Source organism: Haliotis rubra, unplaced genomic scaffold (genome assembly GCF_003918875.1).
Source record: "Haliotis rubra isolate DU_JTF1 unplaced genomic scaffold, ASM391887v1 Scf10, whole genome shotgun sequence".
Taxonomy (NCBI): Eukaryota; Metazoa; Mollusca; class Gastropoda; order Lepetellida; family Haliotidae; genus Haliotis; species Haliotis rubra.
In genome coordinates this window covers 4,169,960-4,242,048 of record NW_025764892.1, presented here as the reverse complement: position 1 = coordinate 4,242,048, position 72,089 = coordinate 4,169,960, and the positions used below count along the sequence as shown (strand labels likewise).

The window sequence follows — 72,089 nt, the reverse complement described above, 5'->3', positions numbered from 1 at the left end:
TTATTACAATTTACGTCAATTTTTATTACAATTTGCGTATTACAATTTAGTCAATTTTTATTACAATTTACGTTTTTATTACAATTTACGTCAAGTTTATTACAATTTGCTGCAAGTATTACAATTTGCGTTTTTATTACAATATTTACGTCGTTACACCGGGGAAAGGAGATTTTGGATTTGACCAAAACATGCGTTGTCAAAACATTATTAGCCTGAACACATTCGCCAAAACACGGCAAATTTGGGAACCAAAACATATCTTTGAGACCCGTATCAAATACACCTCCCTATCAATTTCCTGTGAGTTACCTTTTTAACCGTCATCAAACATGAGTATATATTTTTCTTTACTCAACAATTTATATTAGTTTGTGCAGGACTTACTAATTACCATGCTTCATTATATGTCAAAATTCCATTACCCCTCTTATCTAGGTTAAGCGTTATATCGAATAGTGAATTGTAGCAAATTATCATTTCGCTACTGGTTGTTCTGACAGCAGTACGTTATACTTGCGTTCATTTCTGCTACCAGATTAAATATATTCTTATCATTTGCAATGTTATTTGAGATATTTTTGATGTCTATAACTTGCAACGTTCCACACATAATTATTCAAAAATTATAATATATGATATATAATTTTATAGATAACATTTTATATCTATAATCCTATCTGTTATCGTATACTGGTGCCGGAAAAGGTGGCATGGTATTCTGGTATTCTGACTAGGGTCTCAGGAAATATATATAACAAATGTTCACTTTTTATACCTTGTGAGTTCCTTCTTTTGTCATGCCGAGCTTTGGGATTGACTTACTCCGCTGATCGATGCTCATGCTGTTGATAACTGGATTGTCTGGTCCAGATTCGATTATTTACAGACCTCCGCCATATAGCTGAAATATTGCTGAGCGCGGCGTAAAACTAAACTCACTCATTCACTTACTTCGCTATTCGTTGCTTCCTGTTAATTCTTGACATCACTGTAATTATATACTTCATGTAAATGTCAACAGGAACCAGGGCCCCATTTGGGGAAGCGACCGTAGTGTTAAGGTGATCGTAACTCCATACTTTAACATAGACTTACGACAGTCGTAACGCTACGATCGCTTTGTGAAACGGGCCTCGGGATGATATCTTATGTTTCATGTCTTGATTTAGAAGTTATGTCACAACTCGATGTTCATGGTGATTAGTATTATATTGATAATTGGATGTACATGTATACTGAACAGAAAGAAATATATTTTTATTTTGTTGATGATAATATGAAAGCAGTTCACATTCTGCCTTGCAGTTATGTTTCTACACATATGGTGTACATCTATATCTGTCATCAATCACAGGTGTACACCGATTTGAAAATATATACATGTACAACCCCGGGTTTTCGAAAATATTATATAAAAGTATTTCCTTTACTTTGGTATGACAATTTCCTGTTTCTAAATTTGGTGTTACGATTTTGTTCTAATTTTAAATAAAACTGTTCTGAAGAAATATATATTTTAAGAATCTCCTGGAAACTTGGTACTTAAATTGGACTTCTGTATAAGTACACCTCTGATTGATGACTGAAATAATGCCGATGCGACGTACAATCTTAACTCACTCACTCGTGTGATACGATAATTCAAGTTAACGATTTAACTAAAAATAACTTGTTTTACTTTGGCCGATGTTTATCAATGAGATTATTGTTAATTTACATACCAATATATAAGTAGATGTAAATGTATAACGTTAACCAGATCCAGAATAACCAGATCCAAATATCTATTGAAATATATTAAATTGGGCGAGGAAGTCAAAATAGCCGTGAAAAGTATATGAACGAATCACTGAAGACACCAGGTGTTCGAGGAATGCATGAAAGGTTATACCGTTTGTTGTTTGACACCGTAAGCAATCCAGACAATCCATTCATCCTTGAACCAGAATATCGTATGATTTTGAATTACGTCTATTATGTGCAAGCTCGTATATCCATGTGCTTGTGAGTATAGAAAGAACGTTTAGGAAATAGGCTTGTTTTGTAACCTTGGAGTGTGACTATGTAATGCATGTTAATATTTGGGATTGCACTTCCTCAGTGAAGTACAGATTCTGGTACAATTATTGGGTTGAGTCCCATCAGGGATTCGAACCCACACTGTCAGAGTCAGGCACCTAATCGCCAGCACATAAAGCCAGCGATCTAACCACTCAGCCACAGTATCTATGGGTAAGGTGGTTAACCTCTCAGGCCAAACATCACTTTAGCAGCAGACGTAGACTAACAACTAGTCTCTGAAATGAACATATGTTACTGAAAAAAAATTCATAGTAAAAAAAAAATTATATATAATTAAAAGGAGCCCTGAGACTTTCTTCATTTTCAGAAATCTAGACTTGCCACATTTTCTTGGATATATTTGCTTCAGGGTCTGTACGACAGACTACAGCAGATACGGCAAAGAGAAATGCTATTGAATTAATGATTAACCTCGAGGACTTACATTTTATCCAACGCGTCCGTTTTCAGAATGTAAACTGTGTAAAGAAGTGTATCTACATCTAATATTGAAGCGAAGTCGATGTTAAAAATAGCATCCGGCTCCTTTTAGGTCGATGTTTCTACTTTGAGCACGACAAGCTGTTCTTGTCAGCCTACTTGCCCAAGGCCGATGTTGACACAGAAACCGAGGAAAGACCGGCTTGTTTGTTTGTGTTGACGTTCATATGTTGCATTGTTCAACTGTACAGGTGATGCGTCTCGCTATTGGCTGACTTGGTTCCGCATCATGGTCACGTGGTACATACATCCGTCATCATCGTGCTCCGACTTACAAATGCCGTGTCATCATTGTATACGCTATCTGTGATTTGGTATGCAAAGACATAGCTGGTTACTTCAAATCCCCGTTAATCCAGATCGTTCCCTTGAAATCGTCAGTTGGGAGTGACAAATTTCATATACATTACACATGAACGCCTGTTTGTAGATATCCAAAAGACATAACATAAAGCGTTCACCGTTCACTTTCATTTAAATATTTTATAGTTTTGAGTTTTCCCTTGATATTTAGGAGATAAATATCCTGTGTTGACCAATTTCCGGGTGTTATTGAGTATTTGAAGCACGGGAATTTCAGCCGGAGGTTTCAAATGAAATATTCCCGTGCTTCAAATACTCAATAACACCCGGAAATTGGCCAACACATGATGTTTATCGACATTGTAAACACAAAAGTAAACTAAAAGGTCCACACACGTTTCTGTCTCTGCACTCATTGACATCGAGTACGGATACAGCAGTGAAATGTCATCAGCCGGCCGTTTCGGCTGTCTCCCATGGTAGCATCTGGACCTGCTCATTTGTGACGTCATTCGGACTTTACGTCACAATATGATTTAATGACGTCATCACAGCTGACGACGTAACAATACAATGGTGTGAGCGATGTTTGTATGTATCAATACGCAGCGAATTTCCGGGAATCGAATACCATTTGATCACGTTTTTCAACCAATCAGATTAAAGAACACAGTGACTTTTGGTTTACAATGCTGTTTGACATGCTGTTTTGAATTGGACAATACTCTCATTATTTGCGACCAATCTCTTAGATATTTGTAGAATTGTTGATGATACCCTAGGGTTACTCTGTGAATTTTTAAAATAAATTCGGTTTATCTATCGCTGAGAAAATAAATGTCAAAAACCGGTTCACTATTTTTGGGACACCCGATATATATATTAAATTTAAATGTAAACTATATAATAAAACTTAATATCTAAATAAATGTGAACGGTGCAGCATTTCGTTTAATGTATGTTATGTCCTTTTGGATATCTACAAACAGGCGTTTATTTGTAGTGTATATATACAATTTAAATACAAAATGTATAATAAAATATAAAACAGCATAAAAGTAAATGGTACAGCATTTCGTTTTATGTATGTTAAGTCTTTTGGATATCTTCAAACAGGCGTTCACTTGTAATGTATACATTACATTTAAATGTAAAATATATGATAAAATATAAATAGCATAAAATTTAATGGTACGGTAATATTGAACTTGAGGTTTAATAAACTTCATTAAATGTCATAATGTCATCACATATTAAATGTTTTTATGTTTTATTTTTCTACTTATTATCTGTCAACCTCAAGCAAATTGATGTTGCTATGTTCCAGCCCAAACAAATCAGCATAAATGCATCACAAACTTCAGGAAACAAAATATGCAAGAAACATTTTGTGTGTGTGAGATAGGCAGAAGTCCGCTAGAATCAAGCTTAGATATTAAAGTGCATGAAAAAGCAATTTGAAACTACAATCGCTTGTTAAAGTGATTCCCCCCTTAATATTTACTGAAAGAGCTTGTGTTTGGAGACACTACCCAACCCCTTTCAAATGACGTAATCATAAGGACATAATTTATTCTCATGTTTTCACTGAATATTTATACATAATGCCAAGGGTTCAAACTAAATACTGAATAGTCACACAAGTGTCAGCTCTCAATATATTGTAAACAGTGCCAGCTTGAATATCTGGACATAATGTTTTTGAAAGATTAACATGGGAGTGTCCTTGATAAACAGCCCCCGTCTAAATGTAAATCGTTCAATTTATGTCATGTCTTTGATTCCTGCATTGAACCTTACAAACAGAAGTTGATTAGTGTTGTAAATATAAAAATTGAATATACATGTACAATACATAATAAAAATAAAATGAAATACAACTGAAGGTTACACCATTCCGTTTAGGGTTGTCGCTTAGAGCTGCGACACGGTGGTTTAAATGATATAAAGAAATATAGGGCAGTCACTGCACACCAAACATATATACGTACATACAGGCGTTCATGTTCACAAAGATATAACTAGACTCTGCGCAAGTCTCTTATGTCATTATAATATGGACAAGAAATGAAAAAGTGGTATTTCTAGTTACCAAGTTTTATTTAGCATAAAAGTGTCACACAAGAGATTAACGACACTGTTTCTGTCTGCTACGTGTATGGGGTGTTTACGGCCTGAACGTAATAAAGCTTAATACAGATCAACTTTTACAACAGTGAAACCATATCATTAAGAGCAACGCTACATGGCTTGGTTTTGTTTGTTGTTAAGGTCGCACTATTCCTGCTATATGGCGGCGGTCTGTAAATAATCGAGGCAGTACCAGACACTCCAGTGATCAACAGCATGAGCATCGATCTACGCAATTGGGGTACGATCTCGTGTGTCAACCAAGTCAGTGAGCCTGACTACCCGATCCAGTTAGTCATCTCTTACGACAAACTTGGTTTGCTGGAGACCAATTCAAACCCGGATCGTCACATTTATATTATTAAGCACGAATTCATAGGCTGCCACTACGAACCAACGAATGGTGCCTTTGTTTGTAATAAACGATTAAGGCATTTACTCAATACAGTTCTATTGTTTTCATGTTTTAAGTACCTTGACGCAAACTTTATGAAAGCAACACTCAGCCCTACCAAATAACAATTCACGGAACATTATTCTGAGAGTTGTTACACCTCTATTATATTCATGGGAAGTCTATGGCTGTGTTCCTGGCAGAATACCTATATCTTCTATCTTCGTATGTCATTTGATCAAACCCGTATCCTCTTCCAATGTCAGTCGACAGAATGGGAGGTAGAAAACCTAGGTGCGGACAATGGTGAGTCGGACAATTTGGAACCTTCGTAAGTTAGGTTCGCACATTTTCCATTCTTCATGAATCTTGTCAATCACATTAGTGTCAAAAGGGACAGAGAATTCAGAGGCATAAATAATTTCATTGGATTTGTCGAAAAAGGCACAGGGTCGGCCTGTCTCAAACATATCTAAAATTAGACGAACCTATTCCAAAGAACCACTAGTAGTAGTAGTAGTAGTAGTAGTAGTAGTAGTAGTAGTAGTAGTAGATTATCATTGCTGTTCTAGTAATCACTATGAGACAGAATGCTTATAACGAACAACGGTTATACCGAACTAAGATTAGTGGTCCCTATTGAGTTAGTCATAACCGCAGTTTACTGTGTCCATCACGTTATATATTAATATGAGAAGTTCAGGAAGCCCTCTGCAGCTATATATCAACAATATATGAGTAGCATAAATGTTCATACAGTCATCTATTTATCTTGACGTCACCTCTGTCACAAGAAAATAACTGACTTAGCGATGAATACACCCGATGCAGTTTTAGTCGAAAACTGTATACTACATCTACGGTAATGAACGAAAGGTAAGAGGTACTCACCCAATCAGACCTGGTCACCTAGAGCAACACACTGAGTGACCTGTTGTAAAACAAATAACGAGGGGCTGCTTTAATTTTGAAAGGGAGGCACGAATGCATGTGTTATGTATTGTGTCACAGTACATATATGTGTTATGCACTGTGTAATAATGCGCACCTATCGCTTATGTGTTGTTTAATCGTGCACCCATGTGTTGTGTTGTTTAATAATGCACATTTGTGTTATGTGTTGCCTAATAATGCACACTTGTGTTACGTGTTGCTTAATAATGCACACCTGTGTTATGTCTTATTTAATAATGCAACTTGTATAATGTGTTATTTAATAATGCACACCTGTGTTGTGTCTTGTTAAATAATGCACACTTGTATAATGTGTTGCTTAATAATGCACACTTGTATAATGTGTTATTTAATAATGCACACCTGTGTTATGTCTTGTTTAATAGTGAACACCTGTATTATGTCTTGTTTAATAATGCACACCTGTGTTATGTCTTGTTTAGCTACGTACGCCTGTGTTTTACGTTGTTTTTAATGCGTACCCGTGTTATGTGTGGTTTAAAAATGTACACGTGCATTGCGTCTTGTGTACTAGTGCACACCTATGTTATGTCTTGGGTAACAATGGGCATCTGTGTTACGTAAACTTTAATAATACTCACCTATGATGTTACCTAATGTGCACCTGCCTGTTACATGTTCTGCAATAATTTATATGTTGTGTTATAACGAGTACCATTGTACAGTGGTATAATGATCTCATATGTTCTGAACTGCGTTCGTTGATGTGTGTTCACATTTTTACGAATATTGTATGGAGTTGTGGGGTTTCGTGTGAACGATACGAGCAATGGCAGACTGCTTATGACGGCCATGTTCTTGTCATACGACTGCAGTTTACGTATATATATATATATATATACAATCAGTTGTATGTAAGGTTGTATGATATAGACGATAATGCCACACACTCGTGTTGATATGTTGTCGTCAAACACAGATTCAGGAAGTGATCGTCGGGGACGCCCAGCGTTATAACGGGGAAGCCACGTGATTCAGTATTTGACCTCGATGGGGTCAGGTTAGTCATGCTGTTTACACACACAACTACTCGAGAATTACTGCTTCTTGGAAGCGGTTAACGAGGTACGAAAGTAATGATCATAAATACACGTGGTATGTGTTTGTCGTTCGGGTTTACCCCACTGCACGGGATGAAGGAGATTGTGTATTTTGCGAGACTATTTTTACCTGCCACTATGCAATTCAATAATCGTGGCTTCACTGTCTGAACGTGCGCCACCTTGTTGTTCCACACATACATTTAGAATACCCTTTTGACGTACCCTATCGATTTTCAATTGATCTATATATACTCATGCCAATAATGGTTGTCACCCTCTTAAATTTTTTTAATTGGAGAGGGGGTGTGGGGTTGGGTTGTGAGGTGTGTGTTGGGTTGGGTGGGGGTGACAACCATTATTGGCATGAGTATATTATTTATATCAGTAAAGAAAGTGTGTTTTGTTGATGAGCGTTTATGTTCTGAAACATGTAATACTACATCTTCTCTCTTCAAATTCCGGAACATTGGCATTTGTAGTTGTGGGTGTTTTATTTAAGTTTATTTATTGATTTCAGAGGGGTGTTACATTTCCGATTGTTCGGGCATATTTATTATCACGAACTTTCTAACCTGAAGTAGGTCAGTGTGGAATGCTGCCAAGCAAGGTGCATACAATGTATCACACAGGGAAATGTTAATGTAGGGATTTGTTGCCGCGTATATCAATATGCATATGTATGCACACCTTGCATATATTTCCTATTTCCTAATGTCATTTTCCCAATGTATGCGCAGTTCCTTCTATTTATTTGTTCAAACTTCGGTATCAACAAACACTACACCCTCTGCCTTGACAAGTGTTCTATTTATGGTATCACGGATTTTTAATTGAAACGAAACCCTTATGATTTGTACATTTGCAGTCTATTACTTGGAATTGTCCTGGTTAACAAATGATCAGATAAGTGAGTGAGGTTTTACGTGATTGTTTGCAATGTTCCAGCAATTTCACGCTTTGAACACCTCATGCTTACTTTACACGTTGAACCACATGGGGAATCGAAACCAGGAATTGCCTACCTCGTCCGGATCAGCTAACCACGCGTACGTGGTTGTAGGTACTCACGTGTTTTCAATGTGTGAATTCTATTTTTGTATTCAGAAACTAAGCATTAGTCTAGGTTAGACACTGTGATGCAGACATACTATAAAGGGGGATTAAACAATAATCTCTCCCTACAGGTCATCGTGACATATTATTCCTGAAGTCGAATAAAATGTCATTTCATCAGCAGTTATGTATCTTTGTCAACAAATAAAGTCCCTTTAATAAAGTCTCAATGTATGACGTCGACTGACATGTCGATGCAGCTGAAAGGTGTCCCTGTCGGGTAGTCCATGTAAACTGTTCTTTGTTTAGTTTTGTATTTACACATGCAGGGATTTCAAACACCTTAATTCAATGCTTTGTACATGACGCCCCAAACTCACTTCATGTTACAGGAAGGTCAGGTTTAGACAAGTTCTGTTAGGTTTAGACAAGTTCTTTCAGGTTTAGGCAAGTTCTCTTAGGTTTAGACAAGTTTTCTTATGTTTAGGCAAGTTCTCTTAGGTTTGGACAAGTTCGTTTAGGTTTAGGCAAGTTCTCTTAGGTTTAGGCAAGTTCTCTTAGGTGTCGTCAGATTCATTTTGGTTCAGTCGGGTTCAGTTAGTTCCAGTTAGGCTAAGTCGGGTTACGCCAAGTTCGGTTCAGTTATTCTCACGTAGGTTAAGTCCGGTATAGTGAGTACGAATAATTAAGCCATAAAACCGTTTCCATATTCATAAGAAATCTATAAGAAATCTCTAATAAAAATAAGTCCAATGTGGTATTCCCACGAGTAGCATACGTATCACTGTTAAATATTCATGATACCAGGTGTTTGCGAAATGGTGAGTGAGTGAGTATGGTTTTACGCCGCTTTTAGCAATATTCCAGCAACATCACGGCGGGGGATACCAGAAATGGGCTTCACACATTGTACCCGTGTGGGGAATCGAACCAGGGATTTCAGCGTGACGAGTGAACGCTTTAACCACAAGGCTACCACACCGCCCCTTGCGAAATGGTGAGCGTTCCCTACCCAGCTGTTGTCACCCGACACAAACACACGCAAGGACACGTCAGCTGTCACCTGATATCAAGTACAATCAGAATTAGTTTCAATATAATATAGTTGAGGAAAACAATCTTTCCTGGCGAATTTTCCTGCTTTCGTTGGAAAATCTAAATCGACTGTTTCCTCATGCGTAAACTCTAGTGTTTACTAAGGCGTTACCTTATAAAGAAGGAAAAAGAAGATAAAAATTCATATCGTTTTTTAGAAAATTATTTTGTTTTGTTATACTCCATTACAAACAGATATAAGTATATACATTTGATTAACAAATAATGTCTGCTATGTATCAGACAAATAACAACACATGTTTACAAGCACAGAACATCCATACACACAAACTAACGTATATGTACATATATAGCCGTGTAACATCCACATACATAGACTAGAATTGAAGGTAAATTGGAATATAGGTCATGTTTCTGTACATGATGCTACATGGTGTTAAATTATGAAAAACTAGATGCAGAAACAGCTTGTAACCTAGTGATAGTTGTGTTAAAATAGTCCTGGTACAGAGATGACAAAACTTTATGGATGATCAACTTCTTTATTTTGACAATGGCAATAGTCAATATAAAGAAGTTGATCATCCACATAAAGTTTTGTCATCTCTGTACCACCAGCTTTTAGAATGCAACTCAAACAAATCAAGTCCTGGTTTACACATGAAAATCGGGCTTCGATAAATATACGCAATAAAGAATAAATATATAATGAACTAGGAAACGTCCTTTTCTTTACACATCAAGTTATGTGGAGATAAGTGGTGTGTGTTTAAAACCATCAAATATATGTACAAAATAGGACTGTAATGAAGTTGTCGAGAATTAAAGGATGCTGAGCGTTTGTAGAAGCTACACTGGTGAAGGTTTCTCCTTGGATCCGCCAAACATTGACAAAGGTCCTCAAAATCCGTCAACAGAAAAACAGAATGACAATGGTGGTGATAAAACATATACGTATGATACCGTTATATTGCAGGGATATTGCTAAAAGCGGCATAAAAACATACTCACTCTTTAGCAGTTAATAGCACCAGATGCATTTTCTCTGGATTCTGAAATATTCGGTCGTGAAAATTAATTAAGTTTTAAAGCGATTAATCTACCTCGGTTCCAATGAATGAATGTTTTTGCATTGTTAGTCCCTCATCAAAGTCTTCATAGCGCTAGTCTCTGAGAGCTTCCAGGAACTCTGTCATTGGTTTTCTTTCAGACATGTTCTTGGTGGTATTGATGAGTTGGATCTGAGACTGATAGGACATGTCTTTCGTGTTGGCCAGGAACTTTCCCTCAAGGTCCTCCTCAGTCAGAGGGTTCCTCCAGTGACCGTAGGGGGTGTCACAGCGGCTTTTGACGTGACTCCCGTCTTTCATCGTCACATGGACCTCCACGTACATGTCGTTGAAGGTGGGGATGTTGTCCTCGGGGCAACTGACGCGTGTTTTGGACAGCAGCTGGTTGAGTGGAGCGCGCCGTCTGTAGCTGTGGGTGAAGGAATCTGGTGTTACCTGGCCATCTAACAGAGCCGTGCACACGTTGAACTGGAAGGAGTGGCGGGCTTCATGCTCGGTTGAAGGAAGTGGCCTGTTGATGTATTTCGACTTTGGAGCCATGATGTGTACCTCGGATACTTCTTCTGGAACTATTCTTCTGGCAGTGTGACAAATCTGATCTCTTGCACCCATTGTGGCGTCGATCGCCCAGTGCATTCCCAGATGAGCGGGGAATCGCTTAATGGCTATGTCTTGATTATGGAGGATGAAGTCCTCGTTATTGGAATGTGCGAAAAGGAACTCCTCTGGATCGTAGTCGTCGTAGAAGGCCCCGTAGCCAGAAGCTATGTCAAGGATGTCGTGGTTACCTTCCAGTCCATGGTCCGCCAGAAGCGCTGCTTCCAGGCCGAAGCGGGCAGCCTTCCCGGCATGGAGGGGTTTCGTTGTCGTTCCGGCGTTAGCCATGGGAGCTCCTGCGAAAGATGCAGCGATGGCAAGGGCGTGGCGAGATTTGTGCGGTCCCAAACCCAAGAGTCGAGCTGAGGCAGCGGCACTGCCCATCACCCCAACGACGGCAGGAGGATGAAACCTGAAAGGGCAGGACATTTACACTGGTGATGGTAAAATTTAAAAATCAGGAATACAAGGATATGCTAATCAAGAGCCTATTTGAACACCTTCACATTGTCTGTCGGTTGGGCTAATGTCAATATACAAATGTAAGTAATTTATGTTTAACACCGCTTTAAAATGTCATTCCATGTTATAGTATGGCGTGTCAGCAGAGTGCGGTAGAAGACAGCGTGTCCAGAAACATCAGAGGGCGAACCAGGGTTCGAACCCACAATCAAGTTGCTGGAATAGCAAAGGGACGTAACTCTCCTAATCAAGCGAAACGTGTTGCTTTGGGCAAATGTGCCACCTGTGCAGCGAATACAAACGTGCGTTACAACATACTGTTTGGATAAAATATCGTGGAACCCCTGTGAAAAAAGTCTCGAAAAAGTATTAATATATATTGCAGGAGGATCTGATTTAGCGTGAATGGGAGGGTGTTAGCCATGTGACGCCACATTGATCAATGTTTATGTTACATCACGGCGGGGTCGCTAACTATGTTGGGAATCGAACTTGGCACCTTGGCGTGACGAGCCAACACTTTGACAGCTAAATGCCCCTACTTCAACACTACACTTAATACAAGATAGACGGCACCTACCTACAAGGGATCTCCTTAGCGATCTCTGAACATCTGAGCAGAAGACCCTGCACCTCTATCCCAACATTGTATGCCACAAGAAGATCTTCAGTGGTAGGCTGGTAACTTCCGGTCATCGTCTCAGCAAGGGCGAGAATCGCTGGCAGAACCGGGCCGCTAGGGTGCGTTGCTGGGTACCATGTGTCGTCAAAGTCCATCGAGTGAACGTTGATGCCGTTGAGAAAAGCCGCCATGGCAGGAGAAGCCTTCTGCCCTTTGGAGCCCCAGATAGTAGATGCGGATGGGCCAACTCCATCCATGGCTCCTGTGTTCAGGGAACATCTCATGACCGTCTGGGTGATGTCGGTCTTGAAACCAAGGATCCCCACCCCCAGGGTGTCCAACATCATGCGCTGAGAACGGTGGACGACGGTGTCAGAGAGGTCGGCCCGCGTTGTGTCAGCGGCGAGGTGGGAAATCCAGGTCGTGACGCTGGTTGCAGGAAGACTTGCTTCTTTAAGAAAAATGAACGGTTGATAGATGAACCTGAACATAACGACACCCCTACATAACGACATCCCTGCATAACGAAATCCCTATACAACGTCGTCCCTACATAACGACACCCCTACATAACGACATCCCTATAAAACGACATCGCTACATAACGACACCCCTACATAACGACATCCCTATAAAACGACATCGCTACATAACGACATCCCTGCATAACGACATCCCTATATAACGGCATCCCTACATAACGACATATCTGCATAACGACATCCCTATATAACGACATCCCTACATAACGACATCCCTATATAACGACATCCCTACATAACGACACCCCTACATAATGACACCCCTACATAACGACATCCCTACATAACGACACCCCTACATAACGATATACCTACATAACGACATCCCTACATAACAACATCCCTGACAACATTTGTGGATAATTAAATCACACCATACGAAAGTACAGCACATCAAGACAACAACGGCACATATTTTATATATTATTTGTTATAGAGGAACATATACAGTCAACTGGACAAACGAGAGAGATCATAAACTGGCTTCAAAATGTAATGGGTGGTTTCACCCCGAACAGTTTTGTAACACACATGAATTTGGTTAACCCCTGGGTGTTAAGTTAGGGGCTTAAGTAAGTGGTATTTACGATATAAAAATGGTTGCATTGTTGCGTGATTTGTCGTGAGTGTTATTGATCTAAGCTTTACGTCATCCTATTTTGTGATTATATGAAACACTGTTTTAATCCCCTGCGTATATTTTCAGTTTTCACGTTGCCGCAAAGCAACATAACTGTTCCTCATGGCGACGAACAGTCGCATTTCACTTTAATGTCTGCTTTTCATTTTCCATGATATTGTCAATGTCAATCCAACACCACCTAATATTTTACACACAAATACCTTAATAAATCGTACATAAGAAGAAGAAGTTGTAGTTTAGTTCATTAAGATTCGTTCCGACGAAAATATATTTACCGTTATCAAGCTGAGGTGATTCTACCAGGCAATGAGAGGTATATACATGACGTGTTCAGCTAAACACTGACATAAACAGCTAATATTCACCATATCATTAAATCATGTCAATTTCAGGTGGAACGTGTAACGGCAAATCTATGGTACCTGAAACGGCAATGTTTTGATGTGCATAGCGTCTCCCAGGTGTTGTTGATTGCTCCCCTGCTTTGCTGGAGTTCTTCCTGGTGTTTTGGAGCCCAGTCTTTGCATAGCGAGTCACTTTCAGTAGAGTATTGGTTGCGTCCTGGCAAAATGTAAATTGTAAACTGGTAAATTCATTGATTTGTTATTTTTACAGATTGTAAAGTGAAAGAAAATTCACATAGTTTTTTAGGAATAATGTAAAACCATAAGACAAATTTGTGCTTCTATATAGTTTCTAAATATATATTTTATAGATTCAAGTCAAAAGGTTAAAATAATGTTACCTTTGCTCTGATGCTCATGTTGTCTGTTATTTCTGCTTTAAACCTCTGAACGTGCACGGCGATTGTTCAGGAATAATCTCCCGACAAGCGCTCCCCCCAATTTTATCCAAATTCGAAGAACGTGGGCGGCCCGAGTATTCCCATTTTCGTGGAAAATACATTGAATGAAGTAACCACGTGACCGAGTCATGTGATGTCCAGCTATACGCACCATCTAATTTAAGAAAGGGAAGTAGAATCGCCAATAACGTTCTATCGTGTGGCCTATCTATCACCCCGTAAAACGATGCATCCCGGATAACCAATCAACTCGGTTCGTGGCCCGTAGGGGGAGGAGTTTGACTAAAAATATGTTTTCTTTATGGATACGATTTCAATGCAATACACATATACGCATTCGAGTCACGTGGCTGAGTTCGATCTGTCTGTTGGCCACGCCCCCTGTTTCTCACGATCGCTTTTGTAAACAAACAAAGGGTAAGGAATTGTGAAGCCCACAAAAATGAAGGAAGTCCTCCGTTTCCCCCTCCGAGTGAGTAAATAGGTCGTGATATATAAGAATTTTGTATTCATACACGCACGTTCACAATGACGTCAATTCGACAACTTTCATTAAAGAAGCCCGGGGCATCTTCACACGTCGGTGTTGATTTCACTTGTTTCCGGTTTTATAAAAAAATATATATTTTGTGTTCGAAAAGTATATAATATACTGCATTTGTAAAAGTAAGTTAATGACCGCACGTAACGAGTCAAATAGTATTGTCAGTATTTAGACTGCTGGGAACATACATATGAAAGTGTATTTGACAACGGAAATCGTTATCTGTTACTAGGGCTACGTAATGCAACTTCAGGCCCAAAGAGCAACTATGTCACCCGTATCAAATACACCACCATTGTGTACTAGTAATTATTTCTTGTATACTAGTATGTATCTTTTAGCCATCATTAAATATGGGGGTTTACTTTCTGTTTCTTAATGTATGTAATGTGTTATACCCTGTTTTGACTTTCCTAATGGTGTACAAACACAAATCGTATTATCAGGTATATGGCGTTACGTGATAGAGGGTTAAAAGTAAGTTAAACATCCTAGTGTTGACAAGTTTCACTTTAAATGTATTGTTTATATGTCCGTATTTATCGTGTGTCCCGCCTGGCTCCGTTATAACGCGTTTTACACATTTATGTTTAGGGGCAGTTTATTTAACATATGCGAGAGGGTAGGTGCGGGGATAATGAGGAGGCATGAATAGAGGGCATTTGCAAAAGTTATCACACGTATTGGGAGGGATCGTGGGAAAATGGCACAGTATATTGGGGGACCATGAGACAATGATACTTATAATGCAAAAGGGGGCGGCAAAATGTGATACAGTTCTAAGACATTGTTTGGCTGTGTCCCATCACGCATTGTTGATATGAGTGTACGATATACAGGTCTATCATTATCTGTACGTAACTTCCTTGTTGTTGTGTAATAAACGACAGTATTTAAAAATTTATGATGCTGTTTTTTTTCCTTGTTTTTTAATGTTTCGACGAGGTCTAGTTATTGCTCTGTGTGTGTTTAATCACATGTCTCATAGCGTCGGATCTTAGTGCACATACCTATAACAGTAACGATAATACTTGAAACTGTGCATTCGAGGCATTTACGGTTATGTTCATTCCACTGGTTGATCACCAGCTGCTGCGGGTGTTAGCGAATCAGTAAGGGTGTTTTATTGACGCTGCAGGTGGATTCATGTTTTTGTTTGTTTGTGTTTAGCGCCGCACTCAGCATAAAAAGAGTAAATGACTAATATGACTAGTGATATACTTTAACAGGTGACAAATCATTATATATTATACTTTCAATTTTAATTACTTTACATTTCTTTTAGAATATTATATCTTAAATACGTTTTTAACTCCATTCTATCACGCCCATAAATTGCATTATGCCGTAAGCCGCGCTGGCCACACGTGTTCTTCCACAAAACTATATAATCACACGCAGCTTTAGCACTAGAACATAATCTGAATCAAAATCAGCTGTCCAGTCGAGAAGAGTGATGGCTAATATAAAGAATGGCTGCGTCGCTGATGTGTGTTAAGTGAATGAAATATTGCACAATGTGTACTGAAGTGCAAGTCGAATGTGACAACTACTTAAATATAGTATGGAGTAAATTATTCAGTTTAATTAGTTTTCGTTGTTTGCCTCGCTTTTAGTTTCGCATTTGACGAGTCAAAACCACCATTTCCACGCTGGATATTTTTTCCTGAACGTTGAAATGAAGTTTGACAATTAACGTGTTTTCTATGACTGTTGCGGTTGAATATATCAACTTGATGAAGCCACCCATCATGCTAACATAAACTCGACCATTAAGAGTGAGTGAGTTTAGTTTTACGCCGCTTTTAGCAATATTCCAGCAATATTACGGATGGGTACAGCAGAAATGGGCTTCACACATTGTACCCACGTTGGGAATCGAACCCAGGTCTTCGGCGTGACGAGCCAACACTTTAAGCACTAGGTATCCCACCGCCACCGGCCATTAAGATACGTCAGGGGGGTCGGTTGTTGCGAGCACCCGAAATGGATGTACATGTACATACATTGGGGATTAAAAAGTACGAAAAAATGTATATTTTCTCTTGTACACGTATACAGCTTATCAAACACAGACAACTCAAGGAAGTCATTTTTATTTTATTTATTCTTCTTGATTATATCTTATTTTTTCGTTAACTTTCCTTTTATTTTATTATATGTATTTATTTTGGCGTTGTTTCACTTACATATTTTCTTGTATTTTATTATATTTATTTTTTGTTACTCTATCATAGTAGGCTGGGTAAGTCAGTCAATATTTGCGAATAAGAATAATAAGAATACTAATAGGAATGGAATACAGATTTCGGTACCCGGTTCATCCCTAATAGGTATATGTACACACACAATGACGAGTTGGTTTCCCGGATAAGATTTATCCTTAAGTACTTCCCTGTTGCAAGACACAGAGTTTGTTGCCAGGATACATGCAAATGCTTCAGTGAAGCGATCGGAGACGTTCGAGTGGCTTCATTTTGGTCTCACGTTACCCGTTCAACCAATGGGATCTTACGCCAAATAGGCCCCATCGTGTGTGACATTACAACATAATCTATATGTTAAGAGGGGGGACAGTCACCTGGTGAGTGGGGTCGGGTGTTTCTAGTCCAGCGGTGTTGTGTCAAGGGATGATTCTGTCCGGGTCACATAGAGTGTCGCTTCAAGGCATCTCTTAAGATGACTCAGTAATACATACCACTGGGCGCATATATCCGGTCTAAAATAACTCGTTTTTCTCGGAAATATGTTTAAATGGGTTCTTTTAATTTCGGGAATGGGGAATGTATGAATTATTGGAACCTGTTGGAATTGGCAGCTGATGAAGATAAGCTAAGTTTCTGGTTAATATTTCTTCATGGATGATCGGTGTTAAATAAAAGCGACAAAACCTCATCCGTGAAATACCTGCTAAAGCCGACTATATCATGAGATGACGAGCATGTGGTTATAAATTACGAATTACTACCAAATAGTGATAATACCAGGTGTTCGCGAAAAGGTGGGCGTGTCCCGTCCCACACGTTTAGAAAGAATGATATTTGGTATGAGAAACAAAACCATGCTGAAACATGAGGCACAAACATATACCGCACTATCTTTAATCTAATATTTAGTTTTTGAGCCTCTCAAAATAGGAAAATGACCGATGAAAACACAACTTAGATGTGGATTTCAATTTCCTTGTCATTTTGGTTGTCTGTGACGATTCTGAACAGGTGCTCGCACCAATTATCAAGCGAGTGTTTCTGTTTGTTTACTTTGCTTCCGTTTGTTTGTTTGTTTGGTTTGTTTTTTGTTGTTTTTTAGCGGTTTGAATGAGAATCCTAGAATGGAGTTGACTACGGTCAGAACAAACTGAAAAGGACCACTGATTTTAATTTAGTTCGTATACGTAGTTCGTTTTAACCGTAGTTCGTTATAACCATTTCTACTAAAACCTATAAAAAAGTGGCAGGACAAATTAACAGTTCGTTATAACGTAAGTTCTTTATAACGGAGTTCGTTGAAAGTGTAGTTAACTGTACACTATCAAACGCATGTTGTTTTATGCCAAGTTTGGGTTAGTGAATGACATGTCACTTACATCCAAGATATAATATTGAATTTTAACAAATCGGTATAATACATTTCAGCCGCTAGAACGAAAGTCTTTGTTCATTGTAGTAAATAAATACATTTTCTCAAAACACTGGAAGCAAGTATTGTAGGCACAACATTTTCGCAAAAGATTTCTAGGTTATGCGTTTCTTTTTTTTTTTAATAGTATATATTTAGACGCCGAATAAAGTGTCGTGGACCCACTGATGGACTTCTATGTTTGAAGAGACAATATCCTCAAACCATAACCAACCCGGGATACACGGATTTAAGGAGTTCAGATTTTATCTGAAAATGTGACGCCAGCGCGGGGCTCACAACAGGTTATTATTAGTTGACGACGTTTTCCAGCCAATCAGTGCGGCGTGTGAATTAAACCATGACAAGTTTAATATAATCCGGGTAGTGTGTGAGTAAGATTGATTTTACTCCGCTTTGAAAAGTATACGGCTTCACATGAGAGGTACCCGTGAAGATCCAGGTTAGAATTGGTCTTCAACACCCATGCTAAGAGGCGACTAACGAGATCGAGTGGTCAGGTGCGCTGATTTGGTTGACACATGTCAAAGTCTCCCATTTGTGTAGATCGATGCTCATGATGTCAATCACTTGATTGTCTGGTCCATATTCGATTATTTACAGACTGCCATCGTATAGCTGAAATATTGCTGAGTGCGGCGTTAAACCACATACCAACTAACTATAAGCTTGTTTAGCCACCTTGACACTTTAGCCACCCTGACACTTCACGAATTTTGTCCCCGCACTGGTGCGCAATTTTACGTGCCAATGAGTAAATTAGGCGTAAAGTGTTGTGAAGTGTGCATAAACTGTGCGGGTCTGCGTGCCACTGCGCAAAGACAAGTTTGAAATGTTAGAAACATTTGGTACGCATAATCTTCGTGCCACTTGCGTGAACTAGTCGTGAACATTGCGCAACTTACTCGCAAACACTGCGGGCGGTGCGTATCAAAGCGTGTCAATTTCCGGCCCAGCGCGCATTGACAGGCAGTGTCACGCACTGGCCCGCTTTGATCACGAACTGTGTGCGATATGGTCGCGACAGTTTGCACAACGTTTTCTAACTTGTCGTGAGGTGGGCGGGCGGGACTTGTGTATTGTCACGACTTGTTCACGTGGTCATGGCACGATGAGTTCCCGCGTAGTTTGCGCACGGCACGAATAGTTTGTGCATGTCACGAAATTGATACGCATTGGACACGCCTACTTCACGCATTGTTGGCGCACGAATCAGCAACGAACGCGCACTCGGCAGTGCGTACATAAAAGCGTGCCCATCGCCTGTCCCCACATTCCTCAACTCGACAGCGGACAGTCAACAAGATGCCTGCCAAGAAGAGGAAGAAGACAACCAGAGGAAGAGCAGGACCAGCAGTGGATAGAAGACTAAAAGAAGTGACCGGACAAGAAACAGAGAGAGAGATAGAGACAGAGGTTGCAGAGAGTAAGATGGATATTTCTCCTCTACCCTCACACCACACCCTACCCCACCCACCACTACCCACCACAACCCATAAGCACAATGATGTGGAAGATCTTATAATTGTAATAGAATGATCCATCTCTGGGTGGCTTCTTCACAGCAACGTGCTTGCCGTCCACAGCCCCCAGACAGTTGTGGTAGTTTCATCTGGAACTAAAACCTTCGGCAACCTCCTTCCACTCCTCTTCAGTTTTGGGGCACCTGAGGACTTCGTCGTTGTAAACCTCAATTATGGCTTTGCCAACCTCTGGTAACAACTTGCCGATTGTAGTAGCTTCAACTCTGAAGCTGTACTGTAGACTTGCATTGGAATTACCAGTGGCTAGGAAGCAAAGAGTTGTTGCCAGCTTGAGTCTCAGCGGTTCTCTTATGAAAGTGGTCTTCTTCTCAAGACGAGGGGTTAACCTCTCCACCATGTCTTGGAACATGTCGGGGAAAATTCTCAGGCAATTTATGTCGCCTTTTGGATCTTCCTTGTGGAGTTCTGGAAATAACTGATCATAATGTCTGACGTCATGTCTTCTGGTTAACCATTCCCTCACCCACACTGTCCTTGCTTTCCTTTTTCTAGTTGGGGTTACGTCTTCTTCTTTGGCCTGCTCTCGCTGCATTTGCTGGTCTTCAAGAAGTAGTAGTGCTGCACCTGCGACATAAAGACACCTTTACTTTTCTGAAGAAACTAGTCGTGAACATTATACTGTTACAAGTAATTATATATATACCAGTTACATAAAATAGTCAATAGACTGGGGTTTTAATTAATATTTTCTTAGTTCTCAGTTGATTTTTATCATTATTTTGGTTCCAAAAACTGCTGCTCTATTTTGCCACCAAAATCAGCTGAACTTGGCGCTTTCGTGTCCGCCACGTTTGTTGTGAGAGAACTGAAACTGCGAAACCTGCCTAGGAGATGGTTTTGAAGTTTCAGAACCCAGTTTTAGGTTTCGACATAATCGAGTGCATGGTTTTCCCGAAACCAAAACCGGTTTAGCATAATCGAATAGGCCCTTAGATTGCGCACGGATACATTTCGCATATCACGAAATCGATACGCACTGGGCACGCTCACTTCACGCATTGTTGACGCACGAATCAGCACTCGGCAGTGCTTATGTAAACGTTTGCCCATCGCCAGTCCCCACATTCCTCAACTCGACAGCGAACAATCTACAAGATGCCTGCCGAGAAGAAGAAGACAGAGGAAGAGCAGGACCAGCAGTGGATGGACAGACTGAAAGACTGGAAGTAGACTAAGGCTTAGTCTCTGAATATATATAATTTTGATAGTAACAAACAAGCCCATTTATATTGAAAAGGAGCCCTAGGGAGACCAGAGATTCAGAACCTGAGGAAATCTAGACTTGCTTTATTTAGGGCTTTAGCACTGGAGAGAGGGCTTGGCAGTAGGGAAATTAATGTGGTTCAAGGACTGTGAGACAGACTAGACTGGAAGTTGCCAAGTTTATGTGCGAAATAAATCCTCAATATACCTCAGTTATTTTATCTATTTTATGTGTACGAATGTAAGAACAAATTTATTGAGTATTTAAAAAAGGTTCAAGCGTACTTGTACGCAATAGGCTTAATAGGAATTGAATTTTCACATAAATATTTGCGTAATTTAAGCAATAAACGCAGCTTATCTGTACCTCCGTGTCAGGTTATATATTTTTTTATATTATGTACTTGATTTATTGAATCAGATGAGGTCAAAACTGAAATAGCGTCCAAAGTTTTCTGTAAAACGTTTTTGATTGAATGTTGAAAAATGTCGTCGATCATGAAGGTAAAGAGTGAGGGCGACAGAACACTTCCCTGTGGGTCACCATTATCTGACGAGAATGTGTCAGTTGGGAATTTATCTTTCAGGATTCTGTCTGTTTGGAATGAATGAATGAAATTTAGTTTTCTCTCGTGTATGGCTTTAATTTAATTTCTAGTATTAGTAATAAGCCAAACCATGGCAAAGGCTTTACTGAAGTCTGTAGATTGCCACGTTGGTGAACTTGCGTTTACGTCATACCACGGTAGGGTCTGCGGTGCCAGTGTGCCGTGGGTACCGTTGTCGTCACAGCTGAGGAAGCCATTTTGGAGATGGAGAATGTGAAAGTGACCTGAATGGGCGTGGTCACAGGCGGTCTTCCACTCCCAGGTTTGCGAGTTGCCGCCCTGTCTGCAGTAAACGTTCCGTCACACGTGGTTATATTTGCCCGGGTACAACCGAACGTTCTGTTTATGTGACCATGAGTTGCCCTAAGTTGGTATGTACTAACCCTCTTTGCTACCGGTTTATCACGCGCATACGTCATAAGAGAAAATGCACGTGTTCCTGTTTTAATTCATATTTCGGATAATTTGTATTTTTGGCGAGATATCACAGCAACTTTTCATTTCCATTCTTCAAATTATGCATCAACTGCAGTCATTTTGCATAGTTTCTTTTGACGTCAGTATAGGCGTGAATTTGTTCAGTGCGTGTTTGACTTTTTTATAAAGACCTCTGTGGATGATAGCCTTTTTATTGTGTGTAAGTAGTTTTCAGGTCCACGTCTTGCCCCTTCGTCAGGTCAGTACTGAGTAGGCGTTTTTATCATGATAATGATTCTAACATGCATGTCAATCATTGATTCTGGGAACTAGGACCAGGAAGTCTACATATCTCACAGTATAACAATGTGCCACCTGTCTTACCTGTTTGATAAACTGTCAAGTGTGTAACATTGTAGCCTATTTGAACCTCTTCATCAAACGTTGTATCAATCTCTCTCTTCCTGGTCTTAGATATTTAAGCCATGGAAAAGTCCATAGTATTATTAAAAACTGTTCATGCTCACAAGCGCTAACGTATCATTACCCCAGATAACCCAAGCTGCCTGTGAGGCATATGACTTATCCAACCAACCGGTATACCTCGTAATTTATGTGTGGTTACCCATTACTTACCTGTTGATATATACTCTCCCCAAAAAGAAACGCATCATGAAAAAAAGCAATTTCATGTAGCAATGAATAAAAACATGATTCATTTTACAAAAGGTTTTGCTCTGTTTATGATTCCTATGGTGTTTATGTTTTGAAACATCACAACAAAACGCACCATCCGTAAAATACCCGTATTTAACAGCATGATTTTCAATTTCGGCGTGTAGTGTCACAGAATACACAAGTCACATGCAATGCACGTGAAAGTTGGGGATTAGATAGTCTCAATGATGGGTACAAAAGGTTGATCGCTGTCTGTCGATTATTCACTGTATTTGGAATATTGTTGACGAACGCAAATTGCCACGTCTAAGTGAAGCCAACCGTCATATCGCCATTGGTTTGCTTGAAGCTGGCCAGTCTCAACGTGCAGTTGCCCGCATGAATGTTCACCAAAGCACCATTTCACGGCTCTGGGAGAGATATCGTCGGCAGAATGCGGTAGCAGATGCCCCTCGTATTGGGCGACCTCGAGCGACCACTGCGGCGCAGGATCTCTACATCCGGGTACATCACCTGCGTCATCGAACAGCTACGGCGACCAGTACCGCTCGACAAATACCAGGATTGAGGAGGCTTTCTGCACAGACCGTCAGGAACAGGTTGAGAGAGGCTGGTTTACGTGCCAGAATATTTTAATTTAGTCCTCTCCTTCGACAACAACATCGTCGACATCGAGGGTCAATGGTGCACCAACGTTCAGGCCTGGAACCTACCGAATTGGCGTAGAATCTGGTTCAGTGATGAATCACGATTTCTATTGGAACGACGCTTGCGTTCCCCAGGTGGACAGATTCGTCCGGGGCAGTGTTATGATGTGGGGACCGATCACCTGCCGTAGGAGAAGTGATCTGGTGATGATCCAGGGCAACCTGACCGCTCAACGGTACTGTGACGAAATCCTACGCCCACACCTCCTTCCAATCATTGATCGCCAGAGGGAGTTGTTTCAACAGGACAATGCCAGGCCCCACACAGCACGTCACACTAGAGACTTCCTCCAGAACCACAACATCAATGTGCTCCCCTGGCCCTCAAGATCACCGGACTTAAACCCGATCGAACATCTGTGGGATGCCCTGGACGGACGGGTGCGACGCCGTAACCCTCAGCCCCAGACACTTCAGCAACTCGCACAGGCAATACAGGCAGAGTGGGCAACACGAGATTCTGAGACTTATTCGTTCGATGCCGAGGCTATCCCGTGCAGTTCTGGATGCCCACGGTGGTCACACGAGGTATTGACTTCAGCGCCACCACACGTCTCCATGTGACACTCAAACTGACTTTCCTCGAGTTGGTGCCAAAAACGGATAAGTCTGCATTCCCAGTGTGCAATTTCGCAATATTCCATTGACTCATAAAGCCTACAAGATGTTTCAAAATAAACATAAAAATACAGTTGCAATTCCTATATGCGTTTCTTTTTTGGGAGAGTATACATACTTTAAAAAATATGATTACCCCATAATTGAATTAAAAATATTAATCATAATCATCATAATATTTTAAGATTTATCTAAAAATTCTATCTAATGACTGACCGATCGATCGAGCAAGTCAAAACATTGATTACACAACAGTCTCGTTTCCTGTTGACTGGGTTCCGTCCTGTTACGCAACTTAGTACAATAACCAGTCCAGAATTATGAGGCCAATTCATTTAATTGGATACATAAATATTAATCAGTATTATTTGATACATCTAAGCACTTGTATATTGCAACACTACGCTCCTTATAATCCTTGCAAACATGTCGTGCAGCGTGCTCTGTCGTACAGCGAGCACTGACAAACAGAAACCTGGAAATCGTGGAAATCTCAAAACGAGGCTCTGCCGCTAGAAAAGTTTGGCGGTCTGGTACGGACTTGATATTATATCAATCACATTGTGCATTACAGAACTACCCTGAATAAGCGCAAAGAAGACATAGCAGATGTAACCAGTGAGCCAGATGCATTGTGAATCATTTTACAACCTCATCAAACTGGGGCAGTCTGTGACGTCTTAGTTAAGGTCATGCTGCCTACACCTCGCCATGAAATATAGAAATACGATGTTATTAAAGTTTAAAATTAAGATTCATTATGAATACCATTTTCTTATGAAACAAGGAATTGGAATTCAGTGGAACCATAGTTGTTTGTGATGTGTATTTTCACTTTCACACTTTTTTTCATGCTTTGGGTCGTTGTCCTGCTGGAAAATCCAAATATTTCCATAGAACACATGAGCAGATGGAAGTAAATGTCCCTCGAGAATACCTGTGTACCGCTCACTGTTCATATTCCCTTCAAATACACAGAGGGGCGTTGCCCCTAACACAGATATGCCACCCCAGACGTTAAATTTCGGACTGTACTTTGGGCGCTGATACAAAGGTTTTTCAGTTTGTTTGGTCCAGAATTTCAGTGTATTAGGAAACAGTCACACAGAACTTTCATCTGAGAAAATCACATTGTCCCAGTTAAAATGTCTATGCTGTAAGCACCAGTTCAACCTTCACTACTTTTGTTCAGGTTTCATGATCGGTGATGGAATTCCTTGACTTTTCTGCCAACCCATTGCATGCAGCTCAGTTCTAATTGTCTCCTTACAGACAGCCACAGTTCCTCTATCAATCATATCCAGTCTTAAGTTTTCTAAATTCCTTCGTTTGTTTTTAGAAACAAGATTCCAAGCCGCCTCCTGTCACCGACAGTCCATTTTCTGGGCCTACCTGCGCCTCCCTGGTGCTCAATGCCATATCCATTTGCAATATTTTTAAAACACGATAAACAGTGGACAAAGGATGCCTGTTCTACTTGAAATCACTTTAGCTGATCTTGTCCTTGTTATAATATTCTAAAATCAACTTCTTTTTCTCTAAATCATCCATACTGAGGATCACTGAAAATGTCGTCTGCTAGCAAGTAAACAAAGGAGGATAACTCTTCACAAACTAATGAAAAAGATAAACCAAGCACTTGATAGCTGGTCAAGGTTGTTTATACTAGAAATCCAATTAACATATTCCTAAAATTCTCAATAATTTCTGGTCATACTATAGATACATAACACTTTCCTGGGAAAGCACTGCTTACATACATATCCAGTGTAGTATATATACACGATGTCTCCTTACTTGTAAATAATATCGCCAAATTGGTATGGGTGAGTGAATGTAGTTTTACGCCGTTTTTAACAATATTACAGTCAAATCACGGCAGGGGACACCACAAATGGGCTTCACACATCGTGCCCATGTGGGGAATCGAGCCCGGGTTTTGGGCGTGACGAGCGAACGCTTTAACCACTAGGCTACCCCGCCGCACCCATATTGGTATGAAGTGTAAAAACAAACAGTCAGCTATGATCGCAGACATGTCAGATTGTTTGCTCCCGTATCTTAACGGAACTGTATTTGATTAAGTAGTCACGGGATACATTTCTTTCATCATATCAGTCGAACCAACCTTCTGGGTTGAATAAGTGTATTTGTATAATCTATTAAAATGCCAGCGTGTGTTCTAATCTCTGACGTCAGCTTTATCGAACAGGGAAGCTCGAACCTGCCAGAATACGCCTGTATGCCCACGTTTTTGGACAAGTTGTGTCTTGGTTGACAAGGTGCATCATATTAATGAAGTGCATTACAATGTCAAGTGCTTTATGTTGCCCATTCCCCAGCACCTAGAATATGGAAGCAGGTTAGGCTGGATGGTTGGTCTGTTGTTTAACTCAGCAATATTCCAGGTATATGGCGGCGATCTGTAAATAATCGAGTCTGAACTAGACAATCCAGTGATCAACATCATGAGCATCGATCTACGCAATTGAGATACGATGACATGTGTTACCCAATCCCGTTAGTCGCCTCTTACGACACGCATGGGTTGCTGAAGATCAATTCTAACCCGGGTCTTCACAGGTCGGAAGCATGTTAGGAATACACAATGCCTTACAGAATCTGAGCAATGTAGCGTGTATTCGGATTACTCTTCACAAGTTTTTGTAATAATCCCATAAGAGATTCGAACCCATACACTCGCACTGAGGCCCCAAATCGAAAGCGAGGTCAGCGATGATCATCCTCAGCCGACGAGGCTTCCTCAAAATATTTGTCCGACAACAGGTAGTCTATATCACGTATTTGTGTAAAATTGAATGTGTACAATGAGAAGGGGATTCCAATTATAACAAATGTTAAACTAAAAGTTGTTTTAAGCCACTTGTTACCAACGGTGGCACCGCGAAACCCTGGACAGAACTGAGATCTAAGGCTTCCCATGATCGCATATGATAGAAGGGGCGGTGGGATTGCCTAGTGGCTAAAGCGTTCGCTCGTCATGCCGAAGATCCAGGTTCGATTCCCCACATGGGTACAATGTGTGAAACACATTTCCGGTGTCCGCCGCCGTGATATTGCTGGAATATTGCTAAAAGTGGCGTAAAACCATACTCACTCACCTTATGATAGTAGGCTCGAATCCCAGATTCGTTCTTCCTGGATCCGCAGCATAACCGAGCCAGTTGGTTTCACAAGGCGGTAAGCCCTTCAAAGAGCTGCTTTACTTCGGGTTTCCTACCCACATACAACAGAGACACCGTGATATCCCTTACTCATACAACAGTGAAAAGACTGACATAAAGAAGCTATATAGATCTGTTTGATTGGCATTTTAGAAGTTGATGAGCAAAATGAAAGGTAGGACACCGTCCACACAGTATCCTACTGTCTTAGTTGTATACTGTATTTTGGAATGTCAGGTAAGTGAGTTTAGTTTTACGCCGCTTTTAGCAATATTCCAGCAATATCACGGCGGGGGGACATCAGAAAAGGGCTTCACACATTGTACCCAAGTGGGAAATCGAACCCGGGTCTCGGAGTGACTATTGAATGCCATGGAATGCCGGGTCCTCTTGTTTGCAACACAGATGCAGAGGCGGGCGGTATCCTCTGAAACAATATCTTGTGGGTTGTTTAGACTGTAGATCAAATCACATTCATCAGTTTATATCATATTTACATTAGAGCCCTGATTCCCATATTGCGACATATTGCAATAATTTAGGAGATATTGTAATGCATATTGTGATATATTGACTGGAAGGTATCTGCTGGATATTGCCCTGATTCTCATATTGCGATATATTGCAATAATTTTAAGAGATAATTAAATACTGGAAGGTTTCTGCCCCAAGTGCGTACTTCATACATTTATAACAGCTCTCTGTTTGCGACATCATCTTCTTAGTTGCTGAAACACAGTACTTTCAGGCTCCCCGTCCCCGTTGTACAGATAAATAAAATGCTATAGAACTTTAATGTGGAATGTTTAATTGGAGCGTTGCAACAAAGTTTTGCGAACTTAATGATAAACAAAAACATGATTTAGGTGAACTACTTGAGCTTAAAATCTCATGTGACCTCAAATAACTAAGAATCTTGACAAGAATGTCATTATATCGCCCAACAGAATTCATGTGACTTAGGGCTTTATGATAAATTGATAACATATGTCCCATTATGAAACAAACAGAAATAACAAAATAATGTGAATTGTGTAATGGTCACTCAGAGCCAGAGGCTCTACGGATAAGTCCGAATAAAACGTTTATCCAATTGATGCCACTTAATTCCTCCAAAATGTCACATATGAAACCATTTAAACCCATTTTGTTGATATGGAAATAAAGAAATTGACAATTCAAAGGGAGATAACTCTGTATGACCCAATATATTGCAGAATCTGAACCATATCACGATATTCGTATCGCGAGATACTGTACCGGTATATACCTGTTTACCGGTAATATTGCAACGCCCTAATTAACATCCACATTCATTTCAGTTTTGACTACAACTTATATCTCTAAGGTGGACATAAAACCGTGAACTTGCACCCAAAGGCGCCCTATTCTTACAACTCCGTCTAATTGTAATCTAGCGCTGGTGAACTTGTGAAGTTGCCATTTCGCAATGATGTAGCCATTTTAACTTCAACCCGCACTCTGTGGACGACACTACACAGTATAGAAAATCATTCACTTTATTGCCTGTAAATCAGAAGCAAAACACTTTTCAAAATATATAAGTGTTGTTGTTGAAAAATAATTCTAAAAATAAGTGTATAATTTCTCTGGTACGTCAGTATGTTCCCTATTGAGTCCACAGATAATCAGCTTAGTCTGCTCGACCCTATCATTACGCTACCGGCATTCTGGAAACCAGCCTATGTTTACAGCAATTCTAATCCTTAACCTATGTAATCTCCATTCATATACACGAAAACAAATAATTACGGATCATGATATCTTAGAATAATCTTAAACCTTCGCTGAAACTGACTGTAAGACCGTGCATAGAAAAAAGAAAACCAGGGCGGATCCAAAGGGGGTGGGGTGGAAGAATCCCCCAACCCTCTCCCCCGAAAACATTTTCCTTGAGGGGCATTTCCCCCTAACCTTTGGACTTGATGGGACTTTACATGATCTATGCACGCACGCATATGCACATGCACATGCACATGCACACGCACACGCACACGCACACACGCACACGCACACGCACACACACACACACACACCTTCTCCAAAATCTTGGATCCGCCCCTGAATACCCCAAACAACTGTGTGATTAAGAGTAAGGGATAAAGTACCTTTACACTCAGTTACCCCAACTGTTCGGTATCACTATGGCGGGATTCTAACATGTCTCAACGCTTCCTTCTATCATTCCTTCAAGGGGATTGAAGGGTCAGTTCGGACGTTGGTCACACGTACACCTCGCCCTTCAGAATGTCACATACGAAAACGGTACCAGATCACGTACACCGGTTCGACCAATCAAATTATAGACGTTGAAAGACCTCGAAAAATGATCACACCAAGGCGGTCCGAGATTTTTAAATATGGGCACCACATTGCCCCACGTCACGAGGCGACCAAAAATCATGAAAGATATTTGAAAAAGTAGTGAGTGAGTACCACGGCAACCCAACAATCCAGATACAAAGGCGTGGCCCAAACCTTCCGGCTTGCTCCCTATAAATACAAAGACAAAAGACTCTCGCACATATCAGCTGGGAAGCTCGCACATATCACACTCCGTTTACAAGCGGCCGACTAAACTACTAACGATGACCGATGTTCAAAACGTGGCCGATTTTGTCAATACCAACGGCTACATAAGCGGCTTGTCCGTTCTCAACGAAGAAGAGACGTTGGAGTTGAGGAAGAATTTCAACGATTTTGAAAAAAATATTGGTAAGTTTTTGTCATTTTTATCGGGTGGTATTCGGCTTTGTACGTTCCTGCGAGGCTGCGGTTTAAGCAATATTCCACGAACACTGTACACGACGAAATGGCTTGATTTTAATCTGTGGAGGTTTTGTTTATTTGTTTGTCTGTTTGTTTGTTGTTTAACGCCGTGCTCAGCAATATTGCAGCTATATGGCCGCGATCTGTAAATAATCGAGTCTGGACCAGACAATCCAGTGATCAACAGTATGAGCATCGTTTGACGCAGTTGCGATACGATGACATGTGTCAACCAGTCAGCGAGCCGGACCACCCGATCCCGCTGGAAGCTGAAGACCAATTCTAACCCGGATCTTCACAGGTATATGTTGGGACTATGAGCCCGTGGATACACGGTACCCACCTGGCTATACAGAAATCCTATAAAGTGCCGAATGGCATTACCCGTATGATGGGTAGAGTGACGGGTATCCTAAGAGAGCCCATAAACCGGTCATCACAAAATATATACAAAATACAAATAAAATAGACATAGAAAAGTATCCAATAGTTCTAGATGAACATAGTTCGGGAAAACCGAATCATTGAGATTACATGTCACTATGTACTGAATAATCCCCACCTACCAACAGTAAAGAAAACAAACAAATTAATTTGAATTCATTACATGCACGTTATATGTTGTTTGTGCTGTGTTGTGCTGTGCTGTGCTGTTTAATTTGTCAACGTTCGAAACGTGTTCCCATTGCCCCGTCTGGTAGATATGGTACATGTAATATCTATATTTACATAGGGAAAGGATATTGTTCTCGGAAAAGGACATTACTAAATTTAAATGCTGAAAGTAAATTTTCATTGTCAGTCGTGTAAAGGTCAAAGTTGTTATGTCGGAAGAAGTAATTGTAAACAGTTGGAGTGTGCTGGGCTATTGAAACACTTCCTCAAAGACCGAAAAGCAATTTAGAAAATTTATGTTATTTAGAAGCATGTTGTTAGCTCTGTTTTATATTCAGTGGGTCAACTTGGGTTCATTCGACACACACGAGGACGAATCCACACAAGTGTGTAACCTGTGACGATCTGATGTGGCTGCAATTGAATGTATATTAGGATTGTAAACGCACTCACTCACTCACTCACTCACTCACTCACTCACTCACTCGCCTTAAGTGTAAGGACTTGAACGCTCTTGTGGTCAATGTAACACACATCCGATGCTCCATGTAGACAAGGCGGCGCGGTAACCTGATGGTACAAGTGTAGAGCCAAAGTCCCAGGGTCCATTCCCTCATTATATACAATGTGTGAAGCCCGATTCGGGAGTTTCCAGAACTGATGTAGCTGGAATGTTGCTACAAGCGACATAGAACCATGTCAAACTGTTTAGTATTGAATATGCGCTGTGCTATGGAACCCTCTCCCCCTTCACCTCAGATGGACTCCTGCCTAGACTACCATTAATCTGACCTAAAAACTCATCTGTTTTATAATTACCGGCAATTGTCCGTCTCTTTATTTGTATGCGCTTAGAGTATGCTGCGGCGTGGAGTTCAACATCATACGCCTGTTCCTTCAACTTCATGCTATGGTTTTGTATTGTGTCTGATATGAGGGTCGGGGCATTGGTGGATGTCTAAGGCGCATCGTGGGTCAGAATTTGGACCCTTACTCACCCTATTGATTGTTCCTGTCCAGGCAAGGAGAATGCCCAGTACAACCTCCACAACGTACACGTGGAACACCCCTGGGTGCTGAAGGTGGCTACAAAACCCTCCGTCCTCAAGCCACTGAAGGAGATCCTTGGTCCCAACCTCATACTCCTCGACTCCAGGTTTATCTGCAAATACCCCAACGAGGAGGTGCCCCAGAGCGACGGCTCTGAAGCATTCGTTGCTTGGCATCAGGATGTCAGGTGAGCTATATCCGACATAAATATTTTATCGGTAACTCCTACCAGTATTGTCCCCATTACTAAGTAATGGCATCAGGATGTCAGGTGAGCTATATCCGACATAAATATTTTATCGGTAACTCCTACCAGTATTGTCCCATTACTGAGTAATGGCATCAGGATGTCAGGCGAGCTATATCCGACATAAATATTTTATCGGTAACTCCTACCAGTATTGTCCCATTACTGAGTAATGGCATCAGGATGTCAGGTGAGCTATATCCGACATAAATATTTTATCGGTAACTCCTACCAGTATTGTCCCATTACTAAGTAATGGCATCAGGATGTCAGGTGAGCTATATCCGACATAAATATTTTATCGGTAACTCCTACCAGTATTGTCCCATTACTGAGTAATGGCATCAGGATGTCAGGGTGAGCTATATCCGACATAAATATTTTATCGGTAACTCCTACCAGTATTGTCCCATTACTAAGTAATGGCATCAGGATGTCAGGGTGAGCTATATCCGACATAAATATTTTATCGGTAACTCCTACCAGTATTGTCCCATTACTAAGTAATGGCATCAGGATGTCAGGTGAGCTATATCCGACATAAATATTTTATCGGTAACTCCTACCAGTATTGTCCCATTACTAAGTAATGGCATCAGGATGTCAGGTGAGCTATATCCGACATAAATATTTTATCGGTAACTCCTACCAGTATTGTCCCATTACTAAGTAATGGCATCAGGGATGTCAGGTGAGCTATATCCGACATAAATATTTTATCGGTAACTCCTACCAGTATTGTCCCATTACTAAGTAATGGCATCAGGATGTCAGGTGAGCTATATCCGACATAAATATTTTATCGGTAACTCCTACCAGTATTGTCCCATTACTAAGTAATGGCATCAGGATGTCAGGTGAGCTATATCCGACATAAATATTTTATCGGTAACTCCTACCAGTATTGTCCCATTACTAAGTAATGGCATCAGGATGTCAGGTGAGCTATATCCGACATAAATATTTTATCGGTAACTCCTACCAGTATTGTCCCATTACTAAGTAATGGCATCAGGATGTCAGGTGAGCTATATCCGACATAAATATTTTATCGGTAACTCCTACCAGTATTGTCCCATTACTGAGTAATGGCATCAGGATGTCAGGTGAGCTATATCCGACATAAATATTTTATCGGTAACTCCTACCAGTATTGTCCCATTACTAAGTAATGGCATCAGGATGTCAGGTGAGCTATATCCGACATAAATATTTTATCGGTAACTCCTACCCATATAAATATTTTATCGCTAACTCCTACCAGTATTGTCCCATTACTAAGTAATGGCATCAGGATGTCAGGTGAGCTATATCCGACATAAATATTTTATCGGTAACTCCTACCAGTATTGTCCCCATTACTAAGTAATGGCATCAGGATGTCAGGTGAGCTATATCCGACATAAATATTTTATCGGTAACTCCTACCAGTATTGTCCCATTACTAAGTAATGGCATCAGGATGTCAGGTGAGCTATATCCGACATAAATATTTTATCGGTAACTCCTACCAGTATTGTCCCATTACTAAGTAATGGCATCAGGATGTCAGGTGAGCTATATCCGACATAAATATTTTATCGGTAACTCCTACCAGTATTGTCCCATTACTAAGTAATGGCATCAGGATGTCAGGTGAGCTATATCCGACATAAATATTTTATCGGTAACTCCTACCAGTATTGTCCCCATTACTAAGTAATGGCATCAGGATGTCAGGTGAGCTATATCCGACATAAATATTTTATCGGTAACTCCTACCAGTATTGTCCCGAATTACTACGAAGTAATGGCATCAGGATGTCAGGTGAGCTATATCCGACATAAATATTTTATCGGTAACTCCTACCAGTATTGTCCCATTACTAAGTAATGGCATCAGGATGTCAGGAGAGCTAAAAATATTTTATCCATAACTCCTACCAGTATTGTCCCTATTACTGAGTAATGGCATCGGGATGTCAGATGAGCTATATCCGACATAAATATTTTATCGGTAACTCCTACCAGTATTGTCCCCATTACTGAGTAATGGCATCAGGATGTCAGGTGAGCTTTATCCGACATAAATATTTTATCGGTAACTCCTACCAGTATTGTCCCCATTACTGAGTAATGGCATCAGGATGTCAGGTGAGCTATATCCGACATAAATATTTTATCGGTAACTCCTACCAGTATTGTCCCCATTACTGAGTAATGGCATCAGGATGTCAGGTGAGCTATATCCGACATAAATATTTTATCGGTAACTCCTACCAGTATTGTCCCTATTACTGAGTAATGGCATCGGGATGTCAGGTGAGCTATATCCGACATAAATATTTTATCGGTAACTCCTACCAGTATTGTCCCCATTACTGAGTAATGGCATCGGGATGTCAGGAGAGCTAAAAATATTTTATCCATAACTCCTACCAGTATTGTCCCTATTACTGAGTAATGGCATCAGGATGTCAGGTGAGCTATATCCGACATAAATATTTTATCCATAACTCAATTACACACATGTTTTGGTGCATCATAGGCGGATCAAGAAGGGGATTGCAGGGGTGTGCAGGGGAGAATATATGAGAATATATATATGAATTCGAAAATGAACTATGTTACAATACGTTCTGCACATCCAATCCGTAGGTTTGTCTCACTCAACTAACTTCTGTCATAAACTCGAAATGATGTCATTATTAAAACCAAGTCTTCCTTTGCGTATGCGCAAACGCAGTCGGATGGAGAAAAAAGTCATCTGGTGGTTGACTGGACTCGGATCTCCGTCTATTATAGTCTGTATCTTAAAAGAAAAACGGCATTGTGTCATTGATTCTTTTACAGAAGAAAGTCACTTTCCTGACTGAATCTATGATTTTTCCAACAGTACGTCGTTGATCACACTGTAATATATCGCACAAGCTCGATGCCGTATAATGCTGACAAGTTGTTGACCCATGGATGACTATTGACCACTTGCAGGTACTGGGGCGTCGAAGGAGACGTTATCAGCGTGTGGCTGGCTGTTGATGACGCTGACGAGGAGAACGGCTGCATGATCGTCATTCCAGGTAGAGGCTGGTTAAACGTATTCTGTATGAAAATTGGAATATTAAAACTCCCAAGTAGATCTTTCAGTGTTACGTTACCATAACATAGTTTAAAAGGCTATCACACAAGTAATGATTATGACAGAAATTACTTCAATCCCGACCTCTAACCATACTTAACAGCCCATTGTTTGTTTTATGTTTGTTTTTGTTTTGTTAGTTTTTTTTGGTTTCTTTGCTTGTTTGTTTGGGTTTTGTTGTTGTTGTTGTTGTTGTTGTTTGTGTGTGTGTGTGTTTGGTTTTTGGGTTATTTTTTTGGGGGTGGGGTGGGGTGGGGGTGGGGTGCCAGTAATCATGACGTTTCTGCTTTTGTGCGACATCGTTCTTACCTTGAACACGCAATCTAATCTTATGAAACTGTTTACATCCGGTAAACATGTTTGGATATCCCTATTGTTACATCTTTCCACATGAAGGAAATGAGTGTTGGGTCAAACCAAGACCTCAGCATAAAAAGAAATGTTATCATTTGGAATCTGTACCTGAAGATATGTAAATACCCAATCAAAAGCAAGGTCCGCTGACTATATAACGTTTGTCCATTACACACACACAACTACTATAACTGTTTTTCATTCCCAGCAACACACAAGAGCGGAATCCTGCAGCATGACCAATCAGATGCCAAGGGTAACCTGCTCACCTCCAACCAGGAGATCCCTCCGCACTTGTACGACGAAACAAAGGCCGTTCCCTGTCCACTCAAAGCTGGCCAGATGTCCCTCCACCACGGCCACATCGTACACGGCAGCAGACCCAACAGATCAAACCGACGTCGCTGCGGCTTCGTCATCCGTTACATAGCAACCACAGCTTATCCAATCGTTGACGAAGCTCGTCCCCGGAAGTTCGCCACAACCGTGTTGCTTTCTGGGACTGACGAGCACAAGAATTTCGAGGACCATGCCCCTGCCTGGTTCGATTGGAGAGAATAAGATGTCAGCTACATTTCCTTGTGTTGGTGATAATGTGCTAAGATTTATGTATTTTGGTTGTGGTGTAATATTTCATCATAGCACCATAGCGCCTCAACCGTTCGTCAAAATTTTAGATTACAGTAATGTATTGGTGTGATCTATAGTTGGTTCATTGTCAAAAACATTACTGCGACTGTAAATGTCAAAATATTTTCATTCATGTAAGCAAATCATATACCAACCATTAATTTTCTGAACTGTTTGTCAGTGAAACACACAATGCCAAACAGACACATATTTATGCTCATTTTTTGACAAGCATATTCGTATCGTTCAAAGCTAAACCTTACATGTAATACCTAAAAAATATTATACATCCCTATCGAAAGTCGGATACTACTATAGTGGGGTTCAACCGTCCTCTCTCACCCAGTCGCTATGATGTCCTCGAGTTAAAATCAGATTTAACCAGTCACCACTGGAAGTAACCAACCAAATAAAAATAAAAAACTCTTTTCAGTCCAAAAGTCTTCTTGACATTTTCAGGAATGTTATCTAGCAGTCGACGTGGATTGGCTGCGATCCACAAACAAACACGATGATTCATATGTCAGCTCGACACAGAAATGGTTTACTGTAATTCAATGCTCATCTTCTGACTCGAATAGCAGCCATTGGACGGCTTCATCTAAAAAAATCATGAACTATTTTTATCGGAATGCTTAGGAAAAGAGGTGTCACATGAGTGTTTAATGTTTATTATTCATCAGTGTGTATGGAGAGTGAATGTGTCGTATATATGTGAATGCCCCAGTGAATGTGAACCATAAAGAGTGAATAGTCATAATGCGAATAACTATGTAAAAGGTGTATAACCGGACTGGGTTTTGTGTGTGCATGTCTGTGATGTATAGGAAACCGTACCAGGAAAAACCCGACTGTTTACATATGACGAGCCAATAGGACCTTTCCGTCGCCACAAACAATGTTATAATCACAACTATCAAGTATTTGAAATTATTGCACGAGTTGACAAATCCATATTTCTCTTCTTCTTTCTTTTTTAAATTTTTATTCCTGTAGACATATTATATGATCAAGATGTATTATCATATACATCTATTATATATATGCCATACCAAAACCCCATTTCTGATATATATTTACTTAGTGTAATGAAGTTCGAAACAAAAATATTTGGTTCCATTTTAAGAAATGAATTAATTAGTGTGGTTCTTTATACAAACTTCTTTGTATCATTGCTTGACAGAAACAACAGAAGTCGTGTGGCAAATTGTCAAAGTATCACTGAAATGTTTTTATTAATACAACACAGTTTTAAAAAGGCTTATAATTAATGCTGAAATTTGGTTTTGTCTTGCGTTCTCGAAACCAAGTGTATTGGTAGGTCGTGTTATTTTCTGTTGATAAGTTATTTTGTTAGTTACCTACAGAAAATTCCGTTAATAGAAGCCCTCTTATGGGAAAATGTGTATATACATGCACTGATGAATGCTTACCATTCACTTCATAAAGGGTAAGAAGAGGTTTGGCTTTTTCACATGTTAAAAATTGTTTGTTTAAAAAAATGTGATGGTAAAACAGCGTAATATAGAGAATCTAATATATGAAAGTACGTTATTCAGTGGGCAAGTTTGACAGGGTAACTGAATTTCCAAAGACAGCCAACGATGTTAATTGTTTACATAACATCAGTATTGTATGCTTCTATACCCTTTCATGACGTCATGGATGGTGTTTGTTCTTTGTATTGTTTTGTTTTCTGAAATAAATAAAACATTCTGTTTATATTTCTTGATTCATGTGTTCATCACGGGCAATCGGAGGAGACATTGCTTAAAGAGTTTCGATTCGCCTCCCAAAATATTGGACGTTTCAGATATCCATTGACATGCCATTGTAGCAATTGTGGAAATGAAAGCCAATTTTCAAGTTAAATGTGTGTAATAGGAGGATTGGCCATTCAGGCAGGTGACTTACATCCTCGTGGACACCAACTGCACTTCCCCACTTGGTAACCCGCTAACGCATATAAATTGTAATATCTGCTCGGACTGGCAAAGTAAACACAAGTGAATCAGGCCAAATTTAAGGAAATCTTCAGGTATATCGACAATGTGATATCGTTCCATAATGGTCAAACAGACAATTTCCACTCAACCTTTGTCGCATCAGTGACCACAATGATGGCCGATGCCTTTATCTACTTTGACCATTGGATGGGTAGGAAAACTGACGTTGAAGCTAACACATTGTATCATTAGAATTTTAATGTGATTCCGAAGCGCATGCTGATCAAAATCGTACAATGATCTGTGTTTGAGCAGAGCATCACGACCATGACCATGACGCAGAAGTCCTTGGTTCAACTTTTGTGAGTGATGAGATATTTTCCTTCCGTAAACCACCTGCTCATGGGACGAGCATTAGATTATGGTTATAAGTGTCTCTGTGCCAAGCTCGTGCTAGGAATTGGGTTCATAGGGCGTCGCATACTTCAGTGACCTGTTTGTTCGGGGTTCGAAATTTAGGTCAAAGTCTTGCCATTGTTTCTGAACTCGAGCTACGACTTGTGCCCCTCAAGTCAAAACAATGATTACACAACAGTCTCGTTTCCTGTTGACTGGGTTCCGTCCTATTGCGCAACTTAGTACAATAACCAGTCCAGATTTTTTAGACCAATTCATTTAACTGGATACATAAATATTAATCAGTAATATTTCATACATCTAAGCACTTGTATAGTGCAACACTACGCTCCTTATACTCCCTGCAAACTCGTCGTGCAGCGTGCTCTGTCGTACAGCGAGCACTGACAAACATAAACCTGGAAATCGTGGAAATCTCAAGACGAGGCTCTGCCGCTAGAAAAGTTTGGCGGTCTGGTACGGACTTGATATTATATCAACCGCATTGTGCGTTACAGAACTACCCTGAATAAGCGCAAAAAACACATAACAGGTGTAACCAGTGAGTCAAATGCATTGTGAATCATTTTACGACCTCATCAAACTGGGGCAGTCTGTGACGTCTTAGTTAAGTTCATGCTGCACACACCCGCCATATAGAAATACGATGTTATTAAAGTTTAAAATTAAAATTCATTTGTAAATGTAAAATTCATTTTCTTATGAAACAGGGAATTCGAATTCAGTGTAACCATAGTTGTTTGTAATGTCTATTTTCACTTTCACACGAGAAAATTCGGATCGGCTGAAAAGTAGTTCATTGTCTGAATAGGTTCATGAGACTCATGTTTCGGTTTGATACGTCGCATATCAATACTGTGGACGATAGTGGAATACACGAAATACATGGCTGTCAGACTGACATAATAACGAACCGTTCATCATTTATGGCAGGGCGGTTATGATGATTTTATGGAGAAGCACGTACAATGTGAATCACACACACACACACACACACACACCCCTCCCTAAAAATTATGTACAACGTAAGAGTGACCCCTCCTGCAATATCATGTACAAAATCATAGAATCACACACACACACACACACACACACACTCTCTCTCTCTCTCTCTCTCACACACACACACACACACACACACACCAATTAGTTTTAAGCATAATTCTTAAATATTTTTATGTACAAAATTGCCGAGCCCCTAGTACATGTATACAAATTTGATGACCATCCCGCCTATCTCCCCAGAACAATGGGTGACCCCTCTTAGGATCATCATCAAAACATCCACCACTACCCCTAGCCATAAATTACGAACGGTCCTGAAAAAGCACTTACAGCCGCGACCAGGGCCACGTTCCTCAAAGCGATCGTAGCGCTACGACAGTCGTAAGTCCCATGTTAAAGTGTGGGAGTTACGATCATCTTAGGGTCACGATCGCTTTGAGGAACGAGACCCTCAGAACAATGAATCTGCTGTCCTGTCTGAGTGAGTGCAGGCGGCACCTTGTAACTATTTCACTCTCTGCGCCAAGATCTCCTGACTGACACCGCTTACTTCCGCATTGGTCAGTGTCACGCCCACCTTGGTGGGAAACCGAGCTTATGATTATGAGTCACAGTGCTATTTATTCCTCCGTTTGTCTTTGTTGATGTTATGTTTTCATGACTCATAATTTTATAGAATTTTCTCAATGAAGAAGAGAGATTAGTTACGTTTGCCAGTATCGAATAACGTTTCTGAATCATATTTAGACCTGTGTTGTTTTTCTTATCTGCTTTATATATTGCATTTAACAGCCGTCAATATGGGTTGCAGAATGACTAACAAACAAGTCTTTATCAAAGTAAAAATGTAAAATGTGCAATTAGCCCAGTAAATATTAGGGGCGGTTCCATGGGTTTTTCAAATAAGCTTCAGTTTAGGAATGAGTGTGTCCGACCCCAAAAAACATCACAAGCGGTATGAAGATCATCATGAATTATACTGTACGACCACATCTATGTGTTAACATGTATATTGCATGGTAGGCCAAATGTAAGAAAGTGCCCTCCTCAGATTCACTCAGCCCACGAGGATAAAACCGATTAGTGAACAAGAAGAGGGCCAGTAAATATCACTTATTAAATTACAAAATTTCACTGTTCAAATTAGTATTTCTTTGAAAGAGGGATAGTTTTCTCTGTCAACCGATTAGTTTAGCCAACTATACTAGTCAATCTAATAGTAGTCATTCTGTCTCTCTGGATCACTGTATTTTGTCTGTCTGTCTTTCTGGTTGTATATCTGTCTGGCTGTTTGATCTGCTATATGTCTGTCTGGCTGGCTGATCGGCTATACGTCTGCCTCTACGATGTCCGATGTCAGTCTGTCTTCCTTACGTTTGTTTGTACGTGTTTCTGTTTGCCTGAACTACCAGTGGTGAAAATACTTACTCACGAAATTGCACGGGTTCTGTGTAAAGGGAGACTACTCCGATTTCTGGTGACTAAATAAACAAAATAAACCAATACACGTATGCTAACATTTAAATGTTACGTTTTGTACTTATTTTATTTTTCTAAAATTACACATTTAAATAATATATATCAGGAAATGGATATCTCTCACTGAGAAAATATCATTAAAAATGAAATACTATTGCGCAGTTAACCTTTGTTTACATTCGTTGCACGGCTCCACGTGCTTGAGCTCTCATCGAAGCCTTGTGTAATGTGGAGCAATTTGATCATTTTGATGTGCACAGCATTTAAAGACTCCCACTACGCAGGTCTGTTGTAATTTCAGAAAAACGTACTTGTTCAGAAATAAAGAGAAAATCCCATCACGTGATTTGCAAACTGACTCGTTACGAAATGTTACGAAATTTCGTACTACAACTGTTGAGAGCGGCTATATGCCAACTTCGTTCCCATCCGGACTTCCGGGCACTTCCTAATCTGGACGATTTTACACGGAACGGTAATAGGATTTCACAGTGTGATTTTCTGGTAAATATTTATTCTAACATTAAATCAATAATTTCTTCGTATTTAATAACCGAATATACGATTAACTGCTGATTCATGGCACGTATCATTGCAAACAATCTACAGCCTGTTCATGTTCCAAACTCGTGGGAAGGTTGCATAGATGGGATGCTCCTTTAAATGTATTACGGTGTATGTTAATTAAGACTTTTGTCTCGTTCCGCAATCTGTGAATACTGTTGTGAAAACAAAACAAAGACTACATGACCCTGTTCAACATTCTTAAATATTGACCTCAATTCATGTTAATGGAATGGTTTGTTTGTTTAACGACGACATGCCTCAATCAAGGTTGAGCATTCGGTTCCGTTAGTCGCCTCATACGACAAGCACCTGTTGCGTTAGACCAATTCCAACCCGGATCCTAATCCACTGATATTATAAAAAAAACATGGTTTGGTACTCCACTAAATCACATCATCATTGCTGCGAAGAGACATATCCACATTTGCAGTATTAAAAACATGCCTCCAAATCGAACTTTATACATAAAACTCTAAAAGAAATATTCTTTGTGGAAAATCATATATCAACAAACAAAAAATACAATAAATAATTTCAATCACAAATAGAGCCTTCTCTCCCCAGTACTTAGATGACTCTAAAGTGTATCGATTTGTACCTGACATTATCTATACATTATCTAATTAATTATTTATGCATGTTTATGAATATATTATTATATTGATATCTTACATGTACATCATGTAGCTGTATTACTTTAAGCCGTATGTATCACGGCTTTGTATGTCTGTGATATTATAATCTTGGGAACCAATGAAAAAAAATACAAAATACAAAAAAAAATCTAATCCGGATCTTCACGGGTCACAAAGGAAGGAAATGTATTACAGAAACAACACATTACATGCACAGGTTTATAACACCAGGTTGCCTGCGTATAGATCTCTGTATAGTCTCCCCGATAGAACGTTCCTGGATTGAAGTTTCGATTTGATTAAGCATACCAATTACATGGAAAGAGCCAATGTATACAGAGTGAATTGTCGCTAAGCAAAAACATTTGAATTTGAAAAACACTCCCTCACAGAAACTTCCCTTGTGTCCCGATACCATCTCTTGTAAGTACACATTATAAATTTATATATATCTATATAATGTCTCATTACATTAAATCTGACGGCATGTTCTGGAGAAATGAAATTTAAAGTTCTAAAGAGCACTGGTTATAACCGGTTGAACAAAATAAGCATTGTAAATCTCATGACTATTACTTTAGTTATTCTTCGTGCCTCGTTTAACTTTACGTGTGTTAAAATCCACAAAGAACATGAGATAGATGGCTCAATAAGGGCACACAAATCCTAGTTCGTTCCCTGGAAAAGCCTTTAAGTAGAGATTTTTCCAGGTCCCTTCGTTTTGGGGCTGTTGTTTTTAACATGGTAATTTATCCTGACTATGAGCAGAATGTTCAAGAAGGTGGCATTTGGTGCGGAACTGTGTTGGTGTGTTTGTGATATTTGATACGGAACTGTGGTGGTATTTTTGTGGCGTTTGGTGCGGAACTGGTTTAGTGCCTTTGTGGCATTTGGTGCGGAACTGGCTTGGCGTGTTTGAGACATTTGGTGCGGAACTGTGGTGGTATTTTTGTGGCATTTGGTGCGGAACTGGTTTAGTGCCTTTGTGGCATTTGGTGCGGAACTGGTTTGGCGTGTTTGTGATATTTGGTGCGGAGCTGGGTCGGTTTGTTCAGCTCCTTGCCACTTTGTTAAATTATTCATTCATTCATGGCTGTTTATACATATACGTTTGTCGACTGTTGACTCTGTAATAATTATTTTAATGAATGACACGTTTCTATTGACGACGCCGAAGACCTGGGTTCGATTCCCCACATGGGCACAATGTGTGATATAACGCTAAAAGCGGCGTAAAACTAAACTCAGTCAGTCAGTCAGTCTATTGACGACAATGGTAAAACATTGGCCCGTGTGTATCCTACGTCTTCAGGCATGCTGTAGGGAAGGGAAGTAACTCTACCCACCTTGTCGCTCAACGTGTTGATTTTCATCCGTTACATGGTCGCATGAGTCCGACACGGTCCTGGATTCGATGTGCCGTGTGTGCCAGGAACCTGTGGTAGCGGGTTCGAACCCCAGAGTTTTCCCGACTATTGTCATTAGATTTATAACGAGTACTGACCTGCTGCTTATAACGAGTCAGTCGTTACTACACCGCTGGGAACACCTGCTTTCGCCTCCAAATATGGCAGACATGCTTTTGTTTCTGACAGACATGTACTTTAACACTGTGAGTATAATGTATAACTGAACGAAATGAGTTCTTCTCCACCCTCAATGACAAACTGAATGTTTAAAGTTATGTTCAAATTGAACTTTTGGATGAAAATGAGATGCTTGCACTATTTTGGGGTTGAGCACAAACATTGTAAGCCAAACTAGCCGGGAAAGTGTATCATTATTAATTATTCTATGTCCTTCATCTGACAAATACATCTGACCATCCACTCTGTTCATCTGCTGTGCAGCTATAGCTGTCGTTTGTTTACATAGGTGATATAGAATATATACTTAGAAAAAGTTTGTGTTACTTTGCCTCATATATTTATGTACATACTGACATCATGTATTTGCTCTGAGTAACATCAGGGATATTGTAAATCTTAGGTTAGTTCTGGAGGAAATTCATTCATTCATTCATTCATTCATTCATATACTGTCAGCAAACGTCATCACGGTAGAGGGGCGGTGGGGTAACCTAGTGGTTAAAGTGTTCGCTTGTCACGTTGAAGACCACCGGGTTCGATTCCTCACATGGGTACAATGTGTGAAGCCCATTTCGTGTGTCCCCCGCCATGAAATTACTGGAATATTGCTAAAGGCGGCGTAAAACTATACTCACTCACTCTCTCATTATGGTAGGCGGAGTCGTGATTAACAGTAACAATTTCTTTTTTTGAATATGTTTCTTAGTTTGTCTGCCCCATACCTGTGCTCAAATGCATCATAAAAGATATGCATCACTTTGAACTTCCTTGTCACACCAAACAGCTGACAATACGAAGCTGATAATACGAACTGACAGCAATTTATAAACTACCTTCGTCATATCCATCGCTGTCTGAGAGAGTATGGTATTACGACGCTTTCAGCAACATCATGTTTACACCAGAAATGGATTTCACATGTTGCCAATTGTTGGGAATCAAACCCGTGCCTTAGGCGTGATGAGCGACCTCTGTAACCTCCAAGCTCCCCGACTACCCTGATTTAGAACACTTACATACACTAACACATTGCCAATGCATTTTCAAAAGCAACAGCTAAGTATAAGCCCAGTCGATGCCTGTAGAAAACAGAATCTAATACATGGTAGTAGATCGATAGATATATAGGGATATGTTCCACGCTGTGCCTTTAGCACAACGATTGAATTTCATATACGTCATCTTCTATGCTATATGTAGTTTCATTACCAGTGTAATTAGCCTGCGTTTCATACAACCTCAAATGGTAAGGTTATAGATATTTTGATATACTTAATATATGCTCCGAGTTGACGCTTACTGTGTCCATCCATATATAGCTCTAAGTACGACCAACTTTAGACTCGCAGCCCGAGGTTTGGAGAAATCTTATAAAAAGCGTGCATACACAAGAAAACAACTGATTATCACGTGCCTGTCCAGATGTAACTGTCCACAAACCAGTACCAATGTCCCTTACAGCACTAAGTGAAGTGTTGTGACATTCCAAGTGAAATATTGATGTTTTGGGGTCAGAAATAGACTTTACACTGGCGTTTCCCACTGGATATCGATTCCCTCCCACACACGTGGGTGCTGTACAAATAATGGGCTGTGCCGATCTGCTAATCAATTTCACTGACCGCTCGGCAACCTGACTTGACTTCAGGGGGTTTCACGTGCTTGTAGTTCACTGTGATAGTGCAAGCTACACAATCAATGCTCATTTCGCGTAAGATAGTCTGGCCCATTAACTAATTAATTGCATGTGATTTGCATTCCAATTCCAAAACTCATTACAGCCCACTGTTTTTTTTAAAGTACGGTGCTTGTACGTGTGATTTGGTATCCGTGGAATTGATGGATTCCTCGACGATTAATAGCTTATTTCGTTGCCCTGGCGACCAACTGAATCCACGTCCTGGGATCAAGGACGAAGTAATTATACGTGCACTTTGTAGTTCTTCTGGGATCAAGCTTGTAAATTGTCTTTGAAACACTGGTTATCACGATAAATATATGTCTTAAATCCGTACTTATATTATCATGTTTACTTATGTTTTGTGAATTTGGTATAAAATATCAGATATTAAGTCAAAGACAGCTTTGTTCGTGAAGCCTGTTCTTTTCTAATTAAATACATACTTATAAATATTTAACTGGGTTCAGTATATATTTTGTAATGTTGCTATTTCTATCATTTTATGTTGTTTTACATGTATACTAAAGCAAAAAGAAATGCATTTAGGCGGATTCAGATTAGAAGGGCCTTACCAAACCCTGATCACGCCTAAAACAACTTTCGTGAGCAAAGTAATGTTCACACGCTATTGGAAAGACTGTGTACAATGTTTTATGCAAACTGCTTTCATCCGATCTTCATCAGACAATCACAGTATCAGACACGCAGCTGCAGTCAACGTCACGCAGCCTTCATCAAATACTCGTTTCCAATGAGAAACGTTATTTTCGGAGTTTCCGTCTCTCTAGGACTGAATGCTCCATGGCCGGTATTCAGTGCGGGGTAGCCGGAAGTGCGAGGACGATCGGTCTGGCAACAAAATCGTTGAGAAACACAAGCGAGTATTGATACATCCTACGGATAAATGTCACCTGATATAGTTAAACGATTTTCAATGAAAACGAAATATATTAACATTGCCAACAGTTTATTACAGACTTGAACATGCACAAATCAACTAGGATGTCCTCCCCCACAACGTGACCTTGACCTGCCGGAAACACGAGAACGAGGCTTAATGTGTTCAACAATGAAGCCGAAACTAAACTTAGTTTATTCATTGTTGAATGTTAAAAACTTTTTGAAGCCTACCTGATCTGGAAAGAAACACAGCAAGTGGGAATGATCGCTATTTTTCGGGCGAGTTTTTTTTCAAGGTATACCTAAATCGGTTGGTCTTCCGTGTCTATTAACTCACAATTCAATGTTAAAGAGATAAATACATTATGTATCCTTTTCTTATACTTCATCATTAGTGTGATCGAAGTTTCAAATTAGCATTTCCATTTCTCGAAAGCTGACCCATTCATAAATTATACAGACAGGAAAACACTACAGAAACCGGTTTTAACAGAATCGTTCCGTGTTTCCAGCATATCTGGACTAGATTTACGCACACGCACATACACACAACGCACGTCACTGTACGGAGCACTGGGACAAGACTTCAAAATATAGTTAACATTCTGACAGACCTCAGCAGTGTCAACATGGGGATGAGTTTCAGATTCAACATGATGCATGAAGAGACAACGCATGTGTCGAACGGTATAAAACAATACGTACATTGTTCGTGGCATACGTTTGTAAAGGATTAACGTGGTTTGACAGACACTGCACGATGTGTGCATATTTTGTTCGTTATATACAACTGCTCGACACAACCGTACTTCATATAATATACGAATAAACCAGGAAATATGGAAAATCAATTACGTATGACAGTTTATCAATTAGACATATCTGTGATCGTTGTTTATGCGTTATTTAGAAAGACACTGTCAACGATTTTGATTACATATTAAGGCCTAATCTTATCTAATACTAAACGTTTTTGTGAAGTACTTCTTTAAACAAAATGTTCTGCAAGATATTTCTATTTCCTGGTTCATTGAAATGTAGCGTGATACAATAGGATATCGAAATCAAATAATTTTGGCAACATCTACAAAAATAAATAAACATCTGATAACCCTTTTTTGACCAGATTAATAAATTCTAAATTCAGTTTTGAAGTTAATCCGAAATGGTTCATCTGGATTAGCACCAAAAGGGTTAAGCACTTTGGGAGACTTTTTACAATAGAGCGACCAGATCTGTTCCCTTGAAACTGTCGGATAGTCTAGTCTCGATATAAACAACTAACGGCAGGCTTGTTTTCCTTCTAAGCAAATTGTCCTGGTAGTTCTACCTAGGCCGAGCGCGGAATCGCTACCTAGGCCGAGCGCGGAATCGATAACGAGAGTTTCTTATGTGTGTGGGCGATATGATTATGTCACGAATTGTTTGACACTGACAATGATGATGGGCCGGACAGGAATGTCAATTTCATAATTCAGCTCTCCTTGATTTATTTATAACAGTAAATTTCGATCGAAGAACGTCATTAGCCAATTTCTATGAAAACCTTAAGGTGCCGGTCGTTTCAAAAGAGCCTGTTTCTATGCTCATAAACAGAGATGCCAGAAAGTGTGATGTGATGTTTGACCTTCAAGACTGTCCTTGCTGATGGCAAAAAATGTGTTAGGACAACGATGTTGATTTCACGAATACACACGTGAGAACTACTAGCATGTTAATATATCCTGGTGGTACTGAGTTGCATGTAACGAAATATTAACTGATCAAAACAAACATTTACAATGACATATTGTGTATAGTAGTAACTCAGTCAGGTTTTGGAACATCGCATGAAGCCAAAATCTCATGTCGCCGTTACTCTCGCATAAGTCTCGCCATTTCTCATCACGTTCATTGGAACCCTATTTTCGTCACATGTAACAACACATGTATCCTCTGTGATGGTAACACAATCCAACTAAACACTATTCACCTGAGGCACTAGTATTCTAGTACCATGTCTGCTGGGCACCGAGGCACGTGGCATGTACTGTAAAGTGCTCTCCTTCTTCGTACCTATTTTGAATTACACCCTCTCGAATTCTTCACGGATATCAGTTCCTGACATCACAAACGCTTCCTGAACCAAACAATGATATTAACACAACATTTTGTCGTAGTCATCGAAGTCAAGGGAGATAATCCAGGTCGTTATCAAGACGTAGCCAGGAGTGGTCTCCCTTACGTTCAGTCCTTCACCGATTTGGTTCCCCCTTGTGTCATGACGGATTCCGGACTTCTGCGAGCAGGTTGGACGCTCCTGACCTTTGATGACGAAGGGATGGTCATTTCGATAGGACTGAGGGGCGTCTTCTCTCCATCCCTCAGTGGCACCTTGATCGCCTCATCCCGACCATCATCATCGCAGTAGTGAGACAGAAAGCTTGGGAAAAGGAGTGACATGGCCAGAGTTATCCCCCCTACACAGAACAAGATAAGGCCAATGAGTTTGCACATATCTAGTGTAGTATTGTAAGCTTCAGCACTTCGGTCTACGAATGCAATATCGTGGATTTCATCCACGCGTTCGAGGGGATGTTTAGGGGGAACCAGATAACCCACGAGGATCCCGATCACTCCAAACAGGAGTAGGTTGACGCCAACCCACATGAAGATCTTCCACCATATCGGAGGGCATCGTCGACGGCGGGGATACGGAGCTAGGAGATAGCGTAGGTCATCGTCGTCCTCGTAGATGATGGGATCTTTGTACACAGCGCTGGCGTCGTAGAAGTTGTGGAGGTAGGACTTCACGCCGAAATAATCCGGGCAGCTCCGCTTTCTCTTCTGAGGTGGACGCTCCGATTCATGGATCCGACCACGGCTGTGACGCTTTGCCGGAAGTTCGTGCCTTTCTTCGGCAATTTCCGTATATTCCTCGGGTATCGGCGATACCGCCTTCCGCTCTCCAGACATCATGCAGCGACCTCTAGCGGGATATTCTGGCACTACAGAACGAGGTCACATCTGAAATACAAAATATATCACGTCATTATCTATGCTGAAACTAGAAAGTATAAAATATTCAATATTACACGACTTCAAACTACAAAATCAAGATGTGAAGTGATGTGTAACGAGAGCGGCGTATCTTTGTATGAACCGATCTCACTAATGATTGACAAAAACCCGTTGGAATGATCATTAAAAGCAACTTGGATTTCGCCGTCTTCAAATACATCAGCATTAAAAATGTACACTGCGTAATGATCGTTGTATGATTAATGTGAATTATCTATGAAATAATGAGAAAGATATTATAAACGCTTTCTCGACAAAGTGTATTTCTCTGTTGATTCAGACTGGAAAATGCCACGTCACTTGTAACATTTAAATCAGAGCGTAATTTCACCTGAATGTCTGCTTGAAGTGACTTAAAGTTAATTGTGCCTTGAAATAGAGAAAAGCATTACTCACGCCTGTACATAACGCACCTAAAAACACGAATCGTGATCACGTTACGGACAGAGTGTATTGCATTGAGGCCAAATTGAATCAGGATGTGGTCTAGCGAAAACAAATTAAGACAAATCATACGTTCGTGATGTCTGTAGACGGTAAAAAATATGCGCCTTTGAGAATGTCACTCCACATACGCCGATGTTTAATTTGTGAAAGGTCAAAAACGGGAGTGCCACAATTAGATTTCAAACATAGTACCTGTATGTAGGTAGCAAGCGGTGGAACATTTCAGTTTCTGACTCAAGTTATATAACGGACAACGTTACGATTGAACGTGTTAGACCCCTTAAACGTGTTACCTTAAAATGTCTGAGGCCGAAACTAATTACTAGCCAATTACTCTCTTTGGTGAGTACTCTTTTGGCCGCAAGAATGACGTCACTTCCCATAGGATGTTGAGGTAACGCATAGGTCCCAGGTCCCAATCCACGAAGCGTTCGTAATGTTACGACCTATCGTAACTATGTAGTATATCATTAGCTAACGAATGACTTAAAGCTAGGAAAGCTTTGTGGATAGGGTCCCAACTTATCGTAACTGTATAGTTTGCCATAGGTTTATGAATGACGTAAAGCTAGGAACGCTTTGTGGATCGGGCTGCCGGTTATAAGAAAGCTCTTATTCTCATGGCTGAACCGTCTCTAAACTTTCCCTTGCACTATATCACGTTAGCAACTTTAACTTACATTTCGTTTTGGCGCCATGTTCTTACTTTCTGCACGCACCATTCAGATTGGAACATAGAGCGCGCCTCTATATACTTTGTTACGAAACCTGAGTCGCCTCAATATCTCATTTACTAAATATGCACCATGTTTACTTTCAGATTATAAATCTACTATGTCAAAAACTAAAATGTAATAAAAAATTAACCAACCCATCCCTAAACTATTGGTCTGAAGAAATCACGAGGAACCCGATTGTTGTTCACTGGCAAAACAGAAATGAGATAAAATACATACGATAACTGAGGATGCAGTCATGGAGCCAATGGAGTGTTCTGATAGAAAGAGGATCGTTGCAGTGTATCTGCTTGAAATCAAACTATTTTAACCACTTCACAGGGGTCTGTCGCGTTCAGTATGACGCAGGTGCGTCAGATGCTATATACGTCTAAATGTCATGTTTATATCACTTCGAACCACTGACACAAGGCACTGAAATATCCATGGTAACACAAATTATGTCGAGATGCTCTCAGCCAGGGAACATAAATCTTGAAATATCGAACGGATAACATTTCTTGAAATGCGTCACTGACTATATTTCGCTAAAACGTAAAATGATATTAAATGAAAAAGCCAGGTGGCAGCTCAACGTCAGGGTTTTATTGTATTGATCTCATTCAACTCCTGGGCCAAAGAAATATACACTTGAAAATTGGATTCGAAAAAATTATACACAAGCTATCAAACAGAAGTGCACGGTATTACCGGTATACCGGTATATGCAATACGCTTTTCAAACGATACATTAATAATATTTTTTCGGAGAACCGGTATATTGGGTAAAGAACATATATGAAGTTTTTGTGATTATCTTTTAAGTTTAAATCAAAATCTACACAGACTTTCATTCACAACAAATGTTTTCCTTCATTAATCAATGACAAAACGACATACTGTAATACTATATATTGAATAAAAAGAAAATAGAATCCCCGACTATGTAACCTAATTTTGAGATTGCTGTTATCAGAACCATAACACATATGTTTATGGACTTGTAATTTAGGAAATAGAATTGACATGCGCAATTGTGGTCACGTACACGTATTACATGTATATCCCAGAACATTATCTGTCGGAACCACCACTGATAGCTTTTACCAGTTTATTAACAACTAACAATGAATCCACCCTACGCAATCTAGCTCTGTATGTTAAATATGCATTTATTCGTCGTAACGAGCACTTACAGTTAACCATGTCTTAATGTATGTAGCTCCCTTGTATAAGGGCCGGTGGCCTAAAATACAATAAACGATTGTCTTGTCTTGTCTTGGTCACGTACTGTCAAAAACGTAAGTTCCCAATATATCGGAATACAGGTACCTGAATCGCAATAGTGCGATACAATTTATTTGCCAATACACAGCCCTACTATCAAAACGTTACTAGGCGGAAACACGTCGCCTAAACACTACAGTTTAAAACAATAGGTTGTGTGATACCAGTGCCATAAATACGTGTACACCATCATGGAAGAACCACTGCTTGTTTGTTTCCATCTGAGCCACCATGTAACATGACTGTGTGCTTTCTTTTGTCCGACAGTTTACAAACCAAATAAGACCTTGAATAATGAATGTTAATGCAATTTAATATGGAGCATCAGGAACATATACGAGTATCAAAACAGTTTAGAGACAAAAATGGGCGAAGAGCTCAGATCCTGTAGTGTTCTGTTTAACATTTACTTATGAACACGAGAAGAAAGTCTGCGAGTTGTCATTATTCGCACAGCGCAAGGAAATAATGACCAACAAAATCATTTCGAAGCATGTTGTAGCGGCATGAACTCCTTAACAAGCAAAAACATTAAAATGACTGCAATTCAAGGACTCATCTTGTTCTTGTCAACTTCCGTGTTTCAGGGGCCTATCCAACAAAGGAGCAATTCCGTCGAAAGGCGAAGCCAGAAATCATTAAATGGAACCAATAACACGATGCATTCTCTAAAAAGGTGTCTCCGTGACGCAAACTCATGAAAGTGACGCAAATGACTAGGTTCTCCTGGCCGCACTGTAGGGCGGATATTACAGATAACGCGACCCATAAAACAAGGACCGCATTGAGCTAGGCAGCTGCATCCAGTCTGTCAACAACTCCATGATTGTCCCACAGTAGAATCAATGGGAACAACCCCAGACGGAGCTGTTGGTCGCGTATGCGTGGCTGACATGTTGGTGGAGAAACTGTTCATAGTTGCGTCCCTTAGCAGAGCTAGGATGTTAAGGTCAAGCGTTCAAATAATGCAAAGATCCATGAACGTGCAAAATCTACCAATTTGGACAGTGGTGCTGTTTGGTATTTAATGAAGTCAATACTCTGCCATGAGCGGCCCGACTGTACAATACGACACAGTTGGTTGTGTAGGGTTACGTCCCTTGATCGTGTCATCATCCGAATCTTCCAGAATCGCCCTAGCTTTGTAAAATCCATTCCCAAGCTAGTTTCTGCAGAGGGTACTTATCTGGTTACGGTTTTCCCCTATCACAGTTTTCCCCTATCACACCCAAAACCTCGGTTTATCAGACGCTCAAACACCATTTCTTGATCCAATAAATGTATGTAATGTAATTTCACAATTTCTTTAATCGGTTAGCTTTCGTACATACAACATCAAATTTGATAGTTTCAAACAAAGACAGTGGAGGTTTGATAATAGCTGTTTTAGTGTGCTGCGTACGAACCGTAAGTATATCTCCATGGCAACTACTGGTTACCGGATGTTGTATTTGCTATCCACAAAGAGCAGTATCTGACATATTGACACTGGAACAACTCCAGCAGACATTAATATTTAGATGGTTATTAAGGAACTCTTTTTTAAATATGTCACTTCCTTCCTATCAGTAATCGATTTCTTTAATGACGTAGACGGCGCCATCTCAGCACGGGTATCAAAGGGAACGCAGTTTACGTTATGAGGAACATTTCTGACGAGAAACATTTTAAATTAGATAACATAAAAATATTGATCAAATAAGCATCTGAAAGCGGCACTGATAAAACTCATGATTGAGCAGTGTTTGTAGCCGGTTTGAACATGAAAAATATATTGGTTATAGTTGTATCCTCTAGTCTTCCGTCAGTTTCCTTCTCGACTTCTGAATCATTCAACCCGAAAGACTCGAGTCTGTATCATGTACTAAACAGCTTTCTCCTTCTGCTCGAGTCTGTATCCTTCTATTCGAATCCGTGTCCTTCTGCTCGACAATTAAATCCTTCTACTCAAATCTGTATTCATCTACTTAACAACCACATACTTCTACTCGATTCTGTAACCATCTACTTAACAACCACATAGTTATACTCGAGTCTGTATCCATCTACTTAACTATATCCTTATACTCGAGCCTGTATCCATCTACTCAACAACCATATCCTTATACTCGAATCTGTTTCCATCTACTGAACTATATCCTTATACTCGAGCCTGTATCCATCTACTCAACAACCATATCCTTATACTCGAATCTGTATCCATCTACTTAACTATATCCTTCTACTCGAGTATGTATCCATCTACTTAACTATATCCTAATACTCGATTCTGTATCCATCTACTCACCAACTATATCCTTCTGTATGCAGAATTAACAAATAGTATTTACATCAACGTGCAACCTTCCCAGTGGTCTTCTGGTCCATTACTTGATTGTCTGGTCAATATCCGAACAGAACATACAGAACCCCGTACAGACCGCCGTCGTGGACTGGCAGGGGTACTGGTGTTCCGGTTGAGGCAGCAAACGCTTACTTTGTACGAGGACTGTGGTTTGGGGGCGCTGCCACTATAGATAGACTTATCCTCTTCACGAACCCCCGGTGTCGTCATTGATTTTCATTGATCAGTTCATACAATTTTCACAAGTATTGGAAGTTTCGGTAGATATTTCAGACGGGGTGTAAATATATATCAGCACTTACCTAACCCTGGGATCAGAGTTTGAGATGCCTCTCTAAACCGAGACCTATATCGAATTGATACTTCAGAGTCAAGCTTGTTTTCTGTTCTTATTCGAAAACACGTTCTTAATGTTGTTGTTTATTATTCAACGCAACACTCGGCGATTCTCCAGCTACATCTGTACATATTCGAGTCTGGTCCAGACAATCAAGTTGCATCAAGATTATCGATCTACGAAATTGGGATACGATGACATGCATGAAGCCTGAGCCAGACCACCCGACCCCGTTAGTCGCCTCTTCACAGACAGTGTCCCTTGTACAATACAATTGATGACATGTCAAGTGCAGGCAGGACAGCTTGAAAACCCTATACGATTGGCCTTGTTAATTGGAAAGAATTTCATACATGTTTTCTTATGCAGTAAATAAACATATAGGGATTGTCCATTTGTCCGGGACTGTCAGTCGCGAATGGGTGATTGCAGCCGGGAACTTGACAACAGAGTTCGGTCCGTCCTTACACCAAAGCTACATGAGGGTTACTCCTTAGACAAGTGAATATGTTCGAAATACGCCTCTGATCATCTTCACCAGTGAACCCGGAAGAATGAAATGGTAATGTGACTATTGCCCAAAATTTCCAAGCCTCGAAATACCCTTTTCTCCAAGGACACTTGCACCGGAAGTTTATGAAACGAGCCTTTACTCTCTGACTAATGGACTTCAGCCCAGCATCTTTTCCATCACAATTCGCAGAACTAAATCCAAACCCTATCAGGTCCAGACTGACGTGCCTCCATTTTCTATTCATCAAATATTTGCTTTCAGCAGTACAGATTAACAACGGGGATGTACTCTAGCGAGGTCAAGTTAATACTCTCCCTTGTTCCCGCCCTAAGCTGTCTTGCCGACGGCCGTGGTAATAATTAGAGTCTATTGAATGTGTATATGACTCTATTGATTATTGCCAGACAAATTTCGTCTTGTTAGCGTCGGTAAAAGACACCTGAAACTACGCTCGACTGTATCTCAGTGCCAAGCAACTGTGGAAGGTGGGTGTCGGGCCCAAGAATATTTATCAACGAAAGGGCTTGTTTTGTATACACACACTGCCGTTAGTTAATTTCCATTGTTCTTCAGTTAAATTCGAAAAGCGTTACAGCTGTAGCAATTCGTTTAAATGTATGTTTTGATTATTTGCTAGTCGACTGTCGCCATACTTAGAATGTCGCATTTTTTTATATATTACTAGGTCGATTGTCGATATGTAAGACTGTCTGTGCCTATTCTGCTAACAGTTAATGTAATGTGGAAACGTGATCATTTCTTGGTCTACTGTCCATATTTCTCTTAATAGGTTAAAATAGTTAGCCTGATACATTAATGTCATTTAATGGATCTATTTCTGGATTTCGTTCCCGATTTACAACTTCTGCAATGATAATGATCAAAACATTGTTTGATTATATGGTGTCTCTGCCCTGGGTTTAACTGTACGTCTGGTCTAACTGTACTTCGTGGTTTAACTGTACTTCTCAGTTTAATATCATTTAATATGGGTTGCCAGGCATGGGTTGCTAAAGATCAAATCTGACCCACAGAGGGCTAATTTCCAAGGGTGTAGGGGAGCACCGCCAAAGCTAAAGATACGGTGCCGGGAAGCATAATCCATGTCGGGAGTAGATAGATTTCTTTTATTTAAGTTGCGTTTGTATTTCAGATGTATACAGAACCACAAAAGAAATGTCGCACCGGTAGCAGTTTATTAAAGCACACACTTTAATTCATCATGCTTTTTCATCATGGACACAGGACGAAGGGTTCCACCCCAAGATCAACAAGGGGGCACTGAAGAAACACCCAAACATCTTCGTCCGTCGTCCGTCTTCTGAAGAGAGGGAGCAGGCACTGACAGAAGTGAAGCTATAACAGTTGCAGGGTAACTAGCGCGAACCTCCCAGGAAGAGGCGTTACAGGAACATAGACTCCCGACTCCAAACCCTGAAGGACGATCTTGTGAACAACACCATCGGGGACATCGCCTACACAGACCACGCGTCGGAACTGCTCAAATTGTCGTAAACTCGAAGTAGATTGACAGAAATGTGTTTTACTATGGAAAGTGATAATTCAATGTCGAATTAAAGAAAATGTATAATGAAGAATAGACGTGAAAATGTGAAAATATATATTTATCATTCAGCCAAAACATTGCATTGCAAGTACCGCGAAGGCTACGCTCATTGAACCGAGAAGCGTCACGATTTTAGCCTTCCCGACCATGAACCCATCTTCATGGGTCTTACAAGCTTTGATGTACAATTGAGGAACGCCTCTGCATAAAGATTTCGAAGTGCGTCATTTGTCCAAAGTTGTTATATTATTCAGGGTTGAAAAAGTTTTATGTAACCACTGAAATATAAATAACATTAATTCCACGTCAAGTCGTCTCTGACATTGACATGACAGTTTCTATAATGTCACTTTAAGATAACAAACTTTATATACAAGAAATATTAATGTTCACAAATTAACTTGAAATGTGTAGCACTTCCTTTCTTATGACATGACATCACTTGTTATACATAAATATAGGTTGTGAGCACAGACATGATTTCTATGGAAGACCGGAACAGCCGTTTCCTGTGTGGCTGAGCATTGATTATGGCTGTGTTGGCGGCAATTACGGTAATTGACAGGGATCATCACATCATAAAAACAATCGATAATCACTAAATATAGACAGTTGATAATACAAGGTCATAGATTGATTTACTGGGAGATTGTTGCCCCTGGTGGCCATCTGCTAGTGTGGACTTGTTCCCCATGAGATTACACGTTCAATAGTTTACACAGAGAGCGGTTGGCCAATAGTTCGCTCGCTTTACAGCTTAGTATAGCCTTTATATCGATAATATGAATCAATAAGATGGCCTAATCTTTGACAAAGTCCTGAATGCGGTTGTAATCACATTTGGTGTCAAATATATTTTGGATAACAAACACAAGCGGCAATACCCTTTCCCTAACCATATAAAACGTTAACGTAAAAGGCATAATGGCGGTGTTATAGAAATGAATCACAAAGACGTTTCTGCTGAAAGATGTGTCCGGTTTACGATTTCGACTCTTATCACTGGCATGCGTTCGTGTATCCTATTAGATCTGTAGTAATGATAATAATCTGTAAATAATCGAGTCTGGACCAGACAATCCAGTGTTTAACAGCACGAGCTTCGATCTACGCAATTGGGATACAATGACATGTGTCAACCAAGTCAGCGAGCCTGGCCACCCGTTAGTCACCTCTTACGACAAGCATGGGTTACTTGAGATCTATTCTAACCCGGTTGTTCAAAGGGTCTTCTAAGCGTGGAGTAATGCATCAGTGTTAACGGGTAAGGTGGTAGAAGAAGTTGTAGAAGTAGTGGTACAGTCTTTAACTATGGTGATGGTGGTTGAGAGTAGTGTGATAATAATATAAGTGGTCGCTTGGTATAGTTTGAACATATAATGAATCAGATGAATATAGGTCACAACTTATCCCCTTCTTCACCTGTTCTGAATGGCAAGAGTGGGTTGAAGTGTAAACATGGGATTCGAACCAACGGGCATTGGTTCCTGGCACTTCGAGGGACTAGTAGGACATTTCAATATTTGACGAAATGAGATTATGTCCAATGCAATTCCTTGTTCTGACTAACCATAAATACACATTAGAATTGGTTGATACTTGAGTTGGCTTTGCATGCGTTTGTGACGGAATTTCAGTCACGGTCAGTATCACGATTTGATAGCGATTCATAAACACAAGCTCGGGATATGTCAGGGTGCCGTTGTACAAAACAACCTAAGCGCTAAGACTACTTTAGGTCTATCTTAAGGTATGGCAGTTACGGTCACCTTAGCGCTAGGATCGTTTTGTACAACGGCACCCCGGAATCGTAGAATCGACTGTGATTATAGAAGAGATTTCTTAGGGAATTGGAATGTGTCACCCTTTTTAGCCGAATGGGCCTCCCTCTGTTGATGAAAATGTGTATTTATCGGACACTTTTGCATGCAGTTTAAAATATGCTGTTAGATGCTTGCTACACCATCATTGTCGCTCGTCACAACGCGTCTCGTGAAATGAGGTAATAATGAATCTTGCATGCGTTAATCAGAGTACACAAAGTTGACATTTGGAGAGATCCCCATGGACGATTGTTCTATTTGATCTCTTCCTTCTGTATACCCCGCAGCATTTGCGGAATAAAACACGGGAATTAAATATAACACCCTAATTGCAATTTTATAATAACATTATAGAGATCATTATACATTTCAGAACAAAATTAACTTCAAACGGAACCCATCGATTATAAAATTTCACCATTTGACAAATAATTGCAAAAAAATCATTTTCATTTGAGCATCTTATATTTGAATATTGTTATCATTATAAAAACATGATCACGGAGTAGGTTCGGGGAATCTGGCGCTTGTGGAATAGTTACAGTACCCGCGTAGTAATGGAGAAATTAGTGGCGTAGAATTGACTTATTATCATGCTCAACGCCAGGAAATGACACGCCCACACACGCTAGTGCTGTTGTTTGGATTTTAGTGGGTCTTAGAAACCATTTCTATAGGAATAAAATGTTTAATTCATAAAAAAACTAATTTCATCTTCTGAGGAAGTTTTCATTATCCAGCGTTGACTGACTGAGTATGAGTTTTAGCTCACTTTATCAATATTCCAGAAATAGCACGGCGCAGTACACAAGAAAAGGTCTTCACAAATTGTAACCTTGAGGGAAATTGAACCGTTCGGCTTATGAGCAAGAGCTTTAACCATTGGACTACCAAACGGCCGCAGAGCGATGACTAAAGAATGCATTTATCTACATTTCTATTAATACTATAATTCTATTTCTATTAATAATGTATATAATTTTTATTCCAAGGCGTAAGTTACGTCAAACATGAACTATAATTATTTCATCTATCGTTACCGCTGCTTGGGGAAAATATGTCATCAGAATAACTTCTTTATGTGGCATGTATAAGGTGGTATGATGAAGTGGACGTAAAAAAGTGTTCCTGTTCGTCATCAGAATACATAGGGATGAATACTTAGCGATGCAGGATGAACGCTTAGTATTATTTCTCTCAAAAAATATATGTACATTTGGAATCGAAGTATTGCTGCAAATGGACATTAATCGGTTATTATTCCCCAGACAGTTACACCCCTATACACATGAATAAACTGATGGTTCAGCTACTATAGCGGTGTGATCACGAACTGGTTCATCCTATTTAAGGAGACTTGTTTACCACTGATAATGCAGTAGATATTCTCTGATCAAAGAATGTCGATCTATAAACAGTTACGCAAAAGCACGAATATGCTGATTCAAGTGAGTACATACTCCCAGTCTGTGGAAATTATTTTTCATCTGGATAAAACTATTATTAATTACGTATTTGCCGTTCTCGTTTCCATCCACACCGGATATACGAACAAGTCACGTGGTTGTGGGAGGCATCCCTATTTTAGACTGGTTTCCTGCCTATGAATATTAGCGCAAACCATTTTGTTCTCATTTCAACGAAGACACTAATTTATACCTAATGAAGGGACGAAAGACCGTTCTGATCAAGCTAATTGGCAATGATTTGTGTCATGAAAATGTTTCTGCCAATTTGGAACCACTGAAAACGGTGGTACCCGCACGTACGTCGTCAGTACAACATGAATGGGATACGAATCTACGGATCACAAAAAACACACTAACTCAGTTCAACCCAGTAGCAACGGGTAGTTGGGCAAGTTCTACGTATTATTAATTTTCGCTCAATACCCTTCATGTCTACAATGTGTGGTGACGCACCACCACAAAATGTCAAACTATTTCGATCAGAGGTTAAACAGCGATATGTATGCTTAACAAGAATGAAATGTGCAGGTGATGTACATATTTAACATGAATACAATGCGTATGTGTGCAAAGTCAAATTTGTATACAAAACCAATAAGATGAATGTATATGTACATACACCTGACATTTAATAACCAACATGATGGATATGTGTTTTTGGAAATCTGTACATAAAGTGTTTTTGGAAATCTGTACCCAAAACCAACAAAGAAGGATGAGTAACTATGTAAATCTGTACACAAAACCAACAAAGAATGAAGCATATTTATGTAAATCTGTACACAAAACCAGCAAAGAAGGATGCATATTTATGTAAATCTGTACACAAAACCAACAAAGAAGGATGCATATTTATGAAAATCTGTACACAAAACCAACAAAGAAGAATGCATATTTATGTAAATCTGTACACAAAACCACCAAAGAAGGATGCATATTTGTGTAAATCTGTACACAAAACCAACAAAGAAGGATGCATATTTATGTAAATCTGTACACAAAACCAACAAAGAAGGATGCATATTTATGTAAATCTGTACACAAAACCAACTAAGAAGGATGCATATTTATGTATATCTGTACACAAAACCAACAAAGAAGGATGCATATTTGTGTAAATCTGTACACAAAACCAACAAAGAAGGATGCATATTTATGTAAATCTGTACACAAAACCAACAAAGAAGGATGCATATTTATGTAAATCTGTACACAAAACCAACAAAGAAGGATGCATATTTGTGTAAATCTGTACACAAAACCAACAAAGAAGGATGCATATTTATGTAAATCTGTACACAAAACCAACAAAGGAGGATGCATACTTATGTCATTCTGTACACGAAATCAACAAGCTAGATATATGTGCATGTGAATCTTCTTTCAAAACCGCCAAAATGTTTATATGCCACAAAACCTGTATGAATAATCGACGAAAAACACATATTATTCTACTAAGTGTATGTATGTCAAGTTTCAACACCTTCATGACATAAACATCATCCCTAATAGACGCGGACGCCAACACCTACACGTCAACGATAAACATGGAAATTTAAAATCCATTCAAATTCTACTGTCCCTCATGACTGACAAAATGCAAAGAAAGGATGCATATTTGTGTAAATCTGTACACAAAACCAACAAAGAAGGATGCATATTTATGTAAATCTGTTACAAAACCAACAAAGAAGGATGCATATTTATGTAAATCTGTACACAAAACCAACAAAGAAGGATGCATATTTATGTAAATCTGTACACAAAACCAACAAAGAAGGATGCATATTTATGTAAATCTGTACACAAAACCAACAAAGAAGGATGCATATTTATGTAAATCTGTACACAAAACCAACAAAGAAGGATGGTGTAAATGCAATACTTAGAAGGATGCATATTCTATGTCATTCGAAATCAACAAGCTTAGATATATGTGCATGTGAATCTTCATTCAAACCGCCAAAATGTTTATATGCCACAAAACCTGTATGAATAATCGACGAAAAACACATATTATTCTACTAAGTGTATGTATGTCAAGTTTCAACACCTTCATGACATAAACATCATCCCTAATAGACGCGGACGCCAACACCTACACGTCAACGATAAACATGGAAATTTAAAATCCATTCTCAGCTGCAGACAGATCCTGTTGTCCATTATCAATGATCAAACGGTAGCTACGACTCCCCGACGGCCTGCTGAAGTATACACACACGACGACAACCAGAGCCGTCGTTGACAAAGACGTCATCCAACACAAGCCGAATCCTCACAACAGGAATACAACATATATGGGCTCCTTATTGATACTGACAGGGATGGGAAGTCAGACAAATTACACCAATTACGGTTCAGGTGATACCCCCATTTTCTGAACGTACAAAGATGATGTACATATCAAGACGAGCCGTCATACTCACCAGGAAGCTCCATGACTGACGCTTGTCAATATCACTAGCAGATGATAGGTATGCGTGAGACACTACTATGAGCGTTAACAAAGACTGCCAGTGACGACAGACACGCCTACGACGTGTATTGACTCAGATGCCCTCCCGCAGATGACAGGGACGCAGCATTAATTCAACTCTAAAGGACAACGGCGGAGCTGAAGGTGTGTCCACGAAATCTGGTTTGTATACGTGTGTTTATAAAATGATTAAAGTGTGTTAAGATATTCCAGATAAGATTACACATCTGTAATATAACACACATTTACTGAAATAGTGCTGAAATTGATCTATTCGGTCAATATCTGACCGCATTTTTAGATCCTTCACGACGGTAACCAGAGTCATCGTTGAGAAAGACGTCATCCAATCTATACCAGTAACAGTGACATATCAGACCGTGGCGCAGGGAGGACTAGAAGCTATATATACTGTACATGCATCTTGAATATCAGACCTGTTTATATACAAGTTTTATTGCTTGGTCTGAAATGCTATATTGGTCGTTCAAGAATCGAATTACCTTTGGGTTTTTTCATATTCAGTCAAATTATGTAAATGAAGGTGGGCTATTGCACAGTTCCGCTGTACTACATACAAGTTGAGGCAGACAGAAATGTACTCATACTTTAAGGAGTTAGGAGTGACACGTCTTTATGGATGATCAACATCTTTATTTGGTGATCAACTTCTTCATTGTACAATAGCGACGTTTAGGTTTAGATACGTATACCGTTTTCAAGCATATCTATACCGAAGCATGATGCTTGAAAACGGTTTAAGTATCTATACCGAAACGTCGCTATTTTAAAATATAGACGTTGATCATCCATAAAGACTTGTCACTGCTATTGCTTACAAGTTCTAAAATGCCTCTCAAACAGTTTAAAGGAGATAAACGGTGCAAGGTTTATGATGTGGGCTGTGTAGAGACAAGGTACCATGTTTTGCCAATATATTTTCATCAAATTCAGTGATCGTTCATCGTTATACGATCCCTCTAGTGTAGGTGCCAATGAGTGTCTCTTTACGTGTTCGAACTGTATGTTCGAAACGTTGTTGCATACAAGTATCGTCTGAATATATAGAAAGAGTTTGGGTGAAGGCATTTTCTCTATATAAACCGATACCGCTACAAATGTCCCTTTTTCCGCATTCAAAAACCGAGTCTTCATTGCGGTAACGGAAAGGGCCGAGGTTTGCCGATTGCATGGGGAACGTCAGGTGACCATACGCATGACAAACAATCGGTCAAGTCACAAGCATTGTAGGCACCCATTCCCTATTTTGTCGTAACTTAGGTATGAGGTTTTTGTTGTTTTTTAACGCCACACTGAGCAATATTCCTGAGCACTGAGCAGGTCTCACTCGGCGCCTATCCTCACACGGGATCCTGCAGAGACAATTCTACAAGCACGTAGAGTGGTGTAATTGCAATTGTGACACCATGTTTGATTCAACGATTTACGAGTAACAGAATGTTTTAGAAATGTTCAGGTAGAAGAATCAGTCAAAGACGGGCAAAGACGATTAGACTTTTCGAATTCTAACCATTTGGGAATTTGTATCCATATCTTCCTTTTCTCGAGCCACAGCACTAACCCCTATCGATAAAATGGCTAGCTATATCAATCTTTGTACTCCCTCACCGGAGTTTGGCGATCTTAGAGACCTACTGTGCACGCCATGTACACAAGTACTTCTTCGTTAGCTCAACCTAAAAGACGGACGTGTTGACAACGGCTGACATAAGTTATCGTAACACGCAAACCTCCCTTACATTTATGACGGTATCCGCGACGAACAAGCACACAAACCCGTAATTGATTTTTGAAATAAGACCCTTTGGGGAAAAAACGCAACCTGTAATCTGAGCGTCTGTGTTTAGCTATTGTCAAAGGAAATGGTTTTTTAACCTTATCTCATCAATCAGACTCCCTAGAAGAGGATTAAAAGTGTTCGGGACTCCATCAATAGATGCTGAGACTGACCTTCCGTTTGGAGGCCGAATGTGTGTTAAGTTACAAGAAGAACGATGGCGATTTCTTTTGTCTATTGCGTAATGGAGGGTCTGGTTGTTGTTTAGCGCCGCACTAGCAATATTCCCGCTATAAGGCGGCGGTCTGTAAATAATCGAATCACAATCCAGTGATCAACAACATGAGCATCGCCAACTCACTCACTCACTCATATAACTGATTATCATCGAACTGATGATCGGCTGATTGGTATAATTGTCTTAAAGGAGGACTGCAAAACCTGTTCCCATCTATCTGTAGACGTTTTGTATCTTTGGTGTTTATTGTATTTATTTCCTACAAGCCTTTTTGTTAAATTTTGTGAAATTTAGATAAGAAACCAATTTCTTACAGTGATATGTCCTAAAAGTAAATTATCAAACAAAGAAAATGGTGTTTGAATGACAAGGATTAAATTGTCTAAGACCCAAAGAAATTGCCTACAAACACGAGAATGCCATTTAACGAAACGATCAAAGGTACACGCGTACCTGTACCAAACATAGAAAGAATAATGAATACGGTCTTAATTGCAAGTCAGGTCTTCAGTAATGTTACAGCTTCTGAACTGTCACCTAAACATTAATGGCCTGAATATATCACCTGTGGTTTGCTAGCACCAGATCTAAACTCCTTTTTTCGGCTTAAACTAAATTACACATCTCCAGTCCCAATCCCTTGTGGCAAACGGAACTGCTTACCGCAAGTCAATCCGACACTTGTCCAGGAAACTGGATTAAAGGCAGCCGGAACACCTCATTTGAAATTCAGATAAGGCATCCACAAGTACCAGCATAAAAGTCAGGAGCGTCTCGTGTAACTCCGTAAAACAGATTACCTCAGCCCAGAGTGTAAGCAAAGCAATGTTCATCGTTTCGTCTCAGAATAGTCGCTGTATAATGTGCCGTAGCCAACACCGAGGACTTTCCGCCATACAATAAACGTCTAGTTTACGGCGCCAGAGATGTATAAAAATACTTGTAATTGTTTGTACATCCCTGTTACGTTTTCATCTAAACCTGTACAGATTAAAATAGTGTGAAATTAATTTTTGTGTTCTGCTTTTGATGTGATAAAAGTGTCATTACTGGCGACAGACTGTGTTAGTATACATACGTGTTAGCTGTGGACACAGATGCTACTCCGTTGCCGCAATATCAGTTAAACCCTTAAACTCCGTATCTCTCCAGCCTATTCCAGAAGATCCGGGTGAGAATTGATATTCAGTAACCCATGCTTGTCGTAAGGGACCACTAACGGGATCGGGTGGTCAGGCTCGCTGACTTGGTAGTCACATGACATCGGTTCCCAATTGCGTAGATCGATGCTCATGCTGTTGATCAGTGGATTGTCTGGTCCAGACTCTATTACTTACAGACTGCCGCAATATAGCTGTAATATTACTGAGTGCGGCGTAAAACTAAACTCATTCACTCACTATTTCAGCTTTAGAACTGCCCTCAAGGCCCATCTCTTACATCAAACTTTCGACAGAAGTTTCTGCCCAGACATGAAATTGAGCATGAAAAAGCGTAACACAAATTGACCATTATTAAGATTATTATTATGATAAATATGATATTAATCATTAATGATGACAAACGTAAATGTAACGACATGTTTCCTTCCAGCGCTATTGCCATTACCATGATTAAATTTTCAAGACAGAAATGTGTGGGTTTTTTTCTTTAGAAAATGCCTTACATGTCTTAAAATACCAATTAAATATATCAAATGTCTTAGAGTTAATCCCCTGCCTGAACAGAACAACACGTAAACCACGCTTTGATGCGCCGCATGAAAGGGGCAATGGAGAATATCGAAGACGACACGAAAACAATCACCCATTAGTATATATACGTCATAGGTTTGTGTTAAGAACGTTTATCACATTTATTATATAGGATATGTGAAGGAAGGGTTCTTTCAAGTGCTGTAACACTAACGTCATACGTCCATTTGGCTTATCCCTGGACGGAAACCGCAGCTTCCAAAACCATTTACGAACTCCCTGTCACACTCACTTATCCCAGTAGTTATTAAAACTGTGAAAGTATGACATGATCCCAGAACAAAGGAAAGCGACTACAACGTCGACTCACACGTAATCAGGACCCCGTTCCTCAAAGCGATCGTAGGTGATCGTAACTCCCATACTTTAACATAGACTTACTACTGTTGTAGCGCTACGATCGCTTCGAGGAAAGGCGCCCAGGGCCCCGTTCCTGAAAGCGATCGTCGCGCTACGATGCTCGTAACTCCCCATACTTTAACACAGACTTACGACAGTCGTAGCGCTACGATAGCTCCGAGGAACGGGGCCCAAGTAATTACTAATACAGGGCCCGTTCTCGAAGCGATCGTAGCGCTAAGGTGATCGTAACTCCCATACTTTAACACAGACTTACGACTGTCGTAGCGCTACGATCGCTTCGAGGAACGGGGTCCAGGTAATTACTAATACAGGGCCCGTTCTCGAAGCGATCGTGGCGCTAAGGTGATCGTAACTCCCATACTTTAACATAGACTTACGACTGTCGTAGCGCTACGGTCGCTTCGAGGAACGGGGTCCAGGTAATTACTCATAAAGTGTGACTACACGCTCCATTGTACCAATACCTACTGACAACTCATCACTGTAGACCAAGCTTCCAGCGATGTACGGACATCGCCGATTATAACTGTATATTGATTGCGGGTGGACGCCAATCCTCTCAGAACAACGATCCTAATGGCTGTTTGGTGTTGGCTGACACTCAACCCATGTAAATACGGCAGATGGCAAAATAATAATCGAGAAGACTGAAACGTTTTTTGATTAACATGCAATGAGAGGGTTTAGACAGGCAAATCTACATGTAAGTGCGTTATAGTGTTTGATGAAGATTAACTTTCTCTACGTAGCACTGCGTCAATTTGATTCAGAGAGTGCTCGTGGACGTGGAATCCTATGGGGTATGGAATTACTTCAAAACTCGGGGAAATTGAGCGATAAAATACACATGATTATTTGGATATAAATTGAGTTAAAGGTTGTTTTGTCCGTTGAGCTAAATTACATGGCCAAAAAGGTATGTAATGGTCGTTTGGAACTAGAGAAAACTATTTCTTATCTGAAAGTCTTAACTTGTGGTCATGTGACTGTCTTGAGTTTCATTCTGTCGCCTTAAGCAACAGTTAGTTTAAAAAATATAGTTATCTCAACTAAAACATATATCTACAAAATCCCAAAGCATCCAAGACCAGGCTTAATTGCTACAGTTGAAGCTATGAAGACTAAATATCCCACACCACCGTTTCCCACAAACATGCCACACTCCTGAATCCCTCGAATATGTTGTAACCCACAAATATCCAGTACCACCTCATCCCGTAATCATGCCGTTCCATTGCCTCCATCAGACATGTTGTACCGCCGTATTTGACAAATATGCTAAAGCATAGCATCCCATACCATTGCATCCCACAAACATGGTGTATCCCACAAATATGCCACACCACTGCATCCCACGAATATGCCACACCACTGCATCCCACTAATATGCCACACCACTGCATCCCACTAATATGCCACACCACTGTATCCTACAAACATGCCACACCACTGCATCCCACTAATATGCCACACCACTGCATCCCACTAATATGCCACACCACTGCATCCCACTAATATGCCACACCACTGCATCCCACTAATATGCCACACCACTGCATCCCACTAATATGCCACACCACTGCATCCCACTAATATGCCACACCACTGCATCCCACAAACATGCCGTTTCGCCGTATCCCACAAATGTGTCAAAAACAAATATGCTCATTAACTAATGAGTATTTGCTTTTGTCCCTGCTTCACATATCAAACAAATACAGCCCTAGTAAACAGTGCTTCCGGATTACCGGGATTTTACACAGCATATTCTTCAATAAAAGTAATTCACTGACAATGTTTGGGTAGTCGATGTTTGTTGTTGGCTGCAGTGACTGAGCTAAAACATATGGCTTGAAGAAAGCGGCTATGCTTCATGGTGGACCAGCTATCACAGCGACTGACCTCAAGACATCATGTAACGACAGAATAATAGAATCGTGATGGTTTCATATTGGCTATGAAACGTTGTCTCTCTGTGTTGAATATTTTCTTATATTCAAGCAAGGTTGCAGTCACAAATGTTAAACAAGCCATCGCAATAATGATCCAATATAAAACCGACATGAAACTATAAATGTGCATATCACTGTCTGGTACAGCTACTTGGAAAAATGAGTTCATTAAAAATAAATAATACTAGTGCAGGAAGCAACTTGCATGTATAGATATACAAAATGAGTTAATTACATGTTTATTTTCTTGAAAATATGTTATGAAATAATCAAGGATCTGTTATTATAGCGTCCGGGTAATAGGAAAGGTATATAGGTAATTCGAAAAGCACAACATGATGACCATCCATTCTTCTGGAATCTAAGTAAAATTATTCAGCGAATGTTGTCATCATCAACTGAGTCTATTATTATGGCTCTGCTGCAAACAAGCATGCGTTCGTCTAACGTGCAATGTGATGTCATAAACAAGGGGAGAACAAATAGTGACACGTTGTAACCGTTGATGATAAAACCAATAAACATTGAAGGACGCCACCCACCCATACAATAACCTGTTTTCAAGCGTAATTGTATTAAAGGTCGGGCTTGGCACATAAACGAGTACTTTATTATTGACGAGTGTCACGTGAATATGTTATTTTCGGCCAAGGAACGAGCGAAATCTGTCAGGATAATTCTACCGGGTCATTGAAATTGACGAGAAGGTCGTTAACATTCGCGTTGGCCGCTTTCTATCGCGTCTCTCACAAACAAGTGAGATTTCCACGAATTGATCACGTTCTGTGTGACTTAATGGAACTGGGATCGAGGGAGGCAAATGATTGATCAAAGCTTGGGGAATAAAGAGATGATAAAAAATCGAACTTGATTTACCAAAAGGTTAATAGCGATTTAGCCACCAAAACAAGCTGCTGTTCTTGGTACCATCCATCACCATGGATACAGCTCTTAGATTTCGAATATTATGAAATCAATTAAAGTAATCTCTTACCGGCATTATGATCCTGGAAATTCCTTGCGGTACAAACCACAGTTACACACGTGAATGAAGTTCGGCTGACCATATCGTGGTCAGTTCCATGACTGCTGCTACAGTTATTATTCGCCTGGCACTGACCGTCAACGGCACGCTTCCCTACACCGCAGCGAGCGCTCCCGATACGGAGGCCATGCCACAACTTGGCACTTCGAGTATCACAGCAATATCGATTAGGCAGGAGGTTTCACTGCGCATGCGCGACAATGTCCTTGACAAAGGGCGAGGCGTGTGGTAAATACGGCGGAGCTCACTGACCGCCGGCTCCCCAGCGTCGCCATGTGATGTGTTTGTATCATTTGGTGGTCAAAGCTGGAAACGCGACAGAAATAATTCTCTTCTCACGTCTGTCCTCTGTTATCGGTCAGTTTATGAGTTATAAGTATATTAGGCTGTCACAACAACTTGGAATCCGTTTGGGGTTGGGGTGATTATTTCGGGCGATCAAACAAATATGACAGGCAGTCAGCAAGAAGGATTCTCTCACCTTCAAGTTGGCGTAATACCGGCAGAGGAAGCCCAAGTAAGAGCACAAATCCGCAATATCAAAAAGCTTTAATCAATAACACAGGCCTTCCTTATCAGCGTTGAAAACTCGGTGACAACACACAAACACTTGATGACGTCACAGAGACCCTTGGCAATGTCATAGTAACCGATCGTTATAGCACTGACATCTTTTATGACATTCATAATTGCATGGAAAACATTGGGAACGGAACTAATCTCCTCGATAACGTCAAGGTATGCAACAGGTATAAACAGTCTGGACTGTCGCCCAGAACAGATTCACATTGCGCTTTGCCGATAGCAGGGTACGGGTGCAGGATCGGGTAGGGGAAGGGACATAGCCGGATGCAGAGGTGTGTGTGTGTGTGTGTGTGTGTGTGTGTGTATGTGTGTGTGTGTGTGTGTTGTGTGTGTGTGTGTGTGTGTGTGTGCGTGCGTGCGTGCGTGCGTGCGCGCTCCCTCCTTTGTATCCAGAAAGTTTATCCGCCCCTGTGGGGGTGTGGGGTTTGCGGGGGTGTGGAGGTACGTCAATCACAATGTTGTGTATTCGACCGATTTGGAGGGTTTGGTTTGGGGAGCATTTCCTACGAATGGTCGATCTCAACTGGGTGTCGTCCATTCGAATCTCACTGCCGTGCAATTTTGAAACTAAGTTTGAACCTAGTCATTCAGCCATCAATGCACCACGTGGTCGCGGCTGACGTATGAACAAGACAACACTGCATCCCATACTGCAGTGTGACGCGCAGCTTCTCCTGTAAGGCCGATGTTGAGGTCATGGATTGGCCTACCTGTTTCCCAGACTTGAACGTGATCGAACACATTTTGGATGAGGTGGAAGACGAGTGCGATGAATCAACCCCAGCCCTTGGTCAAGCACTCGAACTGCAATGGCGACGACTTGTGATTAGAGGTTCCTCTGTTCATGGAGAGCTCACACTCGTAACGGGGCGGTGGAATAGCCTAGTGGTTAAAACGTTCGCTCGTCACGCCGAAGACCCGGGTTTGATCCCCACATGGGCACAATGTGTGAAGCACATTTCAGGTATCCCCCGCCGTGATATTGTTGGAATATTGGTAAAAGCGGCGTAAAACCAAACTCACTCACTCACTCACACTCGTAACTGACCTCTATCATGGTTGATTGGTTTGTGGATTGGTTTGTTGTTTAACAACGTACACGGCAATATTCCGCGGCGGTCTGTAAATAATCAAGTCTGGACCCGACAATCCAGTGATCAACACCATGAGCATCGATCTACGCAGTTAGGATACGATGACATGAGTCAACCAAGTCAGTGAGCCTGAACACCCGATCCCGTTAGTCGCCTCTTACGACAAGCATAGGTTGCTGAAGACCAACTCTAACCCGGATCTTCACGGGTCGTGTCGTAAGTATACTCATGCCAATAATGGTTGTCAACCCTCCCCACCCCAACCCACACACACCCCACCCACTCCCATTCCCACCCCTCTCCAATAAAAAATAATTGAAGGGGGTGACAACCATTATTGGCATGAGTATAGAAAGATGCAAACCAGAATCAACAGTACTAAGACTTAAGTGCCATTCTAACATGCCATGCAAGAACTCAGTCTAAACGACCAGGCTGGAGTAGCGACTTGATAAAGGGGAAATCTGACACGAATGTCCATTAATCAGTTTTTCCGCATCCAACACGAATTCTACATCAACGTTTTCTTCGCCTCTAATGTAGCCGGATACGTTTATAGTTTCCGTCGAAGAAGGTGCAGCCGTGTGAACGTCTCAGCAAATACGGACGTAAAAGACGACGTTTTAAAGACACCAGCACGCCCGGATGCCCCGGGGGCGACTGCTCGGTTCATCTCCCTCTCAATATCCCCAATTACACGGCACCACCCCCAAGCTGGGTAGACAATTGTGTACTACCGCTACACTATACATAGATTCCTAGAACTACATGGAGTGCCATGCATTATTTCT

At 40.3% G+C, this 72,089-nt stretch overlaps 3 protein-coding genes across 4 annotated transcripts; 1 reads left to right on the top strand and 2 right to left on the bottom strand.

Annotated features, from left to right (window-relative positions):
- Positions 1–9,693: 9,693 nt before the first annotated feature.
- On the bottom strand, positions 9,694–14,358 carry LOC124264812 (cis-aconitate decarboxylase-like). The gene is made up of 4 exons (XM_046699629.1): positions 14,201–14,358; positions 13,878–14,016; positions 12,229–12,721; positions 9,694–11,598 (listed from the first exon to the last, which is right to left on the bottom strand). Exons 1-4 carry the CDS (start codon positions 14,216–14,218, stop codon positions 10,683–10,685), a joined length of 1,566 nt encoding a protein of 521 aa, XP_046555585.1. The 5' UTR covers positions 14,219–14,358; the 3' UTR covers positions 9,694–10,682.
- A 15,609-nt stretch (positions 14,359–29,967) lies between these two features.
- On the top strand, positions 29,968–37,929 carry LOC124264724 (phytanoyl-CoA dioxygenase domain-containing protein 1-like). The gene is made up of 4 exons (XM_046699533.1): positions 29,968–30,139; positions 31,829–32,045; positions 35,076–35,164; positions 35,786–37,929. Exons 1-4 carry the CDS (start codon positions 30,013–30,015, stop codon positions 36,136–36,138), a joined length of 786 nt encoding a protein of 261 aa, XP_046555489.1. The 5' UTR covers positions 29,968–30,012; the 3' UTR covers positions 36,139–37,929.
- An 8,547-nt stretch (positions 37,930–46,476) lies between these two features.
- Positions 46,477–69,788, bottom strand: LOC124264577 (neurensin-1-like). 2 transcript variants are annotated; one of them, XM_046699358.1, is made up of 2 exons: positions 69,569–69,788; positions 46,477–49,432 (listed from the first exon to the last, which is right to left on the bottom strand). In XM_046699358.1, the coding sequence occupies exon 2, from the start codon at positions 49,382–49,384 to the stop codon at positions 48,653–48,655; it is 732 nt and encodes a 243-aa protein (XP_046555314.1). In that variant the 5' UTR covers positions 49,385–49,432; positions 69,569–69,788; the 3' UTR covers positions 46,477–48,652. The 2 variants fall into 2 exon arrangements, with proteins under 2 accessions (XP_046555314.1, XP_046555377.1); XM_046699421.1 differs by lacking the exon at positions 69,569–69,788 and adding an exon at positions 62,420–62,501.
- Positions 69,789–72,089: the final 2,301 nt, after the last annotated feature.

Excerpts from the sequence above, each read along its gene's own strand:
- LOC124264812 (XM_046699629.1), bottom strand. Across the intron at positions 12,722-13,877 it reads TCAAAACATTGCCGTTTCAG|AAGCAAGTCTTCCTGCAACC; the intron begins GTACCATAGATT and ends TTTTTCTTAAAG. Across the intron at positions 11,599-12,228 it reads GCTAAGGAGATCCCTTGTAG|GTTTCATCCTCCTGCCGTCG; the intron begins GTAGGTGCCGTC and ends CTGCCCTTTCAG.
- LOC124264724 (XM_046699533.1), top strand. The coding sequence starts at position 30,013 with ATGACCGATGTTCAAAACGTGGCCGATTTTGTCAATACCAACGGCTAC. Across the intron at positions 30,140-31,828 it reads CGATTTTGAAAAAAATATTG|GCAAGGAGAATGCCCAGTAC; the intron begins GTAAGTTTTTGT and ends GTTCCTGTCCAG. Across the intron at positions 35,165-35,785 it reads CTGCATGATCGTCATTCCAG|CAACACACAAGAGCGGAATC; the intron begins GTAGAGGCTGGT and ends TTTCATTCCCAG.
- LOC124264577 (XM_046699358.1), bottom strand. The coding sequence starts at position 49,384 with ATGATGTCTGGAGAGCGGAAGGCGGTATCGCCGATACCCGAGGAATAT.